A 72,089-nucleotide genomic window follows, 5' to 3' on the forward strand; every position below is an offset into this window, starting at 1 on the left:
GTCAGTTTTTGTATGTGTGTTAATGGGACCTCTTAAAAAGTCATCTCTTTACAGGGTTAGTAAGAATATATTAATTTAAAGAAAAACTCTCACGATTTTCAGATATTTTGAAATACTCTTGAAAAAAAAAGATGATACATCTGCTAGGTGTATGACATTGGATAATCATTAATGGGCTTCAATATGAAAATAAAAGAGAGGAAAAGAACATAAATCTGGGGGAGAATATTATGTTTCAAATGTAGACAATGGCACTGATATTTTTTTTGAATTTCTGTGTTTGGTAATGACCACTCTTGAAAGGAATCTCTGTTCCCTGTGTTCACTTGCATTTAGAATTGCTAAGGCCTATCACAGTGTCAGCTTTTGTAAAAAAGAAAAGAAAAAACAGGTGGAAAATGGAAGCATTTGTCATTAAAATTTTCACAAAAGTGTGTCCCTTACATCAACTACCTTTTTAATTTCAAATTGTATGGCTGACTCTGACATGGACAGCTAAATCATTCTTTGTATAAATGGATTCCCCTCTGCCTTGTTTCTTTTTTCCATTGAAATAAATCTTACATTGAATCATTTGAAAGGATGTAGTTTAACATTTTTTGACAATTTGAGTACTTCAACAGAACAGCTGAAAGAATGGTGCTTTTTGGGCTGACAGACAAAAAGATCATTACTATATATTAACACAATTAAATACATAAGAAATAAAATAACTGCCTCTTTGCGGTAACATTCCTCCACTGATGAGTGGTGAATGTGAGCCATATAATTTTCAGAGGTAGTCTTCCAGACAACTCTTTTTTGGCTAGCTAAATTTTGGCATGTTACAAGCTGAAGAATCACAGGAGTTAGGAGCAACAAGATAAAGAAACTTGGAACCCTAAAATATGATGCAGAGTTACATTACACAACTTCTGTAGGAAAATTGAAAATATTAGAACATTAGAACAAGGGTCCTATCTACCCAATTCTGAAAGAAAACTTCAGGAGTTGAAAACAGCTCTTTTTTCTTTAGCCTTTTGAAGCATGGAGGGCATTCATCCAGCATTTTGCACTTTCGTTGTTATTCCTTCCTTTTCAATTACATTGAATTTCCATAATGCTTCACTGTGACATTTCCTTAGCCTCAGCTTTCTTATAAGCATCTCATTCTTCCAGAAAAGAAATCACAGATAAAGTGGAAAACTACCAGCAAGGCATTATACCAGCAGTTCTGAGTACGGGAAGGAGTTCAGTGGAAAAACACAGAATTTGGCTCTAGAAACACAGAACAGGTGGTTATAGGTCAGTTCACGTTCTTGTTAGCCCAAATTACCTTAAAAAGCAATTCCAAAATGCTTAGATTCTCAGCACATTCCACCTATAATGTCACCAACTGGACTTTGGGAACCAAGTAGTTCAGCTTCAGGTTATTGACATCAGCTAGAGTGATCTAGCTGATGCCACCCAGAGAGATTTTAAGCAGCTTACAATTCTCTTTGAAACAGTAAGTCTACTTCAAAATGAAACTCTAACTCTTTCTTCTTCCACAAACTATCACAGGCACTGTTGTCTTTTCTGTCTATGCAAGTAAATCATTTGTATAGGACAGGAATGGTAATCAAGTGGGTTATGAAAACACTTTAAGAGATACTGAATACTATTCTTCAGAAGGAATCATAAGATTATTGGTCTCAAGGAAACCATTAACACTTTTGTTTACTGTAATTTAAAACTCAGAGATTATAACATCTATAGCCATTCTCCTACTGTTCTCCCTCATCATCTTCCTACCTCCCCTTGCCTTCTGAGAATTGGGACCAATAAAAAAGGTAAAATGATAACACAGTGTTCACCATGAAAATGCATTCAGGGCAACCTAGGGCAGCAATGCCATCTCTTTCAACTTGCTTTACTCTAACTGCAGTCATGAAAGGCTACTTTCATCCATTTAAGTTTAGAGCAAAGAGTCTTCATAAGTATTAACCTCAACTTCTTTCAGATGGTGCTCATTTTCCTTTATTGAGGAGCACCTGCTCAGTAAGGCAGCCCTTCAGTGCTATGAAGCAAAAGCCATGTTGTAATAGGGAACGTGTTTTGGCTCTCTACTCTGGCATAACTTGGTGTCTCTAAGAACAAAGAGCTACCTAGTCACAGGGTGTCTAACTACCAGAGTGCATTTAATGGAAACCAGTGACCTAAGCTGAAGGAGTCTTACTCATCATCCTCCCTCTTCTTGCCCACCCTTTCACACACTGGTTTTCCCCCCATCCTTTGCCCGTAGTTCAGGGAAAAGGGTGGATTTAGGCATTCTTTGCACACAGACATCTTAGTTTATAGAGAGGGAGCTCTTCCTGAGCTAATCTAAAAATACAGTTATTTCTGATCTGGTTCTACCAAAATATTCAACTTTATGCTTCGAACCTGCAAAAAATAATCAATTTGATTTTTCAGGTCTACTTTGTATATTGGTTCCCTGCCAGTCTAACAGATAATGGTAAGGAAAAATACTAAAAATACACTGCTGATAGTTGGAGGGAAAAACTGCAGGCTTTCTGAGAAAGAATGGCAGTATTAATGTTTTTAATCTAAAACAAAATTTGTCAGGAGTTGCTAATAACATGTTGACCTGCTGCCGATCAGCTAACTTCCCGTAGTTTCTCTCACCTTTCCTTCCCTAGTACATAATCCCTTGTTTCACTAATATTTTAATTTCTCTTTTCTCTTTATTCTTTTATCTGTCTTATTTTCTCAGGGTATTGTTTGCTTGTTTTTAAGATTAAGAGATCCTGAAGCACAAGAGAGAAGTTCTCTTCTGTGCAAAGAATTCACTGCTGCTAGCAACAGCAATAAGAGCTGGTGAGAACACTTTGAACTGATAATTTTATGTCAGGAAAAGCTTTTTTTCTAAAAACAAAGACTGTTCTATGCTGTTGATTTTAACAGCTTTTCTCATAGACATGCTTCTGAGGATTGGGATGAAATGTCCAGTGAAACACTGAGACAGAAACTTCATCTTTCCTATCTAGAAATGGATATTTTCAATGCAGCTTCTTTTTGTGTTTTTTTTTTTTTTTTAAGACCTTACAAGTAACCTCCTTCAAATAAATATTCAAAGTTTTCACAAAATGTATATTCTTTTTTTATATCTGAATAATATTTATAAGTAAGCAAATAAGTGTCTTTGATTGATATACAATTCTGATCTAATTTTTTTAATTATTTTTTTATTATTGATAATATTTAGGTCATAATTTAATTTTCAGATCATGTATTTTTTAAGTATCATGATGAGACATCTCCGACTATTTCTTTGAAATTATTTTCATTTTCTCTCACATTGGCTTTGCTCTGTTCTGGAAGAAGTAAGAGGCCTTTTGATGTCTCTGATGAAATCATGGGTCCTTTGAACATAATAACATGCCTGTGCTCAGTTTCAGTACAGCAACAGATTCACCCTTTAGCTCTCCTCTTAGGAAAGTGGTGATCATTCCTACTTATTTACTTGTGTCTGTTTACTGCATGGTGAAAACTCTCAGCAGGGCACAAGTAGAAGCCATTCTACACAGTCAGGTGCAGCAGAGATACACCTGTACTGGACAGCAATGAGCCAGCAGTGCCCTGGCAGCCAGGAGGGCCAACCCTGTCCTGGGGGCATCAGGCACAGCATGGCCAGCTGGGCAAGGGAGGGGATTGTCCTGCTCTGCTTTGAGCTGGGGCAGCCTCTCCTCCAGTGCTGGGGACAGGTTTGGGTGCCACAATATAAGAAAGATGTAAAGCTATTAGAGAGTGTCCAAAGGACAGCCATGAAGCTATTGGATGATCTAGAGGGGAAGCTGCATGAGGAGTGGCTGTCACTTGGTCTGTTCAGCCTGGAGGAGACTGAGGGGAGGCATCATCCCAGTACAACTTCCTCATGAGGGGAAGAGGAGGGGCGGGCACTGATCTCTTCTCTGTGGTGCCCAGTGACAGGACCTGAGGGAATGGAATGAAGCTGAGTCAAGAGAGATTTAGGTTAGGTATTAGGGGAAGGTTCCTCACCAAGGGTGACTGGGCACTGGAATAGGCTCCCCAGGGAAGCGGTCACAGCACCAAGCCTGACAGACTTCAATAAGTTCTTGGACAGCACTCTTGGGCCCATGGTGTGATTCTTAGGCCTGTTTTGTGTCATGCATTTACGCTGGGAGACCATGTTTTTTCCTAGCTGCTAGAGAAATGTAAGATTAGAGCTCAGTTAAGTGTCCTTATTCACTGAAATTCATTAGATTTACATGCATAAAACATGGGCAATCATGTTTCCATTCCCTCCAAAGTTCAGGTCTGGCACAGGTTTTAGTTGCATACTTGTGCCTTTTAGTAAAGCAAGCTAGTTTTATGCAATGGTATGAGTTATATGGCTTGTTAGAGGTGTCCTCTCTAACAGGCAGATGTCTCCTCCTGTCCCTTCTCTGGGGTTCCCTTTACCTTCTTTTGCATTAGCACCGCCACAGGACAGCTGTGAAACTGAAATGGATCAGGAATACAAGCCATGTTAAGATAACAATTTAAGGAGAGAACAGGTATCAAGGCTCCTTTCAAATCCAGACAATTCCACCATCCCACTTTTACAGTGCATCCTCATTAACAATTGCACAAGTATAGCTGAGGACACCATGTATTGGGAGGAAAAGAAGCAGAAACCCCTGGGACAACTTCATCACTAAGCAAAGAACCATGGGACTGTAATAAGGTTTTTTAAAGAAAAAATCACATAATTTGAGACATGAAAAATTCATGAGAGGTAACAAAATTGTCCCGTTTGTTTTGTTTTCCATCAACCATATGATGCTTTCTCTGTTTACCTACCTTACAGTGCTGTTAGAAGTTTTTTTTACAAAATGTTTGCAATGCACTTTGGGATCTTGAGACAGAATGAAAAAGTCTGTGCTTTTATAAAGTATAAGTAATTATAAAAGTTTAAATTAAAGGAATTATGCATGCAAACTTCCATGAAGCTTTTTAATAGAGTACTTAATAGTTTAATTCTTTGTGCCTGAATGTGAGTTATGCAGCTTTTTATTACATCATTTATTTCACCTGCTTTTATTCTTTACATAAAATGTACAAGTTCTTAAAATAAACCTGACCTCTCAGCAACTCACTGTTAAAACCAGAAAATGTTAAAACCATGTTGAAAACATGCTAATATGTTCAGCTCTTTGAAAAATAAAACAAACAAAGAAATAAGCAGGAAGGAAAAGTTGTGTAGTTTGCAGACTGATCAGTATGAAAGAGCTGCTCATTGCCCGCAGCATTGCTATGTAGCCTTGTGTTACCCTCTGGCCAGCAATCAGAGCAAACAGATTCTTCTAACTTGTGCTTCACTGCACCTGTTCCAAGTGCTGCCATGCACAGAAAATTAGTACTCTTGAAATAAAAGTAGTAAAAAAAAAATGAGAAAAAAGTGGAACAGGTGTTCAAGTCAATAGTTTAATTTTAAATATTGATGCTGAAAGTTTCCTTCTCCCCAGACAACAAAAATTAACCAGTGTTCCACCAACTGTTAGATTTTCCCTGAGTAGCCATTTAGATCATTAAATGAATACGCAGAGATGTATTTCCAAGTGTCCAATTTTTCAAAAGTCTATGAGTGCTTTTTTAAAAGCTTTTTTCCCTTAAATAAATATGTAAATAAATCATGTTATTTAGAGGTGAACACCAGAACTATTTTAATTAGCTATGACTCAACAGACGCAAACCTACACAGACGTGGATATTAAAAGTTGACCTACTGTATGGCCATATTATGTTTAATATTTTGTACAGGTAAAAAACTTAAGATTAAGCCTGCACTATTTGGATGCCTAGTGCAAAACCTATTTTAGCAGAGCTTGCATCTCTGGATAGCCAGTGGCAAGACCTTATTAACCTCCCCCACTGACTACCCTGTTTTCTGCTTAAAGCAGTCTCCTCTGTAGGCCTGAGGTAGAAATTCCTGCTTTGGGGGACCTCTTCATGTCCTTTAACTATTTTGGGAGAAGTGTGTCTTTGCAGAAGTCAAGGGCATTTAAATCAGGAACCTGTTTTCCACCGGGAGCTTACAGGATGAATAGAAAATCTGCTGATCCAGTCTGAAGAAAGATGTTAGATGAAGAGAGTGATGCTGCACTTTCAATACTCAACTTGTGTATTAGACTTACCAGAACTGGAATCTCTCTTTCCCAGAGTTCAGGGCACCCTCTCAGAGTGGTGAGCAAGCATCTGCCATTTCATCAGCATGAGCAGCAGGCAGCTTTAGTCTCAGCTTGAGCGTATGCTCTCCCCACAGCTCTCCTCACAAACATGGCACTGTGTCTAGCCTTATGAGACCTGTCAAGCAACACTTACACGAGGCACAAATGAACCTCACTCCTATATGGCAGCTAGGCCACTTGTTTGGGAACATCAGGAAGCTGAGGGTCCTGGCACTATTCCTAGCACATAGCCATTTTTGTTTTGCTGTCAATTGTGAAAAAACTAAGAAAAAACTTATTTGCATTGCAGGGTGCTTTTATTGCCTGCAGTAAAAGCTTAAACTTCAGCAGGGGTGAAGCTGTTGGTGTGAGGTAGGTCAGCTGAACCTGGATCATAGCAGAGTTTTAGAGGGTTACAAGCAAACACATGGCCAACCCAAGCTTCTGTGGCTCAGGCTCAACCAAAGACCTTTGAGATGTAGGTGGAGGAGGTAACAGCACTGGAAAGCAGGCATCCCTGACTGTCCTCAAGGGCTTGCCCATGTTAAGACTTCTAAATCTTAAATTTTGTCCAACTATAAATCAACTCAGTGGCTAAAACATACTAGAAAGCAACCCACAGGAAATAATTCACTGCTGGATAGAGGTCTCAGATGGTTTTGGCAGATCACATCAAGGCAAGCTACTTTTTCCCAAAGGCAATGCTGTTGGGCTAGCTAGGTTCATTATCCCTGCTGAAGAATCAATTTGTACAATATCACTTTTGGTTGTAGCCTTTGGTTGGACAGATTTAGGGCAAAGCATCTTCGCACAATTTCACACTGGGCTTTGTGGGTGCAAAAAGATCCTAACTCAAAGGAAAAGTAATTTTTAATCTTCACAGTGAATCACTGATTTTAACAATGACAGCTGCTGCACACACTTTGTCAGCCTGAAGTTACACTGCAAAACCACTGTGACGTTTAATATTGCAACTCAGATTCTGGCTATGGCAAGACACAACCCTGATATAGGGCCAGGGTAGAAAATTTTGCCTCCATATGCTTCTCTGCTGGAAGATTGAATTTCATCCTTATGAAACTGTTGACCAAAAAAAAAGAATATTAAACCTTCAGTACTAAAGGTAATTGTCTGGCACCAGAGTGGAAGGATGTTTAAAACTTATGTAAAATCACTTATTTCAAACAAGAAACTTGATCTTTCTGAGACCAGTTCTGTGCTTAAATAACCAATTAGCAAGGTTCATGGTAAATTTCCTATATTCCTCAGTTTGAAGAAGGACTTGAAACAGCTGTCTCCCTGTTTTATGCAGGTATCTCAGCCATTAGATTTAAGGATATTCATACTGCAAAGTAAAATAATATTTAAATCTAACAACGGTTTAATATTTAAATAAAAGAGAGAGCTACTGAAACCACAGTCATGCAGAACACAGATACACCTGAATTTCAACTGTTGTTTCAAGCCAGCCATGTTAACAAATAAATCTATACATTTAATTATTCCAGTATATACCTCGTAGGAGAGTAAACAACACATAGCAACCAGGAATTCTGTGCTTTGGAAAAGGCTCAGTCAGGTTGTGCTGGTTTGGAAACTGCACCAAATACAACTCCACCAGTACAACGATCAAGAAAGAGAACATTGAGTTTGAAGATACAATTGGGTTTAAGCCATAACAGAGCACTGCCAGAGTATGTGCAGTACACGATATAATGAGTGTCAAAACCAGACCTGCCATTAGGAAAGGGTCAACATTTAAGTGCCAAAGTGTTTTAATCAAGTCCAGGATAAAGTAGTAGCTGGCAATATATACAACTCATGTATTAAATTGTTTATCTCATCTATTTATGATCCTTATTCTAGGATATTTAAGAGAAGTAAATTTCTTAACATAACAAAGTCTGCCTCAAAGTTCTTGCCCAAGATTATGTCAAAATTTACACCTGTGGATGTTCTCTTCTGCCAGTTTCCATTATGGTTTTGTCATCAGCCTTGTTTTTTCCCTTACCACACTAGCCTTTGATGATAGCCTTTGTCTTCTCAGATTTTTTTTTTTTTTTTTTTTGTGCTAATTACATACAGTTATTTTCAGCCTGACAGAGTAATCAGTAAAATTGAAAAGAAGCACCAAGATCACTGGTATTCTGAAAATTATAGCCTCAGCCAACTGCATCCCACCTGTAAGTTTACCTGAAAACAGCCCTTTCCCCTGTCCCAGACCTGAATGCTTGATGAGTGTTACAGATCTCCTTTTTCTGACATTCAAAAACTTTCTGGTTCTGAACCTATTTTTATTCTTGGGCAGATTATAACTGTCATTTTCTGTTGAATCTTAAATATGGATGACTTCACATTTTATCATCCTGATTTATTCGCTACCAATGCAAACTCAACACAGTTTAAAAAAAAGAGTTTCTTATTTTCCACATGCATATTCATTAGCAGGTGGAAAAGATCATACACAATCACAGTGCTTACTGAGGCAATTTGCCTGCATCTGCCCACTTTTTATTGTTTCAGGTCACCTGTCCTTTAGAATTATTTCTGTCCCTGCTGTAGCAAAGAACACCCTGCTTCACTAAATACCATCCGTACATATGAGGAAAGAGTAAGTCCTTCAGAGCAAGGAAGATGCCAAAGGGAATGAAATTATTTAGTAAAAAAAAAATAAATAAAATCCATACTAGAGATCAGAAGGGAGCTTGTGACAAATGACTGACAGTGATGCTGCCATGCCTGATCTGTTCCACATTGGCAACATTGGAGACAGTTCTGCCATCTGTGTTTCCAGGTGGGAATAAAGGACATCAGAGAGAAGAAACTCTGGTGCTGAAGAGCAGAAAGTGTGTTGTGGGCAAGAACGACAAAAAATGGCTCAGACAGCTGGAATAAGTTCTTCTCAGAGGAGAAAGAAGAGGGCACATTTTTGTTGTTTAGCACAGAACAGAAGCCATTATATCAAATTGCTTTGGGCATTTATTTAACATCTGATTGCCTAAGGCCAGGCATCTACAGCTCTTTACAAGCAGACATTAAAGACTCTCTAATGTTCCACATGCTCTGTGAGACCATGTGACTAATCCCTCCTTCCTGTTTATTTTGTTGGGTTTAAGTCCATTGGTTTTAGTGCAACTACACTAGCACAGAACTGGAATAAGACAGGACTTGATGGTGTCATAAAACTATCCACCACACACTGTACCATGTCAACTTGTGTGCATACCATTTTGGTATTTTCATGCTGAATAGGAATTGTAGTACACCTTTTCTCTAATTATTTTCCAAACTTCGATTGAAAGAAAAATCTTTCATTCAGAATACAAGTAAGCACTAAAAATAAAACCACAGAGAAAAATAACATACTCTTAGCTTTTCTCCCATTTATAAGGGATTTTCTGACTTCCTTGTAATGGGAAAAAATACACTTTCTCAGCTGTAATGGGAACAAATTTACTAGACTATTTAAAGCACACCTGGTAACTTGCTGTGCCAAGATATCTTTTGGGGGAAGGAATTTTTTCTGAGATCCACATTTTAATTCCCTGGTGTTTCTCTCTGGACTTCTGTGCTGTACCGTACAGATATTCTTCATAATCACATTTCTAATTATTTTTTTTATGGGCAGGGAGATGTCACCACTTTTTTGATTGGATGGACAAAATTTAATATTAGTTAACCCAACTTATTTCCTGCTTCAGGGAGCCATTAGTTTTAATGGAGCAGTAATTCTGACATTCCTGACTCAGATTGACAATCGGTTTCTTATAGTTAGATTAGGAGCATACTCTGGGCTAGAAGATCCTCTGACAATTTGCATAGTTATACATACATTGCTTCGCTCTGGTTTACATTCTGAGTATTTATATTTGGAGGTGGCTTGACTTTTCCCAGTGAGATGTAACCCCAATTTCACTACTTAGTGTTTATACTACACCGGTTTCTAGTCACTTGTCTCTGCATGGTTAAGGCATCAGTGGAGGGATTTGCACAAGGAGTCACTGGACGTGGCAGACTTCAGATGCCATGCCACAGAGTGTCTTTGCAGTGGTAAACTGACTACTTCATAATTAATAAGATAAACTACTTTGGAAACATAAGGTTGTTGTTTTTTTTTTTTGTCTTCAGGACACAAAGGTACCAATCTCTGAACCTGAACCAATCTCTCTCTAGCTGAAATAATAACCTATAGTGGTTCTTACTAGACATTTTCTGAATTTAGCTTTTGTTTTCCTGCTGTAGTGATCTGCAGATATCTGAGTAACTGCTTTCCTTTTCTGAAAGTTTTCAAAGATTACTTCTATCCTTAAGCAATAAATTCCACAAGACAACTTTTAGAGATGACTTTCTTCACATTTATTTCAGGTATTGCACACCTGAACAGATAACATAGAACACACTGTACTGCACTGGTGTACACCATGGTGGCTCTCTAGCTGCCTATGTTATTCTTACAAATTACTTTTTTTTTTATTTTCTGTAGATTGATGAAGATTATTTTGTCTTAATATAATTATCTATTTGGTATTCACCTATTTTAAAAGGAATTTTTTCTCACCTTGAGGTGAAAGCACTATTGTAAGCCAAATAAAAAAGGATATTCTGAAATCTACTTTCTTAGCTTGAATAATTTTTTTTCTACTGATAAATGGGCCTCTGCAGAGGTTTATTATAGGACTGACTTATCTGCAATAAATTCATTAGAATATTAACCACTTGACCTATGTTATATAGCTCCTACCCAAGATGACACACAATTTACTTGGAAACACCTAGAAGAACTACAAAATGGAGCTGGGTCACAGATCATGGTAAGTGACCTGGGACTCTGCAAAACACTTTGAAATATTAGTTAATTTATTATGCTTATTGTTTTACTAAAATCTAGGCTCAGCAGAGGCCGGAGATATTTTGCAGCTGCAGTAGTCATAAAAGATTAATCATGACTGACAGGGTTGCAGTCTTTTCTAATATGTAGCAGGTTTTTGAATAGAACAAGTTCCCAGCACTGATGAAACCAGACAAGAGCTAAAGATTGCCCCAATGGGAGCAATATTGCTACCTATGTTTTGGCAGTGGGTAAAGGCCTGAATCTGGACTGAAATTCATTTATGTTGGGAGCTGAATATACATGGAGAAAGAAACTTTCAGTCTCAAGAATCTAGCCTTGAAGCCTAGATTTCAGGCTATTGTATAGACCACAATTTCCTAGCTGAATTGCTTTGTTACTAGCAGAAAATCTGCCTCTCTTACACATCTCTGACAGCCTTGCACAGTTCTGTGTAAGACTGTCAGAGCTGGTGACTATAACACAGGCTGTTTATGTTTGAACCCCCATCCTCCTTCTAGTATTTCATTTCTCTGAGTGCCTTGTTGATCTCTCTTTACTCAATTTAGGATTTAAAATACCTCTGAGACAGTTATTTTAGAGATCAAGTTACATTTTGATTTAGCTTTGTAAAATATGTGTAATAAGAACATAAAACACTGATGCCAAAAGGGATGACACTGCTGTTGGGAGTACAGCTTCTTCCAAGCTAATAGAGGCCAACTGCTATCACTTCTCATGCAGAGACTTTCCACTGAGTGTTTTTATAAGATGCACACCTGACATGTCAGAAGTCCACCAATGTATTTGTCTGCTACCCATGTGGAGATTGAGTGTAGGTGGCCATGGAAGGCGGTGGGTCGAGGGCTTTTGGAGGGTTTGGGTTGCCCTCTGCTATCACTCAGGCAAGGAAGGTGAAATTCTCTCAGTTAATTTGTGTTAAGGACCTGTGGTATGGGCATCAAACCTATGCTGTGTTCTTTGTTCTTTGGCTGTCCAAATTTCAGTTCAGCTTAGACCGTCATTAAAACCTAGAGAGAAGAGACTGAAGGTATCATATTTTAATTTTTTTAAGTGTGTGGGAATAAGACTCACTATTTTACAGTTTCTAAAGGGAAAATGGAACGTTATTTACACAGTGTATTAGAGGTTAAACTCTCACTTTAAAGATTATGGCACAGGTACATTTTTCTCTGTTTTGGAGGAAGAATATTACTTTCAAGAGTTTCAGAATATGCCTTCTATTGCTCCGATAACATGCATGTGTGTTAATAGAAAATAAATTAGCATTATTTGAAAAGGAGGGAACTGGATAGAATAGCTTCTTCATGGCTTACCTCCTGGCTTACTTCACTTGCTACCAACTTACCTGCCTGACAGCTGCTTAGGTCACCACGCATCAAAGAAAATACTTTCACTGCAAGGCTAGGTATGATGACATCAATAGAATTATTTCAGAGCAAAATCTTCACAGTCAAGTTTATTCAAGCAAATCTGCCTGGTAGTGTCTACAGACTGACAACAATTACTGGCTGGTAAAGCTAGGAAAGCTTTCACGAGTGAGTTTCAGCTATGGCACACCTAGTAGTGACCTGCACACTAAAATTTGCTCTATATATTTGCCTGAAGATAATAACCTATTTAAGCTAGCAGCAGCACCTTTCATCCCTAATGAAGAGCACAGTACTGACACAGTGCTTTGTTAAAAGTCTTTGGCTTCTTTGTTAGTACCTGATGCAATGTCTCTTCGTCACACAGCTCCTTCTCTCCCCATTAACAGCAACAGCCCAGCCTGTCATACTATTTTTAAATCACAGATTTGACACTTTCAAAGAGAAGAAAAAAATCTTATATCAATGAATAGAACGGTTATCTGCTTTGATGTAAATGCCCTGCTTTATTTGAAGTGTATTTATAAAAATGTATAAAACAAACTTAAAATTTATATGTGATATTCTGGCTTTCTATTCTGAGACAATGATTTCTAGCTTCCTCTTGAAAATGAGAATCTTTTCTGCTGCCCCTTCTTTGTCTTCACCTGAAAATCAGCTTTTAGAAAATACTATTCTGCATATTTTAATGGCTGATGTAATCAAGAAAATGCATAAAGTTGTAATTGAGCTCACTCACTTAAGGCTCTGCATTTGCAATTGCCGTCTAGATCCCAAGTGCTGTCACAGCAAAAAACTGCATTGGTGATGGTTTTCTCATTTTATCTGCCCACAATGGGTAATTGTAATTCTGTCCTGGTGGGCTTACTAAAAATGTCTTTGTGAAAGCATCCTCCTCCATCTGGTGACAGATAAGAGAATATGCTGTAATCCCCATTCTTTGTACAGGGAGCTGTTTGCCACTTTGACAGTGAGAATGAACTCCAGTCTCTCAAACACATTTTTTTATTGTTCAGCCGGTCATTGCTCTAGATTCATTTACTGAACTAGCAATTTCTTGTCCCTTTCATTTTCAGCACACATCTACTGAAAATGTTTTGTTGTTCATAAGGCAAGGAAGTTCTTAGAAGAGTAAAAAATGTTTCTTCTATCTGTTCTCTATGACTTGACAGCAATCCTCTCAGAAACCTTAAGCAGTTTTGGGCTTCCATTCAATTCAAGATAGTGAGTGTAGAGAAGGTTCAATTCACTATGTCCAAAATATTATTATTGACCTAAACTGTGAACTAACTCTTTAAGTCCTAAACACTAATCCTAAATATGCGTGTTCAATGTCCAAAATGCCCTGGGGGAATTCACTTTCCCTATGCACCTTTTCCCAATATCTAATTTTCCTGGTACACCTTTATCTTACCAGGTCAAAAAAGCAGCACTAAATTAAATCACGTCTCATTTGCAAATCAGCCCAGGACTGAGATTTTTTATAGAGATTATCGCCAGAGCAGTGCAAATCAATGATCTTTACTAAATAAAGTGGGAGCTTCCTCTTCAAAAGAGAAAAAGAAGTCCGAGGAAGCTCTTCATACAACAGCAGAGTGGCTGTAACACTCTCTTTAATTCTGTCTCCTGCTGAGGAGATTCAGAGCGGGCACCTTGTCAGTCCCTCTCAAGGCTACAGGAACGAGGTTTAATCTCTGCCGTGTGGCAGTGTTGGGGCACAGCTGGGCAGCTCTGGCTGTGCTTGGGAGTGAAGGAGCAGGAGAAGCACTGGTAGTCCCACTTGAAAGGGATACTCGTGTAGCTTTTCTCTTGTTGATACATTTGGAGGATGGGTGGGCTGGTTTCCAGCCCCTGTACCCAGGAATACATTCCTCTTTTTGGTCATGTAATTTTAAAAAGTATTCAATTACTCTGATACTTAATCCTCATGTAGAAAATAATGTATCCTTCTGCTGCTGGGATTCAGAGGGTAAGGTATGTTCCTCCTCCACTGGTAAGCGAGTTCTAAAGGGAGCTGAAGGCCTTGGTTTAGAGGAGGGTTCGAAGTTAGAAACACCAGTGAGGGTGTGGTAACTAAACTATTACAAAAGTCTATATTTAGGACGTATGCTGGTGCTTTTTATTAAAAAAAAACTAACCATTATCTCACATCTAAGTTTCTCTTTCTTAAACAAGTGTGAGGTTTTTTTAGAACTTCCTTCAAGTTGTCTGTATGTATCCAAGTGTAATAATGCAAAGAAACTCAAATAGTTCCGATTCAAAGCCAGGTATTTTCAATCTGGCTATTGCAATGCTTAGCATCACAGTGTCTAAACATATTATTCAATTTCATTTTATTTTAGTTAGCACGTGGGTCTGACTCATAGGTCCATGAGTTGAACTGGTTCTGTATTGAATTTTCAGATTGACAGTGACATTACTGAGACAAGATATTCAGTCTCAGAATAGTATATGTGTGGGGAAAATACTAGTTTAGAAGGCTATTTTTTATAATAAAAACTTATTCTTTCAGTCATTCTTGAAGCAAAGAAAAATCATTAAAAAAGAACAAATTGACATATTTCATCATAACAGAAAAATTTTAAGTAATTTTATGGTTTTCCTTTATTTATTCTTTCCTAAAAAAATAAAGTAAATTATATTATTATATTCACAAAGGAAAAAAAAAAAAAGGTAGTAATATAGCTATTGTCTTGCCAATTATTTCTCACACACATACAATTTTGTTTCTAAAATTCCTTAAATATGTTTTCTCTAGACCAAATATTCAACTGATTGGTATGTTGCCTAAAGTCCTTGTTAATCTCCTGTCTTGGTATCTTCCATGTGTTCACAACTTCAGCAAGTCAGATAAAAGAAGCAATGAAGTCTGACTATATATTAGTCATTACTTCTACTAGTATAAGTCAGGTCCAGAATTCAAGAGCCTGCTGCATTAAAATGGGTTACATTATTATTGGTTGGAAAAAAAGTCATCTAAGCAGTATCATTTGGGGGCAAGGAAAGAAGTCCTCGCTGTCAAATCTGCATAACTGCAATCTTCCATCACTGGCAGGTAAAGCCAGTTATATTTCTGCTCAGGTCTAATATTTCTGCTTTCTCAGAGAATAAAGGGAGAGTTCAAGTGCCTGCCTACCTAAAAATGATCACAGCAGATCATGAGGGCAATCTGCCAATGGAGGCACTTCTAAACTTTCAGGCCATTTAGGAAAATGCATAGTAAATATAAATCTCTATCAGATCCTGGGCAGAAGGTGAACTCAACTGCAATCTACACTTAGATGGTATTTAAGAGGATCAGACCTCAACCAGACTCCTGAAGAAAACTACATATTTGATCTTGTGCGTTTGAAAAACTCTGATGTGCTATTAGACCCTTAGATTAGAGCTGATATGAATTACACAGCACAGGAATAAGAATCTGCAGCAAGAAACAATTTAGCACAAATAGGTAACAGCTACTCTGTACCACATTTGATGTCCCAAAATAGAAATGAAATATGATACAGAAGGTGATAAGTGAACAAACACAATTGATTCGTAGGAAGAGGAGGAGGGAGATGGGTAGGATCATTACAATTTACTTTGTTGTGTTACACCAGGGAATGGAGGCTGAATGAAATACGTTTAGCTTGAATCCGAACTGCCACTTGCAACCCTTTGATTAAAAATAAAAACTGTTGCATCGTGATATGCAGCATTTTCAATCTACTATTCCTAATGAAAAATCATTTTATGTAGCTGCATTGCATTTCAAATGTCTAGTTTTAGGTTATGTAAATAGGCATGATAAACTACTAGTTACAGAGGAGCTGATGTCTGATATTACAGAAAAGGAAATAAAAGATAGGAGGAAAGTACTCCTACAAACATGGGTTATCTAATATCAGATATGAAACTTGATAATGACAAAGTGCCAAACCATTTCTGGAATCTGATATTATTTGTAACTTGTAAATCCCAACATTTCCTACTAACCATCAAAGACAAAAGTATCTGATTTCTACAGTGAAATGCCACAGCAGCACAGAAGGAAGCTGTTTTCTCAATTCAAAGGCATAAATTTAATTGATTGGTGTAAAACTGTATTTTTAAGAAACTGAATTTCCTCAAATGCCTAAGTGATGCAGAATTGTTGTGAAGACTATTTATTTCTATCATGTTAATAATACATTCAAATCTGTCAGACTTTTACTGAAGATGTTATAAATTAACATCTCAGGGTTATGATGTTTCATTAGGTGAACATCAATATTAATAACCATCTGTGACTGTCATCTACACTTTTTCTGGTTTAATACTACATACCGTATTGGACTGAAAAATGTGTGTATACAATTGAAAATTAAGGAAAGAAAGCAATGGATTTTGAAGAACATACATTAGAAACATCATCTAATTGCTAATCAGACTCACTAAAAATCGAGTATCTACAATGATTTATTGTGCCCTTATCAATAGAAAGGAATTAGTTCTTTTGGCATATTTTTGTGTCAAGTTTTGCTCAACAGTATAATTAATCTTTCAACTTAGGGAGGAAATTGTTTAGTACACATTTCCCCCTTTCTTCCCTGATAGAGATGGAGCATTCTGAAAATCATTCAGATCATACTTTTTATTCTAACTTGATATTGATTAACCTGGGCTAAATTTTTGGTATATTTATCTTCAGTCTAAGTGCTCAATTATTCCGAGCAGCTGGAGATTTATCTATCATCATTTTCACTAGGCATTGTGAGGACAAATTTTAGCTGACCACATATTCAACTTTTCAGAGCAGAGCCATTTGTTATTATGTTTGTAGGAAAGACACTAAAGGAAAGGAATTTGTGAACTCAGGAGCAAGATTTGGTTGAACAACCACAAGATTCTGTCAAGAAAGTTGTCACCAACATTTCTTCTGGATGAAACTTCTTTATCACTGCTCTTTTGAAGCCCCTGTAGCAAGAACCCCACCACTTTTAGCATGGCCTTAAGTGCCAGAAGTGCTGGATTTTAATGCAGGACACGTCATTCACTGCAGGAATATAACCTATAATCATGGTGAGTTAGCTGTACAAGCCCTGGAAAATCCTACTCGTAGTCTGTTTATGGTATAGCCACTAATTAATTGACAATGTATTTAGAAGCAGGCGGGAAAGGAATACAAATTGTGCAATAAAGAGAGCATCAAACACCTCTGCTCACTGGAGAAACACTAAGAAGGAAAAGCAGAAAAATACTGAAGGAGAACAAACCTGTCTATCTTCTTTGTGGTTAGTTTGTTGCATGCTGAGTGCATTTATATGTAATACTCATATCACCAAAAGTAACCACAGCTTTGTAGTGCCATGCTGAGAAACATGCCCTTAAGCTAGTGACTTCCCAGAAAACGATGTTACAGCATCAGTGTATCAATGGCTTTATTGCTCCACAGTGTAGTTTTCAGCAGGCTGCGCTTCTGGGAGCAAAACAAGGCACTGCTTTCTCTCCAAAAGTGTCCTTGTAAAAATCTAACAGTATAGTTACAAGCTAGAAAATAATTCTCATTCTCAGGTGGGTAATTGCTACCTTTCTTCTTCAGGTCTCTTCTCTACCCTCTAAGTATTCACAGTTCTCTCTGCAAGCAAATAGATCTTCTCTGTATTTAAAAGCATGGGTGACTGGCTAATAATGTTGGAGTGTACACTACGCTTGAATCAACAAACAAGGGTAGATCTACTGCTTCTTGGGGGAGGAGTAACATATGTTTACTGTCTGGCTATAGTCACAGCTGATTAAATCATTGGCTGATGCAGAATAGATAGCACTATATAAGCTCTAGAGATGCTTAGGGTTGCTTTTGCTTAATCACGCAGAGTGCAATATCATCTATTGCATGAGGTCTCTGAAATCATATAAGTGTGCTTTCTGCCTCTAATTTTGTCTAGAGAATTATCATTGAAGATTTTTTTTTTTTTTCTTCATGGAAAAGCCAAAACCAAAGTAAAGCAAAACAATAAAACAAACCCTGCCCTCCACAACTTTGAGACTACTTTTCATACTTTTTCCTTCTTTTCATTTTACTTTTGCACTTTTTAGATCAATTGCCATATTTATCAAAAATGAAAGTATGTTTACATTAAATATTTACATTTTACCCAGCAAACAGTTTAAAGTAAAACAACAAAATACTTTTGCAACACTTTTATTTTTGTTGTACAGCTCATACTACTGTCAATGAATTGAAAGTCATTGTTACAGGCATCACTGAAAGGCTATAAAGAGCATAGAACCTTGAGAATTTACACACCCCAAGGTGTGTACTTCAAGGCTGTTCACTCAAAGATTTGCAATTAAACTAACACGTACCTCATTTAACCAGCTAGGTGACAAAAGCACAGGTCATGCAATTTTGTGCTAATGTGTGTTCTCAGAATTGGCTGAGGAGACAAGATGGTAGTTTAATCCCAGGGACAGAGTTAGTGAGACATGAAAGAGAAAAGGATCTTGAAGGAGGAATCTGGAAAGTGTTTGTATGGGTACTGATACTCAGTAAAGAGTAGAAGGAGTCAATATGCCAGTGAAACAGTAAAACAGCTGATGCCAAAGCATTTTGGAAGAAGGTTAGTTCTCATAACAAAATGTGACAAAGAACCCAAATTCATCCGTTCTTGACTGAGGGAATAAATTAAGGCTGCAACTGGGTCCAATGATACTTCTGTTTTTACAATGACCATGTCTCCAGAGCTATGTAGGTCTGTCACTGCCAGGCTTAATTTACTGCTTTTCCTCTTCAGCTCATCCTGGCAATCCAATACCGGAGAGCACAGGGCAAGCTCTGTCTAGAGGGACAGGATGTGCAGTGTGCCAGAGCTGCAGGCTGGTATCTGGCATGGATCTGCCACACCTTCACTATGCTCCCAGGTGCTGAGCTACCCAGGCTCTACCCAGGTGTGGACACCTCACTCACCACAGTCAATCTGCCGAGTGATTCTGGGCTACTGTGGGCAGCTGAGGTGACCCAATGCTTCCCAAGGGTATACTTGTCCCTGTCTACCCCTGAGGGACAGCACACCCTTGGGAATCTGTAAACCATTCACTGCTCCTGGATGCCCACTCCAGTTCAGAGACTCTTCAAGGGGTAGGAAGCTACATGCAGCTCAGAGGGGTGACGTTAGCAGATGGCACAGCTTGCTCTGCAAATATTGAACAATTCTTCTACTCCCTCTGAGACTCAAGTGCCCTCTCAAGGTCAAAGTACTGCTGAATAGTGGGTATCCATTCTTGACACGGGGTATCAGAGATTAATATCACATCCTCAGATTCAGCAGATCTTGCTCTGAGTCTGGAGGATTATAAATTTTGGACTCCATCATCCATATCAGTTGCTTTATTAAATGTATGTCTGTACTTCTAGAACTGAAGCAACAACACCTCAGTGGTTCCTAGAAACAATCCTTGTGAAGTGAAGAGGATGGGACAATAGGAATTTACAAAAATAAATATCCTGGAGAACATGATAAAGCATTATTGACTTCACTGTTTTTCAGTTATTTGCTCCTCTTTATAGTGAGTGTGAATAACAGTTTTCTGGCAACAGAGGCCAACTTCACTGCTGGAAGTCCATTCAAGATTAAAACACATAAACTAAAGCTGTGAACAAATTTTCTAAGATCCCATTATAGCCTATTGGTTTTGCATAGCCAGGTTTTGGAAGCAGAGGGAAGGGGTGGAGAGGAGTGGGGGGCTGCAAGTGTGGCTTCTGCCAGAAGCTTCCCCCATGTCCCACGGAGATAATTCCAGCTGTTCCCAAGATGGACCTGCCAGGCCAAGGCTGTGTCTATCACTGATGGTGGTAGCGCCTCTTGGACAATAGATTTTAAAAAACAAAAGTCAGCTGCAGCTGGGAGAGAGACTATGAGAGAGCAAAAATACACTGCAGCTGCCAAGGTCAGGGCAGAAAGGGTGGGAGGAAGTGCTCCATGAGCCAGGGCGGAGATTTCCTGCAGCCCGTGGTGTAGCCTGTGGTGAGGCAGGATGTGACCTTCCAGTCCCTGGAGATCCATAGAGGACCAGAGATGCATAAAGGACCAGAGATACACCTGCAGCCCATGGAAGACCACAGAGTGGAACAGGAGAGGAGTGTGAAGAGTCCTGCCCCTGAGGGGGGAGAAGCAGAGACAACATGAACTGATGACAGCCCCTATTCCCCATCTGCACTACTGAGGGAGGAGGTAGAGAAAACTGGGAATGAAGTTGATCCTGGGAAAAAGAGGGTGGGGGGTTTAGCTTGGGGTTTTTTTATATTTATTTCTTATTATCTGACTTTGATTTTATTGGTAACAAATTAAGGTAAATTTCCTGGGCTGAGCTTATTTTGCCTGTAATAGTAACTGGTGAGCGATCTCTCCCTGTCCGTGTTTTGACCCATGAGCCCTTCATTATATTTTCTCTCCCCTGCCCAGCTGAGGAGGGAAGGGATAGCACAGCTTTGGAGGTCATCTGAAATCTAGCCAGGGTCAATCCTCTTCATCATTATAATCAGTGAAGATCCAGTCAATACATCTGTGGAGGCTAGGGAGCAGTTTGCTGTCTGCTATCTCAGGCTTGGATGATTCACTGTAGGTGTGTTGGCTTGATGTCCTTTGCCCACTGTGGGGGCCTGAGGAGCTCACTCTGATGCACACTTGAACACAGATGTCTTTAGGGGGAGAAATTTCTTCCCAGGTCTCAGTATCAGAGGAGAGCTGGAGTGGAGGGGCACTGTCACACAGGGGTGGTCAGAGTGTTCACCTAACAAAAAAATGGGAAGAGGATCCAAGGCTACTGTGGAGGCAAAAATCTCCTCACTGTGCTGAGTTGTTCAGCACGTGTTTCTGCGTCCAGCATGCAAGCACTCAAACACACACACACACATATGTATACATGAATAAATAGTCTCTATGGAGCCATATGTGTATTCCCATTAAAAGAATGCAACCTGTGCAGATAATAATTTATGAACTATCAAACCGACTTTTGAAAGCTGGTCTACAGAATATGGCAAGAGCTGAATCCAGAGTGAATATTTATGACTGAGATTATAGCCCTGTGAAAGTGGACGCTTGTAATACAAACACTGTCAGATGTTTTAACTGTGGCTTTGCCAAGTGACCCCCTGGGAGCCTGATCTGAAGCCCATTTAAAGCAATGGAAAGCTTCCCACAGACTTCAGTGGGTTTTGGGATCAGGCATTTAATGTGACTTGCCTGTGTGTTAAACATCCATTTATCTCTCAGTTCTAAATCAGTTGAAAGTCTATAATACCAAATTTGTTTTAACTGCTAGACCTGGGGGAGCAAAGTACTTTCAGTGTAACATGCAGGGATTGATATGAACAGCTTTCATTAAAAGTAAGGGTCAAACAGTGTGTAATTCTTAGTGTGTAATTCTGTATATGTTACAAAATTTTGCCTCGTAAAATGTCCTGCATTACACATAAAAAATGTTCCTGCTATTTTCAGTTTCTAGATATTTATTGGACATTTCTACCACCAGCAATTTCTTTCTGCAGAACGGTCTTCTATCTGTTTTGGGGAATAGTACATTGACACATAAATTTTGTCCAAAATATGCAAGAGCCATATTTTAAACATGCAGCCTATTTAAGAGACAGTCCATGGATTTAAATCTTCAACTTTCTCTGTGAAGTGAAAATGAATTTTGCTTTTTCCTTTTCATTCTATAATGCAAGTGTTTAATTGTTTCAGTGAAAGACAAATAAAAGCATCACATTTTATGTAGTTCTTTCCAGAATGAAGAAAAGTTGACTAAGTAGAATTTCAAATGGGAAATTTGACGCATAAATCCACAAGCTTTTCCATTTGACATCAAATCTTTCTCATATTTCTTTTATATCATTCAATGAAATTCTGTTTTTTTATTTTCTCTTCAGCACAACAAAATGCTAAAGGCTTGTAGGAGAAGCAGGAATAGGAATTTTATTAAAATATTTATAATTCTTTTTCCAGTATGAGGAGTAGCCAGAATACCCCACTTTTTTGTTAGAAGTAACTCCAGATTTATATCACAACCTTTAATGTGTCATCAAATAATTTTGATCAATAGATTATTCACTACTTATAAAAAAGCTGCATATAATATGCTAGAATGGAAATATCTGATGTATTTGGAGGCAAATATATTTTAAATGCTCTCAGTAGAACTCTATGATGAACAGGGCTGATGCATTTTGATCCTGGTTTTGTGCACAACATCCACAAATAACTAATAGCTCAGCAGGCAGTTCTGAACTCTTTCAGACCAAGCAATATCAGGTAGGTCATTCATTCATGTTCATCATCTCTGTCAAGGGGAAGAGAATACTTCATTATCTGAGATCTTTTTAATGGTCACTTCTGACACGCCTGCTGTGCCTGGGCAGCATTTTTCACACATCTTCAACTTCAAGCTAACAGACATTTAGAGAGAGAGGTCTCTGTCATACATTTTTTTCTTTTCAGCAATGACAGTATGTTTCATTCTGGGTTGGGTTTTAGATTTTTTTTTTTTGTATTTCTGAACAGCAGATTATTCTATCTTTTCATAAGAGTTAGAAATTTATTTTTGAACACAACCATGCAATTCCTCTGTCAATATTAATGTATGTTTTTGCAGATTCCAATTGAACAATTTTTCATAAAAAAAAATCATCAAAAGCAGAAATTCTGCTGGAATTTCTTCATTCTTTGGAATTTCTTTCTTGCAGAATAAATAGAAAATCCTATTTCTGATATGTCAAATGGGGAGCAAGTAGGAGAATTTTGCACGTGATTTTCTGAAAAGAATAGTCTCTAAAAATCTCTATATACTGAAAAGTGTTCACCAAAACTTTTTAAGATTCATGATATGTTCAGTTTGACCCAGAAATTAATTATACCAGTAGATCTCATCAGCTGCAAATTGTTTTATCTGCCCATCCTACACTTTTACTCTGGAATACATGGTTTGCATTGCCTCTTCCATTGTCCCCTCTGGATGAATAGATAATTATGCAGTCTTCTCTTATGTAGCTCCTCCGGTAATGTTGAACCTCAGTGCAGTAAGTGTCATGGCAGTGGCACTGTTACTTGGTAATTATGAGGAAGAAAAATTCTAATAATTGAGGGATTAAGCTGTTCAATGCCTACCAGGGGTCAAGATAAAACACCAGCTCTTACAGCTATTTTTCAGCTGCATGTATATGAAATTTCTCACATCTGAGGGAACTGAGTTTCCCATCATTCCTGGATTTTGTCATAGACTTCTTTTGTTCCAGTAGTCTTTTCCTCTCATTTGATCTGAGTTCATACAAATCTATTTTTTGTGCACTAGTTTGAAACCACTGGCAAAATTCTTGAGGAAGCAGTGTCACCTCTGTAGATAAGAAATTAAACCTCTTCCATGAACTGTATGCCTTTAAGAGGTATTTTTAGTGACTGGGCAATGGTTCCTGTCCTGGAAGGAATTTCTGCAGCCTAAGGGCTGAAATAGGGTGTGTGAGCTTTTTTTGTATGAAGCTTGTGACATCAAGGTACAAATACAGTAGAAATTCAAAACAGTTTCTAAAAGAGGAAAAAAAGGGAAAAAAAAACTCAGACCAGAAAAATGCAGTATTTTTCCAGCAAGAGGATAATACATGAGCAGTGTGCCAACAGCTGTGCTTTTTGGATGGGACCCACCTTCTGCAGTAACTGGAGGGAACAGTCATGTTTGCCAACCCAAACAAAGGGCAGATTAAACAGGCTCCTTTGGGGCACTCAGCATCAGAGTGGCCAGTCCTGGCAAGTGTTGGGCACTGTTCTGCAGAGGACAAGCCTCTGCTGCTGGGTGACTGCTGCTGCCACACTGTAGGGGAGACACAAAGCAAACCAAAGCTCCTAGACATGCCCATCAGGACTAAGCAAATATCTAGCAGAAGATGTGTCTGTTTAAAACATTTACAAGAGAGCTGCACTTTATCAGAGAGCTTGAGAGCTATCTGCCTCTTCCTTGCCCTGTGCTTTTCCTCATGCAAAAAATGAAAGAAAGCTTACCTGTGAATAGTTGTACCTTTCAGTCTCCAATTTGTCCCCCACAAAAGTCCCTTACTATTTTTCACTTTCCAAATTTTCAGTCCCTATGAGAATCTTTCAAACTCTGATGCTTCCTTAAAACCTTTTATCCTGCCTACCAGCAAGATCAGCCAAAGAGAAAACACATAAAGTGTTTCTGAAGCATCTTAAATGGTATCTTCTTTGGGATTGAATCTGTAGTAGCTAACCCTCTCTGTTACAAGTTGTTTCAAAGTTATATTATCTTTGGTTTGCTCCCAGACATGCCCAGATGACAATTTCCTTTTCTGATATTCACCACAGTACTGGGTTCCACCTCAATAAACTGCCAAATAGTCATAGTCACGAAAGTTCTTATTCTGTGCAGGGTCTGGAGCTCCATCACATTAACTGAACACTTGAGCATATGTTCACATCCTCTTGAATCACACTGTTACTTAAATGACATCTGTAATTTCACTAAGTCTTTTCTACTGCCTCCAAAAGTCCCTGAAATTTAAAACAGGGGGTCAGCTTTATTCCTAGCATGACTCTTCTCTAATTGTTGAAACTACCCCAGGGATGAATTTGGGTCAAGGTCTTTTCTTCACACCATTTTCTTTAATAGCTCTATTACTTCTGTATATACATGACATTAGAAATATCTCAGAATTAAGCATTTTAGAAATAACTGTACTTTCACAGAAGAGATGTCTCAGAACCCTACCTTAATCCATACATTAAGTACAGCTAACAAGCCATTTCTGCTAGCTATTTCACAAGTTAATCAAGTAAATCACTCATTGCTGTGCTTTACTGAAACTTATAGAAGAGAATGCATAGAAAAACTGAGAAGATGTTTGATTTCATTTAGCTTCTAGGTTTTTTGCCCAGTTTATAAGGGAATGGAAATAAGAAGTCAATTGCAGGGCTATATCATTTTTCAAAATTTGGTCAGCCACAAGTTGCTGATATGGGTGCAAATTTCCACAGTGTGTAGACATTTTGCCAAGACATGTCAACCAAACCAGAATTACAAAGGTCAGGCAAAGTAAGTTACACCGTCAGGATTTTGAAACAGCCAGAATGCCTCGAGCACAAAGAATAGGGTATTTTCTTTGTATGAGGGACATGAGGAGACACAGACATACATTACAGATTTGCTTACAATACATGTAGGTCTTGCCAAGTATCATCTTGAGCAGTGCCACATTAAAAAATTGAATCAAAAAACCTGAGTACTGAGATTTAAGACCTGAGATTGGAAATTAAATAAACTCAGACCACTTAACAATTTAGACGAGAAAAAATGTTGAAACCTAAAATCAATTAACATTCATATAGTATTTTGAGCTTTACCACCAGCTTGGATGAAGCACTTTCCACAGAGAAATGCAGCTAAAAGTACTTCAGTGAAATACTTATAGCAGGAGTGATGCTGGGATGGACAGAACCAGATGGGGTCTCTCTCCTGCAAGGTTCAGTATGGGGTGGAAATCATCTTGAGTCTGTTATTTATTTCCCTTTTTGTCCTTGTTCCAATGTTCTACTTGACTTGCAATCACCCTCCAAGGTCCCTGCCTTTATTAAGGCTGACCAAACCTCTTTTAGTGAATCAACTCCTTGTAGAGCTACTTCCTGTAAGTACTTGTTAATTATTCAGGGATTTTGAAACCTTTAGGCTAGCCTATGCAATAAGAAATCCACTTTAAAATTGTGTACATCATTGCTTTTTTATTCCAAAACAAATCTCAGCCAAAAAGCACTAGTTTCAAACAAGAACTTTTTTCATAAAATCCAAACAAGTAAAGGCCTATTTTTTTCTTTTTTACACTTACACATTTGCAAATCAAGTCTCTTATCATATAGCCTTATTTGCTACATAATAGATTATTTTAAGCTCTTTGTAAAATATATTGTACTATGATGTTTTTCCATCTCACCAAAACTGCAAATAATATACTGCTTGAAATTACACTGGCTGTAGATATATCAAGTAGAAGAGAGCTCTAAAGTTGTACCTTTCTATGGCACATGTTGAAGCTTTATATTAAAGGTTATTAAATGGTGCAGGCTTCTGAGGTGTACTCATCTATGGTTTTGGTAAGTTAAATATAGCAAATCAAAATGAAGAAGAGTTAAGAGTACAAATTTGGAGTCACCTAATGGTTATTCAGTTATGAGTTTTTAAATTCAAGAAAGATTTTAATTACTATTCTGAATTAAAGTGCTGGCTTTTTGATTGGTGGGTGGGTGGGATTTTGTGTTTATTTCTTGATATTCAATTCATTTTGTTAGAAGATGAACATAGTTTTGTCAGTAGTTATTGTCTTGCCATCATATATTTTACCAAGGAAAACTAAAGCATCCATACTTAAAATTCTGGCAGTATAGCCAGAGATAAAAAAAAAATAAAATATTCCCACTTATATGAAAAATTAGGTGTCTCTTATGGATTACTGATAGCATCTGCTGGTGGGAAGACTCAGAGAATTGAGAAAATAATAAAATAAGGTCCTCAGAAGCTGTCTTGTGGATGATGGTCCAGATTCTCACAAATTTGATGGTATGTGTCATACTGTGGTGGATTGACTCCTGCTAAACATCAGGTGCCCACCAAAGCCCTTTGCTATCCCTTTCCATGTCAGCTGGCCAGGAGAGAGAGAATACAACCACAAGTTCCTGGGTCAAGATAAAGGCACAAAGAGAACACTGAGCAATTGCCATCACAGGCAAAACAGACTTGACTTAGGGAAAAAAGCTTAATTTATTACCAATCAGATCAGATCTGGGTAATGAAGAATAAAACCTAACCTTAGAAAACACCTTCCTCCTAACCTTCCCATCTTTCCAGACTCAGCTTCACTCATGATTTTCTCTCTACCTTCTCCATCCTCAACAGTGCAGGGGAATGATTAATAGGCTCTGCGGTCAGTCCACCACATATTTTCTCTGTTGTTCCTTCCTCTTCAGGGGCAGGATTCTTCACACTTTCCCCCTGCTGCAGCATGGGGTCCCTCCCCTGGGAGACAGTCCTCCACAGACATGAGCCCGAGTCCTTCCCACAGACTGCAGTTCTTCACAAACTGCTCTCACGAGGTGCAATCCTTCAGGAACAGACTGCCCCAAGGCAGGCTCCCCATGGCTTCACAATGCTGGCTGGCACTGCTTCTGTTCTTTATCGCAGAAGCCACCCCTGCTGTCCCTCCCCTATCAAAGCCTTGACAACCAACCCAAGACAGAGAGCTGCTCTGGCATAAAAAAAAGCAGCAAAAATGTATAAACAAAATGTCATAGTAATTTTACTGTGAAGATTTTCCAGTTAAGAAGATAGTCTTATTCAAACCAACATCCACCTTATGAAAATATCATTTCTAATTGTATTAAGGGAAAATATTGATGTAAAGAGTCACTTATCTGAAAAACACAATCTTCCAACCAAACAAAAGGTTTCTGTCTGAAACTTCTTGTCAGAAGAAAAATAATCTGTTTTATCATCAACTCCACTATCAACATTAATGCTGTGTTACAGCAGTAGCATTTTATAGTACTTGAAGCTCTGATCCAGTGAGGCAGCAACTTCAAAGATTTTTAAATCCAGAATGAGTTGCAGGAAAGGATTAGAAGAAAGGTCATTGACTCCAGAGAAAGAATAGTGAGCAACATCTGTTTTCAGGAACATTGTGCATTAGGAATAAATGGAGAACAAACTTAGATTACATTTTCCAGTTCCATATGGTAAAGTCATCATTTATGCATAAAATCTAAAGAAACTGAAGACATCAAATAGAAGAGTGTTTGGTGCCCTTCCCTCATGGTTGCAGTTTAAACTGAAATTAATCAGAGCTGAAAAATACCTGATCTTTGGTAAGAGAAGCAGGGAAAGACAGATTTTTCTGGCTCCTAACCCAGCAGAAAGAAGCAATTTTGCAATACAGGATGTTGATATCCAATTCATATTAAATATTCCATTCTGCTGTTACCTGGGGCATTTTGTGGAAACAAGATATGACTGTAGGGATAAAAGGCAAGAGAGGGATTGAAGAGGCAACAAAGTATTTCTGGGAAGGAGAGCCATAGATAAGGGTGATGAGAAGAGCTAGTGCCCTTTATGGATCTTGGACAAAAGATCTGAGTCTACATTCCAACATAATACTATAAACTAGATCAAGTTCAGTTGCTGTATATTTCTACTTTCTCAGTGTTGCACCTGGGAAAGCTGCAAGAAAGATTCTTGAAGTAGAAAGTTTGCAGAAATTCTAACAGGAATAAATCCAACTTTCCATTTAACTTCGTAACTACGTCAGTCTGTAACAAGGCCTTGCCTTTGCTACTAAAAGGCAATAAACACTGCACAGAGTTTGAAAGGCTTTGGGACAAATCTGTCAGGTCCAGTCTTACCGAGCTTTTCTTGACCCATCTGCAACTTTGTTTTACTGGATTTAACTCCAAAACCATTCTTTATATTTGACCAGGTGTCTAAGGGGAGTTTGTTTTCGTTCTGTTTATCTTTGTATGTTGTCACCTCTAACACAAAGAAGTAACAAGTAATGTGGACACGGCAGAAGCTTTCCTATGATAGCAGAAGCTTTGAGAAGTGAAGCCACAGGATATGCGTGGCATGGGGTGGGGAAGGCATGGACTGGTAAGAGATGCAGTACAAACTTGATGCAGAAGACCCTATGTTTATAAACATCTCAACAATGGTCAGCTGAAAGAAATGCATACCTGAAGATGGGCAAAATTGATTTTTTCAGGTAACAAAATAAAAAAGAAGAAAACATCTAATAGATAAAAGTTACCACATTTAGTAAATGCAGATGCAACATGCAGCTACAGATCAGTGAAGAACAAAGGTGTAAGAGCATACTGTCAAATGTGTTAGAATTTCCCTAAGTGGATCCTAAAGTGAGGCAAAGAAGAAACTAGCAACACCTTATGCCTCCTGATGAGACATCAGAGGTTGACATCTCATTGTAACATCATCTCCAGAACTATGAAGATACCGACTTTACAACCCACTGGAGCAGTGGAAGGATGAGCATAACATCAAGAAGGGATAAAAATTCAACATACATATTTCAATTTTAACTACATCATTAATATTATTGATTTTTTTCTTAATGAAAACTATTCTTAATATGTATTTTATTTTTTTCTTTAACAACTAGATCTAGATTAATACAATTACTCAATTCAATTTTGAATATATTAATGACAGATTCTATCCTGTATATGCCATGGGTTCTTTTCTGCCTAATGTATTGAATATAAGAGTTTATGAGGAGCTATGTTACCTTTGATCCATAATTCCATCTAGCTCAGGTCCACTTTCTCTATCTTTGGCCATACATAAGTGGTGGGTGCTCTTAAGGATGCTCTGCTTAGTGTTAGAAATAATTACAATATTTGTTTATTAGGATGGATCCTTACCTTACTGCAATCAGTTTAAGAGTTTTCTGGATTTTACTACTGATTTATGATTGTAAAAGGTGAGACCACTCTTCTTAATCTTGGCTGAAGTTAGGTGATAATAGCAATAATGAGGCACTGTGGCCAATACCCCTAAGACAAACCCATCAATCTTTGATGCATTTTTCTGGTACATTTAATAGTTCTTTCATGCACTGCTCTGATGAACTCATCTCTTTGTTTCCACCTCACCCTCCACTATGCTAATATTTCTATTCTCTATAGTTCCTCTTATTTTTCAGGCACCCTGTCATCTACCAACCCTGTACCATATCAAACATTTCTAAACACTTAGTCAATTAAAAGGTCAGGCTCTATTTCTGTTGATGCTGAAAGTTGCCATTGCAATTTCTTTTTCTGGAAAGAACCTTTACTTTACTGGCAGGTTCCTGACCTACGGGGTTTTCCCTGAGTGCTGCCTCACCTTTAGGCTCTGACTGCATAAGAGAATTTTTTTGTTTAACACACAGTCATCTCCCTTTCCTCAAATTTTTTGTGTTTTTTGGTTTTCCTTTGCCTTCATCATGATTCTACATCATTCATTTCTGCACCTGGATGTAGTGTTTCCAGAAAGGGTCAGGAATGTGTCTTAGATTATACTAGATCCTTCCTCTTCAGTTCCTTTCTCTCCATCTTCAGACATTACTTTTTCAGATAATGTCTTTAGAATCATTGATGCACTCCAGGTGATCATAAAATCTTTTGTCAGGCTTCATTTCACAGATGCTATTTTATTCTGACAGCTTTGCCAATGCTTAGACAAACTCCCCCTGTAAACAAGACCTGTCTTGCCATGGAAATATAAAAAAGCTCTCTAGATATAAAAATGTGTGCTGGGAAAATATCACTTCATATGTTTGACCCAGCAGATTCTCTCAAGCTGGTTAAAACAGGGGCAGGGTTATATTCAGGCAAAATAGTGAGCTTCCTTTCTAAAATGTGAATGTTGGTGCTTTTAAGAATCCCATATATACACTTGAGAGATTAGCATCAACATCTTTTTAAAAACAACATTTCTTTTCCAGTGAAACGTTTCCTCTTCTTTCGCTCTCTGACCCAACAGCAACAAGCTCAAACAAAAACACCACCCAAACCAAACAACAACAAAAATTAATTGCAGTCAGACCCATGTTGTTTACTGGCCTGGCTATCAGACTATGCTATCAAAAAGAGTGCTCACCGTAAAAGGATTGCACTACTCTGTGAAATCACACTTTATTTCTGAAATATGCACATGGTTTCTTCATGATTTCTCTCCTCAGCAGGATCTTTTTCATCATTTTCTGAGGTAATTTCACAAAAATCTCAGAATTGTCAGTTCCACCTATGAGATGACAGGGGGTCCTTTCCCTTTAAAAGCATACACACATACCTGTGTCTGCACATGTGCACACATAAAGGTTTGCATGGTTTCGTTTCTATAGCAATAATCAAAAGAGGTATTGTTTGTGCTGAGAGCACTGTATTTTTCTGCTTAGGGAAAGTGAACCTTTCAGATGCTACAGTAATGGCTTGGATGGCTTGAAATGAAATGGGTGTCTTTGAAGCAGGGATGACAGTTCACTGTCCTCAAAATATCAGTATAAAAATAAAAGCATTGCTTAAATGCACTGCCTTTCAAATGACTGGTCAGCCCTTTTATTGGAATAAATAAACTCAAATTACTGTGGATTACGGATTAACAACTGGAAGACAAGTTTTTCATGAGACGTCTTAAAATTAAAGAAAAATAAACCCTTCACCTCTGTGTAAAGCTTAGAGGCTTTATGAAGTGGCAAAAGAAGACCAGAGAAAGGAATGCCAACAGGTTATGAGAGCAAGTAGGATTATCTTCTGGGATGTGCTCTTTAAACTGTGATAATTAACTTCTCACTAGCAGGTGTGATATTTGACACCTCTTTTCACACAAACCTGGCCCTGAGTCACCTGCAGGCGCATGGCACCAATAAATTTCAGCAGGCTCTACAGAACAGCATTGCAAATGGTTGAAAAAGGAGCTATATTATTCAGCTGATAAATTCAACACATTTGGAATGAAAATGGAGTTATTTGCAAATACCTTTTCTTGCTGCCCCTCCCTGCTCTGCAAACTGACATCCCATTATGAAGGATTTAAAAGTCTATGCCAAAGAAAAAGTATTGACCTTCAAGTTAATTATATTAAAAATGTAATTTGATTCAAATGAATGGAATTGAAAAGAATCTCTGCATAAAATGCAATACTGTCTTAATTAACAGTACATTAATGTGCTGAAGCAGAAGGTCAGAGGCATTAATGTATTTGCAGGGAAAGAATGACCACAAGCCACAAATCTTTAAAATACTATATGATTTTAAATCTCTTGTGTTATGCAAAAGTCAGACATTTTATATACTCATCTGCGTTAGCAAACAGAAGCAAAATCCATCCACTCCACCTAAACACAAACCACGATGTAGTCTAGCCTTTTTGACTTTTACTAATAGCAATAATTTCTCCTTTCCATTACCCACCTTCATTAGATTTTGATGGCACAATCAGTTCTATACTGAGAGCAATATCAGGATTATCATTGGAAAAAGTTGGAAATAGAATATTCTGTCTATTGTCTTTAATTCTGCTATTGCCATAATAATTTCACTTGAAGTTAACTTGAAGTTAAAGCTGTATCTTAGTCAAAATATATCTTCCTGAATGACTTGGTGACTTGACTGTAAGAAGGAGCAAAGTATCTGTTAGACTCCTTTGATTGTCTGTGCCAGTGATTGATTGCTAAGGGTTTAAATTTAAAGCTAAATTTTGAATTTTAAATTTTCTGGCTTTGGATTCTAGCCATTCATGCTTATTATATTTCATGCTTATTATACTATCAGTGTAGTATTATAAGAATATTTAGGCACTTAAACATATTATTTTACCTTTATGGTGAACCAAAGAAAATCCAGATCTTTTAGATGGCCACTCTAGGGATTTTTGCCTGTTCATGAAACAAGGATGCTCTTAAGATAATAAAAATTTAGGAAAGTCATTCATGTTCTCAAGGCCTGTGTTGCTGAGCTGCATCTGAAACTTACTGGCTTATTAAATTTATTCTATGTATTAGAACTATGTAATGCAATAGCCACAAGCATCCTTTCCATGCATTTTGATAATCTTTGTATTACCTCAAGACCAGAACCAGTTGAGACTTATAGATCTTGTCATTCATCCGTTGTGTCAGCTATTTCCTTGCTGGTGTCAGGCTTCCAGAATATAAATGAGCAAAGTTTACTGCCCAGATTTCTGTAGAGGAGACACCACAACAACAACAACAGGGGGTTTGATTCTATAAAATTTGTTTTCTTTCAATTTTCTAACTTTGAAAACAAGCAAATAATAACTTCTTATTATTAATTTCTGAATTGCTCAACTCTGAACAGCACAAAATCTGTCATGCTGCAGCTTGTGAAAAATCCCCTTGAAAGCAAGCATGCCAGAATTGTACACAATATTCTATTAAATTTGTATCTAAGTCAAGGCACTTCTTTTCACTTGCTTATTTTTTTTTGCACTAGCCTGATTTTGTTATAGAAGCACACTGAGCAGTTATGTTGAGTTATTTGTCCATGAAGACATTTAAAATCTATACAGACTCATTGGAGTAGAATACATTTCTTTCTCTTAGGACAGGTTGCATCGGCATTTTGCTGTATTAACAGTTTTTTTCCTCCGAACTCCCAGATTACTAAGTGAAGGAGGAACTGCCACCTGTTGGGTCACAAGATGTATGAAACTGTTCTTGGAAATCACTCCTTCTTCTTGCAAGGATTCATCCTGACCCATCCTCTGCTTTAATTTCTGTAAGTCAACCAAGATGATTGATAGACTGGAGCGTTTGTCCGATGAGGAAAGGCTGAGACCTGTTCAACCTCAAGAAGAGATGACTGAGGAGGACCTCATCTATGTCTATGAATATCTGAATGGGGTGGTGGCAAGAGGTCGGAGACAGGCTCTTCTTACTGGTACCCAGCAACAGAACAAGAGAAAATCTACAGAAACTGGTGCACAGGAATTTCCACCTGAACATCAGGAAGAACTTTAATCTGCAGGTGACCATGAACTGGAATAGGTTTCCCAAAGAGGTTGTGGAGTCTCCCTCACTGGAGATATTCAAGAACTATCTGCATGAAATCCTGTGCAATGTGCTCTACAATGACCCTGCTTGAGCAAGGTGACTGGACCAGATGATCCAGTGTGGTTTCTTCCAAACTTCTCCATTCTGTGGTTCTGTGAAACTGGGATTTCAGTTTGTGTGCCACCACACAAGACTGAACCAAGAAGGTAATCTAAAGAAATGTTTTATTCCATGCTTTGCCCTTTCTAAAACAAAAGGGAAGCTAACAGCAGAAACAAGGATTCAAACTACTGACAATTTTGTTTGTATTCTGTTCTGGCAGCAGCTGCAATTCTGTGCTTTTTCATCCTGAGAGCTTGTGACCAAGATACAACTGAATTCTAGGTTGTTAGTAAAATGTCTATTCATAAATACACACCTTCAGTATTGTTAAATTGCCAATAGGTGGTTTAGATTTCTATTTGGAACTTTATGAGTATTACAGAAATAGTACACTCATAGAGGATAAAAGCACTATTGATGCATAGTAGAGCTGTAATGATTCTAGTGAAATAAAAAAGTGTCTGAGAGCCACGGCTCATAAAGGGACTAAAAAGCAGAATCACTAAAAGTTACAGAAAAAACAGAAGCACTGTGATACCTCTGGAGGTATGTTTCTGTAGAATTGAGAATGTGGAGCAGAATCTTCTTTAGACTCTATAAACCTACTATGCACAAATTTTCACTCTTCACTGCTGCATGAAATAGGGCTATATTTTACTCTGCAAACAGTCTGTGATGACCAGAGTCCTCAGTTAATACCTCTTGTCAGTGTGCAAGATGACAATGGTAAGTATCTATGGGGCAGAGGGGAGGTGAGGGCAGGAGTCAGAATGTGTAACTAATTTATTATTCCAAGGATGCCATACAGTCTCATAATATTGAGCACTAAATCAAATTTTGATAGCATGTGATTTTTTTAAAGGAAACTTTCCAGGGAATTAAAATGTTCCCTTGCTTTCTACTAAGTAAAGATACTGATTTAGTATCTTTACTAAATTAGTCAGACATTCCTTATTTAAATATAATCTCCTTTCTCTTTCACCTTTGTGAGACATTGAAATAGTAATGGTTAAAGGCTCAAACAATTGGCCATTCGCAAAGGTAGTGGGTGTTTGGCTGACAATGTGCAAGGTAACAGCCCAGGTGCAGTGGGTGTGAGCACCAGAGGATGACCACCACAAATCAACCTTTGTTTAGCAAGAAGTTGGGATTTGAGCCAGGTAAGGGAAGAGGCTGATAAGTAGAAAATTTCATAGTTGATATATTTAATAAATAGACAGTTGTTTGTTTGTTTGTTGTGGGTATTTTTGGCATTTAATTGTATGTGTAATTATTTGCAGAACAAATTAACAATGTCCCAGTTATGCCTTAAGGCAGAATTTCAAAAGACACCAGTACCCAAACTGAGGCCTAATTTTCAAAACAGCTGTGTTCTCACATAGATGCAGATAAATTGTAGGAACATGCAGCAACAAAAAGAGGGAAATGAAGAGTAAAAGGATGCAAAAGAAAAGGAAAAAGGAAGAAAGCACATCAGATTTAAAAAAAAATAAATGTACAGAAATATTATTTAATGAAAGCAATCTAAAAATTATTTTGCATCAATATATTTAAAATTTTTTGTTTAAAGCAAAAGTTGTAAGGGAAGTTGAACTTATTTTTCTCTTTTCCCAACATTTAAAATATCAGCCTTCAAACACATTCAAATTAGCGTCAATTGAAACAGATATAAAAATCTAAGTGCAAATACACATGCAGAGATGAAGAAGAATTTTAATGTAGATCTTTAACACTCAATCTTATCCATTTAGGTCTTAGATTTCATATGTGGTCAAAAAAGTCAGTATATTTGCTAGGGACAACTTGCACATGAAGAGAGAGAATAGTATTTTTGAAGCTTTTGAATGTAGTAACTAGATTTGGAGTCCTTGAAATATTCACACTCCAAGAATTTAGTTGTCAATAGAGGAAGTTTTAAAAATGTTAGTAAATATATTGAAAGAAACTTCATCGTGGTGCATGAAAACATTTGGGATCAATTTGTAAAGTCCTAAAGCACTCTTTGTCTCAGTTGGGAAGGTAAGCTAAAAGAAAAATATTTATTTAAAGATTATACTAGTAAAAGAGAAAGTCATCTGACTGGAAATTAAATATTTATTTATGACTCTGCTTATCAGACTAGTCCTTACAGTTTTGACTACTATATTGGAATTTCCTAGTATGCTTTCTTACTAAACTGATTATATCAGCATCAATGAGTTCAAACTTTTTTATAAAATATAAACAATTATTTTTATGAATTTCAATCTTTGTATTCCAGTCAAGTCCTTGATCTTGAAAAGATTAACCAGGCTAAGCATTACTCCTTCACAGATGCAAATGTAAGACATCTTAGAATATTATTTGGCTTAAAAATCTGTTGGTAGAGAGATGGTGCAGCTGTTGATGATTGATAAACAAATTAACATTTCCCAAGTTAGTCCAGAAAATCTATTAGATCTAATGATTAAAGAAACTGTATACTAATAGCTGACATAGTGATGAAGGCTCTTCCGAAATACTAAGAAAATTCCTGCAAAATTTTCTATACAATTATTTTAATCTTGACTGAATTAAGGCATTTTATAAGAGAAATCTGTCTAAGTCATGTGGCATCACTTGCTTTATTCAGGCTTGTCATTTTGTCCAGCATTAGCACAAATTATATAATGCAGAATTCCAGTGAAGGGACTATCCTATTGCTGTCCCATACAGACACACTGATACCTGTTTGGGTTTGTACTACTGGACTATGGTGCAGGATGGTGACATTGTTGTAATATTGGCAGAGTGAGAGAAAAATATTTACTTCCCAGTCTCGTCAATAATGTAACAGAGGGATGAGACAACTGATATCTCAGTGTGTTTTAGCTGTCAGACACTCAGAATGATTGATGGTAAATAAGAACTAGGGTACCACGATATCACCAATTAGTCTGCAAAATCCAGTGCAGAACTTGGAAACTGACTGGTGATAAGAAGGCTCAGGTTTCCTGTTAAGGTAGAACTTAAACTCATACTTTTGTCTGGTTTCCTTACATTGGAACTTTATACACAAAATGAGACTGAAAACAAGTGGTCTAGATGTACTTTCCACTATTATTCATTTCTTTTAGACATATTAGGTGGGAATCAATTTGTCTGACTTTAGATTTCTACACCATAGACATTTTATCAGGCAAGGCTCAGCTGAGAGAAAAAAAAACCCAAATATGTTTACGGGGCACCTCATCTGTTTTAAACTTTGAGATTATTGATACATAGAAAGTGCTTATTTTTCTCCAGTGGTTGCAAAAGGGAATGAGTTCAGATGTAGACACCTTCATTTTAGACATGTGCATTTGGTATGATGAATTCCACTCTTCCTGTTATTTATAAAGAGGGATAAAACAGTAGCAAAATCCTCCTCTTGTTTCACTGATGAGCATGCATGAGGCACTATGTCATTAAGTAATTAGTCCTCTAGTAAAATCAAAACCTGACATTAGCTTTCTGTGTAAATGAAGCTTCAGTAAAGAGGATGGGTTACTGCAGTTGCACTAATACACTGAAAAGTGACACTAAAAACATGCCACACTAGAGCAAGGACCTGGTTTTGGCTGAATTAGAGAAAATGTGTTATCTGTGAAGACTTTTTTGAAAGTGGTCTTCTCTGGCCATGTTTTTCTTCTACAGAGAGTTGTGTAAGAAATTTTTCATCCACATAGCCATCTGGTACAGGTGGGAAGAACATAATTTTTCTTTACTGGCATGGAATCCCAGGTCCTTTTCAGTGTTATTCAGCCTCCCGAGTCTTTCTCTGCTAAAAATAACAAAATATTACAGTCTTCTGATTTTTTTTTTCCATTATTGATTTCATTACTGACAATATTAAACATAAGGATTATGTCAGATAAAATTTCTGCATATTCTGTGTTCTGGATGATGTTGTTCAAAAACCTATCCAGCCTGCTCTGGGATTGGCAGTAGAGGTCAGAAAATAAGCACTCTGAGTTCCTTATGTGCTGCTGTTCTGGCCATGGTTTCACATTTGGGAGAATTTAGTGGCTCTTGGTGCAAGCCAGAGAGTAGCCCAGAGTCATTTGCAAACTGTTCTCAAGGCTGTATCTCCAGAACAGAACTGACATCTGTTTTATTTCCAAAATCCAATTGTAACCCTTACACGGGTTCAAAAATGACAGATGAATCATTGAAATAGGAATCACCTAAGGTCATTTTCAGCCTGGAGAAGAGAAGGCTTTGGGAAGACCTTATAGCACCTTCCAGGACCTGAAGATGACCACTGGAAGACTGGAGAGGGACTTAAGTGATGTAATGGTCCTATAAGGGGTAATTTTCTTCTTTACACTGAGTTAGATTATAATAGCTATTAGGAAGAAATTATTATGATAATTGAGCGCTCTTTGCTGGGATAGGAACTGGCTGGATGGCCTGGCCCAGATAGTGGTGGTGAAGAGTGCTGCATCCAGCTGGTGGCCAGTCACTAGGGGTGTCCCTCAGGGGTCTGTGCTGGGGTAGTTCTGTTCAATATTTCTATCGATGACATGGATTTTTGGGGTTATTGAGACAGGGACATCTGAGAGAAATTATAAAAGATGGTTTATTGTATAATTAGTCTCATGGAAGGGTGAGACATTCAAGGTGTTACATTCAACATCACATCAGAAGTCATCCTAATTCTAGTTACAATGTCTTTTATTAATTTCTTAGCCAATCACGTACTTCCACAAAGCTCACTAATTACTTTTTACACCAATCATTGACTGTTTTGCATTACATGACTCTACTACAATGCATCTTTTCTTATCCAATCATTGCTACATCTTAAGCTTCCTACTAACTCTATAACAGATTCTATTGTTCAAGTTTTTCGCTATCTTGCTCAACATGTTTTTTCTTACATAAAGCATATTTCTACTTGCTTAAAACATATTTCTGCTTAAACCATAAATCCACATTCTTGCTTCATGTCTGTGTAACTTTACTGTTCCCAATCTTCAAGCCTTTTCCAAGGTCTTAGGTCAAACTTTGTATCCGTCTCTATCTTTGAGCCTGTACACACAAGACTCTGGGAGCTTTCTGTGCCTCCATTTCCCACAATGGATGAGGGTATTGAGTCTTTCATTAGTAAATTAGCAGAGGACACTAAGCTGGGAGCGTGTGTCAATCTATTGGAAGGAAGAAAGGAGGGCTCTGCAGAGAGACTTGGAACAGCTGGATGGATGGGCAGAGTCCAATCGGATGAAGTACAGTAGGTCCTAGTGATGAATCCTGCATTTTAGCCACAGAGATCCCCAGCAACGTTATAGTCTGGGGATGGTGTGGCTGGACAGTGCCCAGGCAGAAAGGGACCTGGGGGTACTGGTGACAGCCAGCTGAACAAGAGCCAGCAGTGTGTCCTGGTGGCCAAGAAGGCTCCTGGCCTGTGATCAGGAGTAGTGTGGCCAGCAGGAGCAGGGAGCTCATTATCCCCCTGTACCGGGTACTGGTGAGGCCACACCTGGATTGCTGTGTCCAGTTCTGGGCCCCTCAGTTTGGGAAGGATGTTGAGACACTTGAGCGTGTCCAGAGGAGGCAACGAGGCTGGTGAGGGGCCTGGAACACAAGTCCAGCTGTTGGTGTTGTATGGTTGTTCAGCCTGGAGAAAAGGAGACTCAGAGGTGACCTTATCACCCTCTACAACTCTGAAAGGTGGCTGTAGGCAGGTGAGGGTTGGTCTCTTTCTCCAGACAGCAACTGACAGAGTGAGGGGACACAGACTTAAGCTACTTCAAGGGAAATATAGATCGGATATTAGGAAATAGTTTTTTGTGTAAAGAATAATAAAGTACTGGAATGGTCTGCCTGGGGAGGTGGTGGAGTCACCATCCCTGGATGTGTTTAAAAAAAGACTGGATGCGGCACTCTGTGCCATAGTTTAGTGGTGTTAGGGCATGGGTTGGACTCAATGATCTTGAAGGTCTCTTCCAACCTAGTGATTCTGTTGAAATTCTGTTGAAATGATGGTGGTGATGTTCTAGTGAACACTGGAACAGAGAAGCTGTGCATGCTGCACCACTGAAAGTGTTCAAGGACAGGATAGCAACCTGATCTAGTGGCAGGTATCCCTACCCATTAGGTGGGGACTGGATCTCTAGGGTCCCTTCCAACTCAAACTATTCTGACATTTTATGATTAGCCTAAAAAAGTAACTATGCTGAGTATTGAAATTTCCTCAACTTTCTGGAAGAGTATTCTGGGACAGTAGCAGCACATGACTGCTATCCTTGCAGGGACTATGGTATGGTTTGTGTCAAAAATTAGGTAAAGTGGGGGAGGAGTCGTGGATGCCTAGATCCTTGGCAATCCACAGTGTCCCAGAGAGCACTGAAAGTCTTTTTCAGTGATCACCTCCACTGGGACTACACAACAGCAGATTATGGTTGGCTGTACTGATCCTGTGCCATGCAAAAGGAGTGTCTCAAGGACATGCATAAAAAAAAAAAAAATTCTCAGCAAGTTGTTCTTGGCCTGTCTTATTCATATCAGAGGCATGGCAACTGAACACCAGAATTAGGCTTGCTGTTTTTAAAATTACTATAAATAAAAGCTAAATACTGTCAATTTCCATTGTAAACAAGTAACTCTGGACCTTAAAGACAAAAGCCCAGCCATCTATTAAATGTCTATGTTCCTATCAATTTCAAGTCATGCTGTTAAGTCACAGTATTTGATTAAGTGTTCTGAGTTAATTAGAAGTGATGGGAAAGACATATCTTTTTTATTTTTTTCCTCCAACAGTGTCATTCTCTCAGCCAACCAAATTCTAAACTGTTGACCATGTTATTCAACCTCCTACAGCCTGTCATTCAACTTGAAGAAATGCCATTTTTTCCCAACAATAACTCAAGATTCTTGGACATATGGTGTGTCCTTCTGTAATTACATTTGATCTTGATAAAAGCCAAACCATTAAAGACTTTTTTTTAGGGAAAAAAATAGCCCCAAAGAAATATAGTATTTGTTTGAATGATACACAAGTACCATCAGGTTATCAATGACTTAAATATTTGAGAAAATATGGTGTCAGGTGGGGCTGAAGATTTTCAGCTTACTCTTTGGATTTAAAAAAGTGCTAGTGGTGTTTTTTTCCTTTTCCTAGAGTACGCTGAAATTCATTGGCTCTAAAGATGTTTGTTTTGGGACTGAATGGATTTTTTTTTCCTCATAAATGAGTCTAGAACAGAGTGTTGCTTTCACCTTGAAAACAAAGTGTCCAGTTGCTATGTTTTCCTGATGATGTGATCTGAATCACACAGACACATCAAATTTCATTTCCAACTACAAATATTCTTCACAATTTCTCTGTAAAATGCCTTGTGTAGATGATTTTGAAATGAGTGTATCTTGTCTGGCTGAGATGGAGTTAATTTTCCCCACAGCAGCCGTCACAGTGCTGTGTTTGGTATTGGTAGCTAGAAAGATGTTGATGACACACCAGGGTTTTAGCTACTGCTGGGAAGTGCTGGCACAGCATCAGCAATGCCTCTCCAACATTCTGCCCCCACTCCCTGAACAGGCTGGGGGTGGGCAAAACCTGGAGAGGGGACACAGCTGGGACCACTGTCCTCAACTGAACAAGAGGATTTTCCATAACATATGCTCTCTGCTCAAATAAAAAAGTTAAGTAAAGGGAGTTGTAAGTGGGGAACATTCATTCTTTGCAACATTTGCCTGCTTGAGCAACTGCTGCACATGTGAAAGTGCAGCTTCCCATGAAGTACCCAGACATTGCTTGCTGATGGGAAAGTAGAGAATAAAATATTTTTTTTCCTCCTTTTTTTGTGCCCACAACCTTTCACTTTTGGTTTAGTAAACTGCCTTATCATGACCTATGCATTGTTTTCTGTCTTATTTCATCTCCCCTTTCCAGCTGAGAAGTGATGGTGCAGCTTGTTGGGCAGCTGGTGCTCAGCCAAGGTCAAACCACCTCAATGAGTCACAGGACTTTTAAAATAAAAACATACTGCTGGCATGTCTTGGTGATACTATAAAGATGAATACTATGTGTTCACCTGTTTTGACTTTGCATACTAGTTCTCACTTATGTCTTTAATTTTTTTGGTGCAGGACTCATTTGAATCATTAGGTAGCCCTAGTGTGACAGAAGAGTTCATGGCTTCTGAAGGATTTGTTGGTCAGTTAAAAATTACACCCCCATATGGGATTCTTCTGGATGATCGATGTCACAACATTTCTGCTTGTAGTGTTAAAAAAAACATCCAAAGACAATGTTCTGCCTGTCCTCAATTAATCTTAAAATCCTTCAGTGGGGTTGACCTAAATTACAAAGTCACTTGCTTGACTTGATATCCCATGGCTATAACAATACAATTGTTAATCTTAAAAGTGAAATTTATATGCAGAAAACCAGCAATGGGTCCATGATTTTAGAACTCACTTCCATGATAGATCAGAATGACCTTAAACTTCACCATTACTGTTAAATTTTTAACCTAACTTTATAATAAGAATGTCATAAAAATCATCCTATAAATCACTTCTCTGATGTAGGAAAAGCTTCATATATTTTTCTCTATATGTTTATTATTCGAAGTATGATTTTATGATATGAAATGAATTTTGGCCCAAGAAGTTTGCATTTTGGACAGCAGAATTTTTTTTTTTTATGTCATTAAACTGAATGCAGCAAAGTACTGATGGAAAATTGGGGTAGGTCTGTGAAGGAATGCTCTAGTGTCCCTCAATCCTTTGAGAAGGCTAAGGAGGAGACCTGGAGTGTCCACAGAGTGCTTTAATCATTCTACCTGGCATCTTTTATTGGAGTCAAAGTGTTTCATAAGAACAGAGCAGAGGCTGCTGTATGTCTTCCTGAAGACAAAGGACAGATCCTAAAATAGCAAATTCTTCCCCTGAAATGAGGCCAGGAGTGTTATGAAAATGCATCATTTTTCATTGGCACAAAAAGCTTGTTTCAGGGTGAGAGGTTACAGAAGATGTCTTGGTCTTGTACCTTAAAGATTCAGCCTTAGGGAGATAGATGGGAAGCCTCAGGTGGGAGGCTGAGCGAGGCCAGCAGGCAAAGGCAGCTGGGTGTGAGCCTGCAGTGGCTGCTGCATTGCCAGGACAGAAGCTGAGGAAGCTTGCCAAAGAAGGAGGCACAGCTCCTCAAAGAAGACCTTCCCCAGCTTGGCATCTTTGGCCTTCCCTTTTCAGAAGAGAAAAATGAGTACTGTTTTATGATGGTTTGGAGTTTTTGGGACTCATTCTTTTAGATCCATCTGGGGAATTCTTCGGCAAGTGTCAGGGAGCCAGCTGATGCTCTGTTAGTCAGATGGAGAATAGCTCCTGAGAAGGACAGTGGATGTTACTTGGCTGCTTCTCAAAACCTCTGGGAAAAGTAGATTCAGCCAGCAGAAAAAGAAAGGACTGAGGATTTAAGGGAGCAGTTTCTCTATTGTCATGTAATGCTGAATTGCCAGAATAAAACTTGATTTTCATCATATTTTACAATGCACTGATTGTATGGAATCTATCAGTGCGACAGTAAGTTATGCCTTCACCATGATTATAGCACATCTTGTATAAGTGACTAAATGAGAGGCTAAAATTGCTGTGGCATAGGGATTTATATTACAATAGACATTTTTGCATAATGCTATGGTGATGCTTCAGCTTTCCCTGACATCCACATCTTTAGAACCTCCTGTCAAAGGATTCTGAATAAATACTTCCACTAGAGGAGGATAGCACTGACAAAAGGAAAGTAAAAGAGATGCAAAAATAGACAAGCCTTTAGCTCCTATGAGCTAAAATAGGTAAAAATACGTAAAAGAAATCTGGTAGAACCATCTTAGTGCCATTAAATTTTAGAATTTTTGTATACAAGAGAAAAAAATGAGAAAGAAGAAAGATTAGAAGTCTGAATTTTCAAAGTCGGAGTACAAGTTACTCTTTGTTTTCAAACCAGCAAAGCACCTGAATACTTAAAATTCGTGTGTTTAAAGTCAATCCTTCTCCAAACAGTTTCCAATAGAAAATACAGTTTTCTTCTCTGGAAGAATAGTCTGACACATGAAAATTTGTAAATATTTACCACACTTCTTGAAATATATCTAAAATACCCACTATTGAGTAATTAGAGCAGTAGTTAACATTTAGATGCAATTAAGAAGATGAGAGTTTTGTCATGATAATTAATCCAGCACTTTGCAACACAGGCATGTGGGGGGAAGGTGCGGGAAGGGAAGGTGCGGGAAGGGAAGGTGCGGGAAGGGAAGGGAAGGGAAGGGAAGGTGCGGGAAGGGAAGGGAAGGGAAGGGAAGGTGCGGGAAGGGAAGGTGCGGGAAGGGAAGGGAAGGGAAGGGAAGGGAAGGGAAGGGAAGGGAAGGGAAGGGAAGGGAAGGGAAGGGAAGGGAAGGGAAGGGAAGGGAAGGGAAGGGAAGGGAAGGGAAGGGAAGGGAAGGGAAGGGAAGGGAAGGGAAGGGAAGGGAAGGGAAGGGAAGGGAAGGGAAGGGAAGGGAAGGGAAGGGAAGGGAAGGGAAGGGAAGGGAAGGGAAGGGAAGGGAAGGGAAGGTGCGGGAAGGGAAGGGAAGGGAAGGGAAGGGAAGGGAAGGGAAGGGAAGGTGCGGGAAGGGAAGGTGCGGGAAGGGAAGGTGCGGGAAGGGAAGGGAAGGTGCGGGAAGGGAAGGGAAGGTGCGGGAAGGGAAGGGAAGGGAAGGTGCGGGAAGGTGCGGGAAGGTGCGGGAAGGTGCGGGAAGGGAAGGTGCGGGAAGGGAAGGTGCGGGAAGGGAAGGTGCGGGAAGGGAAGGTGCGGGAAGGTGCGGGAAGGTGCGGGAAGGTGCGGGAAGGTGCGGGAAGGGAAGAGTGCGGGCAAGGGAAGGGATGGTGCGGGAAGGGAAGGTGCTGGGAAGGGAAGGGAAGGGAAGGGAAGGAAGGGATGGGAAGGGACGGGACGGAAGGGATGGGAAGGGAAGGGAGGGAAGGGAAGGGAAGGGGAAGGGATAGGGAAGTGAAGGGAAGGGAAGGTGCGGGAAGGTCGCGGAAGTTGCGGGAAGGGAAGGGAAGGGGAAGGGGAAGGGCCGGGAAGGGAAGGGAAGGGAGGAAGGGAAAGGGGAAGGGAAGGGAAGGGAAGGAAGGGAAGGAGGGAAGGGAAGGGAAGGGTAAGGGAAGGGAAGATAAAAAGCGGAAGGGGACAGGGAAGGGAAAGGGCAAGGGAAAGGGAAGGGAAAGGGAAAGGGGAAGGGAGGAAGGGAAGGGAAGGGTAAGGGAAGGGAAGGGAAGGGAAGGAAGGGAAGGGAAGGGGAAGGGAAGGGAGGTGCGGGAAGGGAAGGTGCGTGAAGGAAAGGTGCGGGGGAAGGAAGGGAAGAAGGAAAGGGAAGGGAAGTGAAGGAAAGGGAATGGCAGGGAAGGGAAGGTGCGGGAGAAGGGAAGGTGCGGGTAAGGGAAGGTTGCGGGAAGGTGCGGGAAGGTGCGGGGAAGGTGCGGGAAGGTGCGGGAAGGTGCGGGAAGGGAAGGGAAGGGAGGAAGGGAAAGGGAAGGGAAGGAAGGGAAGGGAAAGGGAAAGGGATGATTGTATATGGGAACGGTGAAGGGGAAGGGAAATGGCAGGGAAGGGAAGGGAAGGGAAGGGAAGGGAAGGGAAGGGAAGGGAAGGGAAGGGAAGGTGCGGGGAAGGGAAGGTGCGGGAAGGGAAGGTGCGGGAAAGGGAAGGTGCGGGAAGGGAAAGGTGCGGGAAGGGAGGGAGGGAGGGAAGGGAAGGAGGGAAGGTGCGGGAGAAGGAAGGTGCGGGAGAAGGGAAGGGAAGGTGCGGGAAGGGAAGGGAAAGGTGCGGGAAGGGAAGGGAAGGTGCGGGAAGGGAAGGTGCGGGAAGCGGAAGGGAAGGGAAGGGAAGGGAAGGGAAGAAGGGAAGGGAAGGGAGGGAAAAGGGAAGGGAAGGGAAGGAAGGGAAAGGAAGGGAAGGGAAAGGGAAAGGGAAGGGAAGGGAAGGGAAGGGAAGGGATGGGAACGGGAAGGTGAAGGAAGGGAAGGGAAGGGAAGGAAAGGGAAGGGAAGGGGAAGGGAAGGGAAGGTAAGGGAAGGGAAGGGACGGGAAAGGGAAGGGGAAGATGCGGGCAGGGAAGGGAAGGGAAGGGAGGGAAGGAAGGGAAGGGAAGGGAAGGGGAAGGGAAGGGAGGGAAGGGAAGGGGAAGGGAAGGGAAGGGAAGGGAAGGGAAGGGAAGGGAAAGGGAGGGAAGGGAAGGGAAGGGAAGGGAAGGGAAGGGAAAAGGGAAGGGAGGGAAGGAAAGGGAAGGGAAGGGAAGGTTGAAGGAAGGGAAGGGAAGGGAAGGGAAGGGAAAGGGAAGGGAAGGGAAGGTGGCGGGAAGGGAAGGAAGGGAAGGGAAGGGAAGGGAAGGAGGGGAAGGGAAAGGGAAGGGAAGGGAAGGGAAGGGAAGGGAAGGGAAGGGAAGGGAAGGGAAGGGAAGGGAAGGGAAGGGAGGGAAGGGAAAGGAGGGAAGGGAAGGGAAGGGAGAGGTGCAGGGAAGGGATAAGGTGCGGAAGGGAAGGGAAGGGAAGGGAAGGGAAGGGAATGAAGGGAAGGAAAGGGAAGGGGAAGGGAAGGGAAGGGAAGGGAAGGGAAGGGAGAAGGAAGGGAAGGGAAGGGAAGGGATAGGGAGGGAAGGGAAGGGAAAGGGAGGGAAGGGAAGGGAAGGGAAGGGAAGGGAAAGGGAAAGGGAAGGGAAGGGAAGGGTAAAGGGAAGGGAAGGGAGGGAAGGGAAGGTGCGGGAAGGAAGGGAAGGGGAAGGTGCGGAAGGGAAGGGTGCGGGGAGAAGGACGTAGAAGGTGCGGGGGGAAGGGAAGGTGCGGGAAGGGAAGGTGCGGGAAGGTGCGGGGAGGGAAGGTTGCGGGGAAGGTGCTGGGGAATTAGGAAGGTGCGGGAAGGTGCGGGAAGTGCGGGAAGGGAAGGGAAGGGAGGGAAGGGAAGGGGAAGGGAAGGGAAGGGAAGGGAAGGGAAGGGAAGGCAAGGGAAGGGAAGGGAAGGAAGGGAAGGGAAGGGAAGGGAAGGAAGGGGACGGAAGGGAAGGGAAGGGGGAAGGGAAGTGGGAAGGGAGGAAGGAAGGTGCGGGAAGGGGAAGGTGCGGGACAGGGAAGGGACGGGAAGGGAGGTTGGGGAAGGGAAGGGAAGGTGCGGGAAGGGAAGGTGCGGGAAGGGAAGGTGCGGGAAAGGGAAGGGAAGGGATAAAAAAAAAGGAAGGGAAAAGGGAGGAAGAAGGAAGGTTGCGGGGAAGGGAAGGGAAGGGAAGGGAAGGGAAGGGAAGGGAAGGGAAGGGAAGGGAGGTAAGCGGAAGGGAATCGGAAGGGAAAGGGAAGGGAAGGGTAAGGGAAGGGAAGGGAAGGGAAGGGAAGGGAAGGGAAGGGACAGGGAAGGGAAGGGAAGGGAAGGGAAAGGAAGGGTAAGGAGGGAAAGGGAAGGGAAGGGACGGGAAGGGAAGGGAAGGGAAGGAAGGGAAGGGAAAGGGAAGGAAGCTAAGGAAGGAAGGAAGAGAAGGGCAGGTGCTGGGAAGGGAAGGAAGGGACGGTGCGGGGTAAAGGGGAAGGGAGTGCGGAAGGGAAGGTGCGGGAAGGGAGGGAAGGTGCGGGAAGGGAAGGGAAGGTGCGGGTAGGTGCGGGTAGGTGCGGGAAGGTGCGGGGGGGGGGGGGGGGGGGGGGGGGGGGGGGGGGGGGGGGGGGGGGGGGGGGGGGCGGGGTGGGGTGGTTGGTTTGGGGGGGGGGGGGGGGGGGGGGGGGGGGGGGGGGGGGGGGGGGGGTGGGGGGGGGAGGGGGGGGGGTGGGGGGGGGGGGGGAGGGGGGGGGGGGGGGGGGGGGGGGGGGGGGGGGGGGGGGGGGGGGGGGGGGGGGGGGGGGTGGGGGGGGGGGGGGGGGGGGGGGGGGGGGGGGGGGGGGGGGGGGGGGGGCGGGGGGGGGGGGGGGGGGGGGGGGGGGGGGGGGGGGGGGGGGGGGGGGGGGGGGAGGGGGGGGGGTGGGGGGGGGGGGGAGGGGGGGGGTGGGAGGGGGCTGGGGGGGGCGGGGGGGGGGGGGGGGGTGGGGGGGGGGGGGGTGGGGGGGGGGGGGGGGAAGGTGCGGGAAGGGCATAGGGAAGGGAAGGGAAGGGAAGGGACGGGAAAGGGAAGGGAAGGGAAGGGAAGGGAAGGGAAGGGAAGGGAAGGGAAGGGAAGGGAAGGGAAGGGAAGGGAAGGGAAGGGAAGGGAAGGGAAGGGAAGGGAAGGGAAGGGAAGGGAAGGGAAGGGAAGGGAAGGGAAGGGAAGGGAAGGGAAGGGAAGGGAAGGGAAGGGAAGGGAAGGGAAATCTTGTCCTGGAATAAGTCCTGTGGTGACTTGTCTTTGGAGAGCTTGTAATCAACTGGCAGGTGTATTGTGGTTTGCAATAGGCACCCCTTTCTATGTAACTTTGGCAATTTTAACATAATTTAGTATAAATTGACTAGAAAGTAAGAAACAGAGAAGTTTTTAGACTGGTGTTTGGGGGACTCACCTGAGAGAAAGTATTCCTGGATTTCGGACACTACTGAATGCAGGTTTACCAAAAATGGGTGCATTAAATTGGGGGAAATAAGCAGCATAGTGTCTGCTCTCCTCTGGAAAAAGGGAATAGGAGCTGATGGTGTACTAGAGGATGTTAGCCACGTATGTAAGCAACAGAAAGTAGACCTTGCTTTCATTTTTTGGAGATTAACAGAGACATTCCTCAGATCTCTTTCTTTGACTTTGTACTGAAATGAGGAGTGTGTACAGTGAATCCAAGCTCCATCCATATAGGGAGCAGCGGTCACTTGAGCATAGCTGATCAACTACTTCAAAGCATTACAGCATGTCTTTCCTCCTGAAAGTTGGCTATTGACAATAGTAATAGCTGGCAGGATCTGAATGTTCAGAATCACTGGCACCTCACCAAGAAACAGAAAGACTGCTAGAGTGGATTTGGATGTACTGTAAATGAAGCAGGATATATCATGCTTTAAAGTCAAGGACAACTGTTCTTTCTGCAGAGTGGCTAGATGAGGCAAGAAGGACTTATACAATCACATGAAATTATAAACATTCAGAGCTAATAAGAAAAGAAGCCCAGAAGCAATGAAATTTGAGATTAGCCAGGCAGCAATTATCCCAGTAATAATATGGTATATGTTTCTTCTTTACTGCTCTTGTGTGGATTACAAATGGTTTCTGAAGCAGAGCTGAATAAGCCTGGGAATATTGCACTTATACTCAGTTTAGGAGCCAGCAGGAAAATCTACAGGGACTTCAAATCTCACTGAGGTCCTTGCTCAGCCTTATAGACAGGAAACAATAGCAACAAAACATTAAAAGATTAAGAAGGAAGAAATAAAAGCTGAGGAAAAAAACTTGCTGGATTTTTCCTGTTGAGCTTGCATATTAAGTGGACCACATCCTTCAGTTCTGTGTCCATACTCTAATGACCTAACAGCCTGCTTCTTCTGCATTGTCTTTTACTGTATTTATATAATTACTTAAAGGAAAAAACTAAGAAAACTGACTTCAACTCCTTCAACAGTATATTCACCAGAATAGTCTCTTACTGTCTTCCCTTAAGCTTTTCCTTTGCTTTATCATCTAAGTGCTATAATGTTCACTGCAATCTAGGTACCATGTCAATTTATTTTTGTCCTGTCTGTCCTTACCGATTTAGGGATGATTCCTGTCTCATTTAGTTTTCCTATTGCCAAAAACCAATTTATCTTCCCTCCAGGCTAGAATAAAAGAAATAATTTCATTGATCAACCTTGGAAAATCTTAAACATGTCACATGAAAAGGAGATTTCTTCAGGTCACAATATTTGATTTGTCTGTCAGTGTCCCAAGTAAGCCAAGACCCTTGTGCCTGACCAAGTCTGTCACTGTCCTGCTATGGAGACCTGTCACTGAACAGTCCTGCTGGATTGGAGGATGGTTCAACTGATTTAATTAGGGAAACACAGAGTGAGAGACATCAGCAGGTCTTCCCACTTTATGACCCCTCAGTGGGCTTTATTTGAGTTACCCGCTGCCAGCTACAGCCAGCACATGTGAAAGACATGTGCTAACATTCTACAGAATAACACTCTTCATTAATATAAAATTGTCAAAGGTTAAGGTTTGAGAATTGTTGGTGATGGTATCTGACTGGAAAAACACATTCAAACAATACACAGACAAGTTCTATTCCCCAAACATATTTAGCATGTGCAGAGTGACTCTTACTCAACAGGTGTCTGTCCCTATGGGGAAGAAAATAGGTTTAGCCTGTTGACTGATCCCAGTAGTTACAATGGAGTCTTCCCTAACTTTTTCCCATTTTCAACTTACTTTTATATTAATTCTTTATCTTTAGCTGGAGCTTGAGTGACCCTAGTCATACATACCTTTGTTGCTGATTGATGTAAAATTCTCTCAGTTTGCTCTTTAAGATACAGTCAATAAAATATAAAGCACTTGCTTTTTGAGGGGTAGTCATACCTTGGAGGTGGTTAACAGTAATGAAGTTAAGTTTATCTGAGGAGAGTTATTTTGTCATATTTGTTGGTTCAGCAGCAAGACATCTTCTCCTATCTCTCCTGGTTGACAAATGCCATGGAGTTTATCAGCTGCAAAGTGCCATCCAGTTCCATTCCCTGAGCCTGGCCATGATGCTTCTACTCTGCTCCAACCTCAATTCCATCCTCCTTAGCAGTGGCTTGTGGTTGCACATTGTGTGTCTGGGGAATCATCATAGAATAGGTTCCAAGCATGACAACCACATTCCATCTGAGGAGTAGCATATGTATTTTACCCTATAATTTCCATGTTGTTATAACTTCTGTTAGGACGTGAATATAACTTCTCTGTTTCCTCTAATTTTACCCTCAGCCATTTTTCCATAACATGTATAAAGGCAAAAATATTTGGTTTGGAAAATTCTAATCCCAGTATCGACCAATCCAAAAGTTTTAATCCAAATGTCATCATATTACACTCAAAATGCACCTTTTATTTTTCTAATTAAAATTGTAAATCTAAGAAATATTTCATTTTCTTTTCTGCCTGTAAGCTTTGGAGTTTAAAGGCTGTGGAATTTTGAAGAGGTGTGCATTTGGCTGCAAATATTTTGACAATTTTCTGGTATCGTGCCTGGGAGAAATCACAGCATCTAAATCTGTAATCAATGAAAAGTGCTGAAAGCACAAAAAAAAAAGTGCAAAAGTCAACAGATGCCGAATACAGATGGAAAGGAATTGGCACACTGCCTAACATCTCGTACCTATTATTGAGTAGCTATTTTGTCTTTATTTCCTTGTTTTCCTCTTAACAAGATTGTTCTTCCAGCTTTGTAAATCACGTATAACCACAGGTTACGTGGCATTAAGCTCCCTCACGAGGCTTTAGTGCTGAGCCACTTCCCAGGGGCTCAGGGAGGGAGCAGTGCCCACCTGAGGGCTGTGCCAGGAGTCCCCTGTGCTGCCACGGGACATCCCACAGGGGTTGAGGTGCTGCCACAGCCTGTGTTGGTTTGTCTGATGCTGCATTTCACTGCTTAGCATATCAGCATAGCCAGACACAATTTTCAGCAATGCACTGATTCACCAGCCTACAAGGAGTGGTAAATGAGGACTCCGAGGTTTGGATATGAGCTGTTGTAATGAATGAGATTATCACCAGTGGAGCCAAAATGGGGAAATAGTCTCTCTTCTCTTACTTAAATATATGTGAGTAATACTTTTCAGCCCTTTAGAGAGCTTATTCTTTGCCACTTGGACTGAAAAATTAGTTGATTTGTCAGTATTTATTAAATCCACAAAGAAGTGGCTGTCTAGAAAGCTTAACAGCAATAAGGGTCTGAGTGAACTTTCTTCCCAGGAGCCATAATAATAATTTGCTCTCTCTTCTAAAGCCTTTCTTAGGAACCTTATAGAACCATGAGTGTCAGCTTATCTTAAATATTGGATCCTACCTGAACAAGATCTAGCCCCAGTCTCTAAAAATGGTTATCAGGAATGTGTCAGTTTTGCTTCAAAATACCAACAATAAAAACATTCATAATATAAAAACAAGCTTTTGTGTCTATTAATTCCATCATTAAAGGAACTTCAACTTTCACATATTGAAGCTTAAAACTGTGAGAGAAAAAAAATCACAACGGTATTTAACCTAAAAGCAAAAATAAAAATGAGGAGGACATTGAAGAACAATACCCCTGACACTCAAACAAGCATTTGGGATGCAGCTGTCTATATTTTGCAGTGAGATCACTCCAGTTGTGGCTGTTTACTTTTTCTTGCATGTTTTGTAAATTATTAAATGTAGAATGGTTTCAGATGTTCTGTGACGGCTTTTACTTTCTTTTTCAGCCTAATAGACAGGCTTATAAGTTCCAATATCTGTTTTTCTGTCTCTAAAACAGTGTTTCTAGAAGAAAAAAAAAAAAAAAATGAAATAAGGTTCATAAAGTTAGCTCTGAAATCTCATTGCCAGTGTCAGTTATAATAAAAATGTCTCCATTACTCCCCGAAACCAGAACGGGGAAGAGGCTCTCAAGCAATTGAATTATATTGACATAAGAAGCCACTGAAAGCTGCAACTAATTAGCTTAGTGGTATTGCTGTAATGCATTACAGTGCTCTCCCATAATTTAGACAGCTTTGGGTCTTTAAAGATACAAGGACATTTGCTATTTTGTTTCTTGTAGATTTGAAGTCAATGGGATGACCACTGACTTACTGAAAACAGCATTTTGCCAATGCTGATGCTTTTGAAAATTTCATCTTTAAAGCTCTGTGGAAGTAATTGGGTAAGCATGCTGGCATGGACTGGGGAAGGAAACCAAATTGTTTTTTAACACCATCTAATGCATCTAATGGGCTGTAATGGGCAAGACTTAATTAGAATCTCTAAGGAATTGCTGACCAGAACAAAAGGGACCACTTTACTTTTAAGAAAACAGGTATTAATAGAAAAATAAATGCCAACAAAATCCAGCCGGAGTCAATAACTCTTCAGCACAGACCTCTGGGTACTAAAAAAACTCTAAACTTCTAAAAGGAAAGTGTTTGTTGCACAATGTCACCTTTCTGCCAACAAACAGTATCGAATAGGGATGAAACATGATTTATAGGCTCTATGGACACCACTCTATATTTTCATGTAGTAAAGCTGTTATGATCAGTGGCTGCAACATAAGAATGCCTAGGAGTAGGGTCAAGATGCTTATTTTGCTTTGCAGTTGGACTGTATCCTTGAAATATTTCAGAAAGTCTGAATATTCATTTCTGTTGGGAGAAGCTAAGGACCTGGTAGAGCGAGTTTTTCTAATATTTGGTCCAAAGCAAAATGGGAACTCGAAAATCACAGAATTTTAGCATTTAATATTTTTTAATTGGTTTCTTGATTTGCCTGAGTGGTTTTGTAAGATAGTTAGAGATAATAAACGTTTTATTTAAGCAGTTTTAATTTCCTCTAAAATCGACAGTAACTTAAGCAGAGGATGATGCACAAAATAAAAAATTCCTTTCTGAAAATGTTATACTATGCCATTTACCAAATCAAGCACTTCCAATTCTCATGAGCCTTAGAATAAAATATTCTGTGGTTTAGGCAAAAAGCATCTTATTATAGATATGCCATTTTCTATAAAATTGTATTTCAACTAGTACCTGAATATGGCTAGCTGATTTCAAATGTTTGGCTTGACAATAAAAAAACCCCTTCATCTTACATTTTACTGTCTGTAATTTATACCATATAAATATGGTTTCTCTTGTTGGGAAGTATTCCTATTTAACTAAATTAGCAAATAACCTGAGCAACAAGGAATACAGTAACTGTTTCTCCCCTGGATTTCTCCTCACTGTGCTTTCAGCCTCTCAGTCTTACTTGTTCTTGGAAATTCTTCAATCACCCAGCTTTATTTCAAAGATACCCAACATGCAGCCCTTTCCACCTCATGTCTTTCTCCAGCATATCCCCAGTTTACATTTCTTCTTTCCACTTATGGAGGATATTACACATTTCCAATTGTAAGTAAATACCAAACTGAATGAAAAAAATGTTCATATATCAGTGAAAATTGAGACAATCCAGCTGAAATGTGATCTATATAATCTCTAACTTTTTATATTTTGTGAGGTTAGAAGGTTTCCCATTGTAATACAACAACACATAATATCTTTGATGTTTTTGTACCTTCACTGGGGCTACTTACAATAGAATCATTTTTGACTGGGATCTCCAAAGTCTGACTATCATAAGTACCTGCACAGTCCTGACACAGACATTGCTGTGCATGTCTTTGTGTCTTATTCCAGCAGGTGCACAGAAGAATTATCAAGGAATCATAGGATAATTTGGGTTGAAAGGGAAGGGATATTAAAGATCATCTAGTTCCAACCCCCTGCCATGAGCAGGACTACCTTCCACTAGACCAGGCTGCTCACAGACCTATCCAACCAGGACTTGTACACTGCCATGGTTGGGACATCCACAGCTTCTTTAGGCAACCTGTTCCAGTCCTCGCAATAAATAATAATAACAATAATAAAAATAATAGGATAATAATAATAGTAGTAATAATAGGAATAATAATAATAGTAGTAATAATAACAATAATAACAATAATAACAGCAGTCACAACCATCATCTTAATATCCAATCTAAACTTTTCCTATTTCAGTTTAAAGTCATTCCTCCCTTGTCCTATCACTACATGTTCTCATAAAAAGCCCCTCTCCAACTCTCCCTTCCCCTCTGGATACTGGAAGTTGCTTTAAGGTCTCCCTGCAGCATTCTCTTCTCCAGGCTGAGCAACCCAAATTCTTTCAGCTTCTCTTCAGAGGAGAGAAGCTGAAGAGCCATCTTCAATCTAGCCATCTGATCATTTTTGTTGCTCTCCTATGGAAAGTATTCCAGTCTGGGTGTGGAATTCTCTTTGAACAGGTTTGAAGAAGGAGTTTCATGAACAGGCCTTGCAGAGTAGTCCTTCCCTGGTCACTTTTGTAAAGTAATAATAATAATAATAATAATAATAATAATAATAAATACACACTTTCTCCTGAATTAAAAACTTTCATGTTATTACTAATTTCATTAATTCTCATCCTTTTCTACATTGGTAAATGTAGTTAGTCTCATTTAAGTGCTCTATGTGTTCTCACCTACTTTATAGTAAGACCAAAAATAGCAAACTCAAAGGAAAAGTCTACTTTTCGAAATTTTATTGAAATTTATTTGCTGGAATCTCCAAAAATTAGAGCTTTTCAATATAAATGTTTATGCCAAAATCTGAACCACATATTTTTCTTTTTTTTTAATGTCTCTTCTCTAATTTTTTTTCTTTTTAAATGATTAGTGGCTTGCAGTGGTTGACACCACCATTTGGGTTGATGGGTTGATATTATGTCATCATTCTGACAAGACATTTAATATCACTTCTTCCTAATCATCTTTCACCTTTGAAATATTTCATTACAGTGTTTTTCATACATGTTATGAGGTTTTTTCACCAAATAAGAGACAATATTAATAATTTTCCCCATGGCCTAGAAAGAAGGCAGCATTTTCATTTCTTATTTTAGTATAAAATGTGCAGTGTAATTCACAGAATCAATAGCAATGTTCAATACATGAATCAAAAATCAAGTTGTTGTTCTTAAGAGAACAAATCCCCGAAAGCTACATACTCAGACCCCCAAGAGTATTTACTGAGAAAATACATTGCAAAATGCATTCTATTAAGGGCAAGGCATTTCAAGTGAGCTGCATATTGATCCTAGAAGAATGAATTTTGTTCTAAATGGATCTGGTTTAATTTTTAATTTTTTTCTCTGTATTTGCCAAAGAGACAAACCCAGAAGTGCATATCCCCTGCCCAACCTGTTGACATGTTTACACTTAAAATTAATGGCAATAGCTAAAAACTTTAAAAGATCAAAGCCTAAAATTTTATCTATCTACATTCCAAAAATACATCAAATTGATCTCTCAGACTACTATATCAGCAAAATTCCATTCAAAAAATGTTTATAGTAGTTCTAAGACCAGAGGTGTACTGCCTTGTAAATTTTAGCCCAAATTTAAGAGTAGAAAGGATGGTCAGGTGATCCAATTTGAGCTCTACCAAGAGCACCATATTTCACCCAGTAGTGAATCTGCAATCCCATGTACTTTTGATATACTACAAAATCCTTTCTGGACGTGGCCTTAGTCATATTTTCTGTCTCTACATTTGTGCTGAATTAGAAATTTAAAGTTCAGTGACAGACTGTTTCCTCTGGCAACTCCAAACACTGTGATTCTGATACATCTCACATAGCACTTTGATAAGAACTTGGATGTCTGCAGGAAGTCTGTGTATTTGGCATCATCACAAGGTAGAGAAGGCAGTGGAGAACAGGTGATCCTAATGCATGAATCCCTATATACAGTAATTGTTCTGCTTCTCTTTTCAGTCCCTGAAAGTTTCCAAGAAGTCATTATACTTAATTATATTGTCCCTCTGTTTTCACTTATTATGAACCAAGCTGACACCAGTTTAGGCTTCATCCCTGACTTCTGGATGAGCTCAGTTTGATCAGATGACTTTTACCTAAGTTCTTCTTCATCTTCCCCCTTTATTAAACTGAAAAGGTCTTATTAGTTTTTCCTGCCATGAAAATATACAAAGCGATCCTGTGGAGGTGTCTAAGCTCTCCTATGAATTCCTGCTTTCCAAGAAAGACTCATTCTCTTGCTCCAATCCATGTTCTCAGTGTCCCAGTACATTTACTTGGTAGTTATTGATTTAAAATGTCATTAAAATGTCAGGATTTAATTTGTAATTCAGAAAATTTTATAAAAAAAAAGATTTTTTTGCTAGTTACCAGCCCACTAATTGCTGTGTTTATATGTAAATATAGCAGAAATTATTGCATGTTTGCATATTGCAGAGATCACTAAGAAATACTTTGAGCACCCTTGGGGTAAAGTCTGTTTCCTGGGTTTGTATTGTGGATTCCAATAACCAAGAGTCTCCAAGGCTGAGCAGTTCCTGGTTATAAATCAAGAGAACCAGGACATCTGGAATCCTTGGCAATTCTGAACAATAAGTGTGGCCGTGGGACCTCATAATAGTGGTCTTCATATGCCTGCACTGTGCAGCTTCTTAGGAACACAGCAGGAACATGGACAATGGGAACATGGACACAGTGCTGCACACATTTTTCTTAAATAAAAAAATTGTCTTAAATAAAACCAGGTCAGTGCCCTGAATCTTACAGTTAGCCCAGTGAGACACCTACCAAATAAATGCCTTGTTTTCACAAATGCAAGGCAAATCAGTATTTCCCCTTGAAATTTTACCTCTCTAGCCCATGAAATGTAGACAGCAGTTGTGCACTGACAGGAGGCTGACCTGCATGCCCATATAGGTCTTTTCCAGCTCTTGCCTACCACTCTGTTGCTGTCTTCATTGTTTGTGGGTAGCTGTAAGGTCTGTTCAGCATTTATGATTCATCTTTAGCCTTTCTTAATAGCAAGTTGCCAACAATCTGCAAGAAAATAGAAAAATGTACTTGATTCAGTTTTATTCAGTCACTGTGATGTAATTGCCTGATAAAATATCATCTCTCCTTGCTAGCATTTGACATTTCAGTTTTGCTAGGACTCACCCCACAAGAAGAAAGTAATTCAAGGAATGAATTTCTGAGAGCAGAAAGAGATCTTCTAGAGGGGAAACCGCTTGTCTGACAGTGACAAAACTACCCTTTATCTACACCACATAATAGCTACAGAAAGAAAAAGAATATTCACATCAAATTGTGCCATGTTACACAGTGTAATAGTTGTTCTGAAGGATTACTTGTGGCCCATAACTACAGCAATATATTCCAAGAATGAAGGAATGCTCAAAGTTGGAAAGAAGTTCAACTTCCAAGTGGGAAGGTCTGAAATCCAGACAGGACTTTTGTACCTTTTTTACATTTAACTGGCTCCCCAAAAGACTGAAGATGAAAATTCAGGTCCCTTTACAAATCTCTTAGGTTTGTGTAGCTCCAAGTAGATATCAAACTCATTTTAGGCACTGTCCTTCATGGATCTTTCAGAATTGGTTTGCTTGGTCAGGCCACACTTTGAAGGTCCTGGTGTCGAGTAGATCAGCCTGTCATTTGTAGCAGGAACCTCTGGATACCGCACACCATAGTACACACACTTAGAGCAGTGAAACAAAATACCTGAGAATACAAGATCCTGGCAACCAGATAGTATAAAAGCTAATGAATCATGAATATTAAGCAGACCATGCATCTGCTTAGCACAGACACAGCAACTAGGCTCCCAGAGCATAGTCTTACTCAAACAGCACTCTGCCAAAGTTAATTAGCCTGGGTATTTTTCTGCACAGCTAATTAGCCTGATTGAACACCATGGTTATCCACTGTTTGAGGCCAAGGATACCTCCATATTGTATAGATCTGGAATTGCTTACTCAGGATTTCATCTTATCAACAGTTCATGACCCAAATCTTTCCCTACTTGCTATTAGTGATCATTCTACTCAGGACATCTGCTCCTTTCATACCATACAGAGAGAATAAAAGCAGATACAGTATGTCAGTGTGCTGAAGCCATACATCTAAATAATAAGAAATTTTTTTTCAGCATTTACCATGTATGTGCTTGCCTCTAGGCCAAATTACATTATAAGTCTTAATCTTGAGATGCTGTCCTGAAACAAAGATAAGCAGCTGTCTTTTAAGTAACTGAATACACCTCTATTTATTTTAAAATACTTTGTAACCTTAGGTGTTATTTTTCTCTACAGCTAATTATTTTGTGAATCTAATCAACCTCTTTGCATACGACGAGTTAAAATGGCCGTGAGTCCTGTGAGTTAAAGATATTTCTTGTGAGCATTTTTGTGCATTTTGAGTAGCCTTTAGGTTTTATGCCTGTTTCATGCATTACAAGAAAGGTTAAGTGGAATCTCATTTGGCTATGTTTCCTTTTCTCTTCTTGCAAAGATACATTTACTATTCTAGTGTTCTTATCCTTTATGATTTTAAAATTACACTTATGATATTTCCTTCCTTATTTTTAACTATCATGGTTTACAGGATCATGGCAAAAGCTTCAGGTTTGCATATCCTGGTTGTGGAAAAATCTTTGTAAATGGGACTTAAGTGTACTCTAAATAAAACAAATGCCTGTCTCCTGTAACCACCTCAGTAAATGGTATGTTTTTTTAATTCAGCCTTATGGCATTACTTCCTAGGAATGAAGAGAGGATGGTGCCTCTGTCTGTACAGAACAAACCTTATCTGTTCATGTCTCCAATGTGAAGGAATTTCTTTGTGTTTCTCCCCTCTCTGAACACATTCTGCTTCTGCTATAACCATTGCACAGCCAATGTTCTGAGAAAATGGCTAATGTGAAAAAAGCATCATGTTGTCAATATATCTTTGGGTTGTATTAATATATGCATATGTCATCCATGTCTTCCCATTACTTTATGTTTGACTGAGATACTGGCATTTATGAAAATGCATATATTGTCTATTATAACAAGGAATGGAAAGAATTTTATATATTCCACAATGGAAGAAATTAATGAACAAGGACAGAGAATAGAAAATGCATAGTCCTGCTGGAAGAAATGGTCCCAACCATGTTCCTGCATCTAACTAATTATAAATCTTGGAATGTCAGTGAACTGGGACAAAAAGAGATGGGGGTATAGACAAGGCAAGACACCCTAAATGAAGCCCTAGAACAAATCCTTTGTAAAGAAATAGGAATGTGTGAGTATGAAATGTATTGGTGCAAAGTACCAAGGCACCTAAAGTTTTCCTGGACATTCTTTCAAAACAAGGGAAAACCAAGGATAACTTTAACTTTGGGTGTGTAAATAAGAAAAGTAATAATTCTTTGGGGGACAGCTCTGTCTCTCAATTGTTTTAGGCTCACTTCCACAGAGTAACCCCAGTGTGTTTCCTGCCATTACATGAAGCATGGGGGAATGCTTCAAGTTCAGCTCTGATTAGCTTCATAAGAACTTGGCAAGTGAGTTTTCACTGCAAAAATTAGGGGAGATGCACTAATCTCATATATATATATATATATATATATATATACATCCCCCAATTTTGTTTACCAACTGACTCACACCATGGTCTTGTGAATAGAATCACAACCAATAAAAATATAAACTGAGTCTCACCCCATGTCAATGAACCACTAAATCCAGGATTATTTTCCAATACCTTAGTTCAGAGTTTTGACTCACACACAAAATGTATTGCCTATTTTTTCCTGAAGCTGCCAATTATAAAACATTTCTATGAAACCTCATTATTTTCCAAGTTTCTTAAAACTGTGTTGCAAATATGCAACACTTTGCAGTATTAGTAAGATCTTAGCTAGGAAACTACTGGCTAGTCTAATATATGGCTTAAATCTGCATTTTTTACTAGGTGAAGTTTAAAATTTGTCATTAACATAACCAGGAATTATTTGATTGCTCAGAAGAAAGATAAGGAAAGGTACTAAGAAAATTTTTGAACCTAATTTGGAGTTGATTTGACAGGACTTGTTTTGCAACAAGTGTGTTATTGAGCTAAGGAGAGTAGGAAAATTAGAGGGACAGATAAAAAGAGCACTGCTAAATAATGACAGCATAAGTTCATAGCATGGTATTTCATGCTGTATAATTTAGTTCTTACTATCTTTTGATGTCTTGTTTTTAATAAAGCATAACCCTCAACATTTTATAACTTGATTAATACCTTCAAGATTACAGTGCTTTTAAAACTGTGAAGTGGATATCATTCTCCTTCTTTTCTTCTATGAGTTAAAGGTAAAAGTTTATGCAAGATCCATAAATTAGCAGCTAAATAAAGGAAGTAAGAACAAATCAGTGATAATTTGTTGCAAGGACACCATCTCTTGTTGAGAAATTCTCCTGTCCATGGACTGTTACAAGTTAAGAGATTATTTTGGATGCATGTAACTACTTGGAAGAGTTTTCTTCAATCACACTTTCTTTGACTTGTGTCAAGACACTGGACCTTTGAGTTTTATGATGAAAACAATTTTAGTTGTTAATCTGTAGGCTGAGATCAAGCAAAACACTTTGTCATCAAATTAACTTCAGCACAAAGATATACTATTTATAGTATTTATTTTGCTGGGACTGTTCATATATTTGAACACATACTGAAGTTCATTCTTTTACCATTACACTAATATGGCAGCTGTCACAACAAAGGTAGCCTCACATTTCTAAAAACTAACGCTTTTACTAAGTCATGTTGTTGAAGGGGTCAAACCTAAATAAAAAAATTAAATCCATGGTACTAATTAATGAAATGGCATTTTGCATGCTTTGCTTAAATAACTAATAGATAATATTTGTGTAATTATTTAACAGATTTCAGATGGCAGCTGGTATCATTTAAATTTTATATAACTATTAATTTAGTGTAAAATATGGTAAATGATATAGCAAAATGCTTTAAAATCTATGCCAATCTGCTAAATGTTTATATAATTATCTGTAAAATATCAAGTGCTGTAAGAATTGCAACATTTACCCATAAGATATCAATCTGCTGATGGCATGTGACAAATTAACATAGTGATGTCTTCTATAATTAGTAGAAATCTATCATAGATATACAAAAATCTATGCATGTTTACATAGCCTTTTCATAGCAACGGTTAGGCTTATTTATTTTTTTAATTCAGCTTACTATATGTATGAGAATTAAGTTATTGCCTGATACTGCATTATCAGGTATTGTTTGTTTCTTTCACACGTATATTAAAAGGCTTTCTAAACATCTTTAGTACAGACCTTGAGTTTCTTAAGTCTTCAAAAAGATGAATGGTGGGATTTGAAGTCAATTTGCATTAGTTTGTTTTTTTTCTCACTGAAATTGGCTCTAAAACTCCCATCAATCCCAGAAGTTACAAATTTATATTTGTTCAAAGTGCATTCAGACAAATACCAGGAAGACAAATCTACTTGTAGGCTACTGAACATTACGCCTTTGTCCGCAGTAACAAACTAATCAGAGATGGAGCTCAGTTTTGAGTGCCAGCATGAGGCAGCCAACACTGAAGCATTTTTAACCTGGCCTCTGGAGCAGTTTAGCGGGGAGTAACCCAGCACTGCCCCCTGCTCACCCCCTGCTGCTGGATGCAGTTGTCCTGGCGGTATCCTGAGGTTGGGCTGCTGTTGTGTGCTGCATTTCTAACTAGTCCAGTGGCGCAGCAGCTTGACAGCACTTCTCATTGTGAGTAAACCACACAAGATATGTCTTTGTTCAGTGCAGGACAGACACAAAGCCTGTGCCTGGTGATATCAGACACTTCACAGTCTCTTTAGAAGGGATCCATACTCTTCACAGCTGTGTCAGTGGGAAGATCTCCAGATGTATAAAAAGTGAACAGAGATAGAAAGTGCACCTTACCCTGGAGGTTCTTTTACTGAAAATGGGTTTCCCCAAAGCCTTTTTTAAGCTTGCATTAAATTCTGGACTGAGTGACAGGTGTGAGATATTCTCCCTTGAGGGTAGATACTCTGAAGATAAAGCTGAGGAAAGAGAGAGACAAGAAGTTATTGCGTAAAGTCAGACTTCATTTCCCACTTCCTATGACAAAAAATATAATAGACTCCAGTTTTCACCAATAACTGAATCCTCCAGTATGGAAAAGTCATATTCAAACAAGCAAGTCAGATATACTTAGTAAGAAACTATTTTGTATCTATTCCCACACCAGACATACGGCTTTTTACTCATACACAGTCTGAGGGCATTCTTTAGCTTCCTTAATTAAAGGAAAAAATATTATTGAAATTACATAAACGAAAATAATGCATTAGTCATTGTCGAAAGACATAATGAAAGCAGCATTTTTTCATTACTTTTTTTCTTTCCAGTAAGTAAAACAGATTATTGCATCATTTGGCACATACTCATTGTTTGTAAATACTTAAATTGGTTTATATTAATTTGCATTGTTCAATTTGCACTGCACATGCACTGTGGAACTGAACCTGTTCTCAATGCTGCCAACAAATTTATGGCTCCTGTTACTGCTCTGTACATGAGGTCAGTACTGGAAAGACAAGCACACAAATAAATTTGTTAATACGAGGTTGAGCTATCTTTGTTGTCATTTAAAGGCTTACATTTTTGTTTTTTACTAGAACATTTCAAGCACCATTTTGTTTATTTGAAATATTTTTACCAAATATATGGCGTGTGATTATTGCTAATTATTGTTCTTTCAGAATACCATGGAAAAATGTGCCTTCTACAAACACCATGTCATGTTCTGTGCCCTTTTTCTTGTAGACTCTGTGGCAAAGGACAGTCCTCCCACTATCAGAATGGGGTGATTTATACCCTCAGTTTCGTGTGACTTTTCTCATAATTTCTAAACCATCTGTAATGACTTAATAATTCTATAAGAGCAGGGACTCTCTTATTCTGCAATATTTGCAAAGAAACAGCAGTAAAATGTATAGATGTGCTGTAAAAAAATAGAAATGCTGTGGTTTGAAGTGTTACTTAACAGCTTGTACTACAGGATCCTCCTAGCTAGGTGGGAGGAACCTTGCACAGCTCTGTCTTAACCCTCTGTGGCACCAATGTCTCGTACCTGATGCAGCAAAGCTCCTAAACATTTCTGTAACTTTCCATATGTGCTTAGCCTTGTTGCATTTCACAAAGAAAAGCTTGCAGTCACACATAAGCATTTGTTAGAAATGGATTTAAAAGTGTTCCAAAGTTGCGATGTGAACTACTTATTAACCAATTTTTATGGGGGAGCCTGCTGCAGTCAATATATACAGCTTTGCTTCCCAAGACATTTTCAGTAGAAATGGCTGATTCTAGAGAATACAGTAAAAGGGCTCCTAACAACATCAAAGCGATTTTGATTGTGGTTTGGGTTTTTTCCTTATTTTTGTAGAACACATTCTTTATGGATATTCTTCGACAATATTCACCTATGCTGGCTCCAGCCCTTCTACTGTAGTAATATAAATACAAACGTCATGTTTTAGATTAGGATAAAAGATGTACAAAGGCAGCTTTTAGCTCCAGTGGAGGGAGTTCATTTCATCACTGTGCTGTTTCAAGGGCTGCATGATTGACAGTGAAAAGAAAGATTCTTATAATTAGATTTTTATATTAGATTATTCATCATGGAATAAATATATTGGTTAGAAAATCGCGAATATACATTTGTTTCAGTAGACTTAAAATCATTAGAGTTATCAAAATAATAGTTCTTTGTGGATTTCTTTAAGCCTGTTGAAGGTATCCAAGCAGAATATCCTGTAATTGCTTATTCTCCTTAATGAAATTTGGAGTCTTTTCACATCTTGTGTAAATAATAGTAAAAGTAAATAACTTAATTAATTTACTATTGATGTTTTGTTCATTTTGTCTGAAAAGATAAGCTAGTCATGAGTAGGGGAAAGGGAGCATATGGGCATGGAGAAACCTGGGGACATGTGAATAAAGTGATAATTATGTTATTAATAAAATTTAGGGTTGTTCAATTACTGGCTGTTTGCCAATTACAATTTGCAGTGGAATTGGCTGAAAAACAGTACTAATTAGGGAAAGATGATGAGAATTATAACATACTCTAAAACCAGTATTGAATGTACTGGTTTATCTTTTTTTATGAAAAAATATGAGACAAATTTTGCTTCCTGCTCCCCAGATGTATCTGTATACTATAGTAAACAACAGAAACAAAAGTTTATATTTTGTCTGATTTAGAGTAAAGATTTAATTTTGTAATTTACAAGCTATATTTTATACCTACAGGTATTCCTATTACATGGAGTAATTCTTTCACTCCTCGCTCCAATAGCTATATGAAATTGCTTTACTTCATGAAATTAACATTATTGTATTTTCATTCAGTTTGTTAATTGTTCAATAAATAGCACCAGTAATCCTAGAGAGACGTTACCGTATCTTAGAATGACTGCATCTTTAGTCATTCCTCTCTATTTTAGTCACACTTTTTTCCCTCTAGGAAACAAGGACTGAGTTGAGCCTATCCTGTTGTGAAAGTCTTGCATTTTGCTTGTAAATTTTCTTGCTTCCACTTGGCTTAAACAAACTAATCACAAGATCACCTAAGTCTAATATGTTTGAGTACTGGCAGAGGGATGATATTCTTAACAACATATTTACATGGTTCAACTCAGCAGATTTTAAAACAAAGAAAGGAAAAAATAATGTTTTTGTAGAAGAATTGTATCTATGCCTTTTGTTAAATACCACCCTTTCTTTGTCTTCTTACTGTTTTTTTTTGGTTTTTTTTTTTTGATGGGGTTTTTGTTGTTTTTTTTTTGAGGTGGAACTTTGGCTTTACTTCTGAGTTCAACACAATCACAGTTTTCTATAAAATGCATATTTATTTAACAGTCTCCTTAGTCATTTAAATGCAGCTTAGTTCTAAAATAAGGCTTTTTACTGAAGTATCTGATATTAAAACACATCCATTTAAGAGGGATAGAAGCAGTTAAGAAAAGCTGAAATATCTTGATTTTGGATCTCATGTCAAGTCAGTTATTTTGAATATTCTGCATATCAACTCATTCAAGAGTTCTTGTGTGTTGCAATTTCTGTGAGTACCCTGCAGTTGTCAATATACACATCAGAGGTGATAGTACAATTCTAATTGGCTGCAGGTTTCATACTGTCTGCAACTACCATATTTTATATAGCTGTAAAAGCAGAATCTCTTCTGCACTTGGAATAGTTGTACTTAAAATAGATAAAAATATTTATCAACCCATCAAAAATTTCCTCAACCCTTTGGAGAATGAGTTTCAGAGGTCTGTTTTCAAACTTATTTCTAGTTTTTCTTCCAGACTCAAAATGTTTTCAACTCCCCAGCTTTGAGACAGCCTTCCCTAATAAAATTTCTTGATTTCTTTAAAATAGATCTGTCTGATTATCTTGTAGATTAACCAACTAAAAAACATAGAGGTGTGCAACATAATTTGGACCTCAACCCATGTAATTTATAATAGCTGCTACTCTCTGTAAACAATCAAGGAACATGGCACAGTCAGTCTCAATGAAAAATTGTATAAAGATATAAACGTATAATTACATAAAGGTCTCTGATTCCTACTGAAAATCACTTTTTTTTTTTACTTAAGGGATGCTAGATGTGAATATTATACAGATTCTCAGGAGATGTAACTTGCTGTTATTCCATAACAAGGTTACATATAGAGATGCAAAATGTGTCATCTGAAGGGCTGAAAAAAATGTCAGGGATTCACAGTAGATATAAAACTGAACTTGCCATCTTTGTCCTTCACATTATTCTGTACATCTTCTGGCCTGCAGTTCTTTACTCCTGGCTTAGACCATACTTCAACAAAAAACAAAAATTGACAGAGCACCTTAAGCATTTTACAAATGGGCAAATATAAGGACTGTGCTAGACAACAAAATTAGTTATACATATTAATGGAGTGGCAGAAAATATCTTTCTCCTAATTTATTTCAAAGGCCTTGGCAAATGAGACATGAAACTACAGGAGGTAATCACCTTGCAGGCACTTCCATGGAAAAATGTGTCCTGTGCAAAATGTTAACAGAAATACATTCTTTTCTGCTTTCTGGATTAACACAAGGACTTCTGAGTTATTGAACATATTAAGCTGGTGAGTTAGGAGACAGATAATTCTTTATATTTTTGCCTTTTTTATAAATGAAATCCCTTCACAATTTACTTGATTACAGTTTTAAAATGAAAATGTCTGATGTGTTGCAAACAGTGTACTGAAAAATGTAGAGTGACTCGTTTGAGAGTTAAGATTAATTCTAGGATTTTTTGGGGGACACTTCCTTCAGCTTTCTTATTAAGTTCAAGACTGAAGTTTCCCGACATATTCTCATGTCTCAGAGATTCTCATTAAAAGAAGTTATAGCAACTGAATATAAGATGGAAAATTTTGGACTTTGTATATTTCAGCATGAACATTTTTCACTAGACCTTTTTTCATCCCCAACGCTTGGTTCTAACCTGTAAATTATCAGGCACTTCACTTGCTTTCATGCATGATAAAAATGTCTCACTGCTTTTTCTCTGTTATAATAGGCGCTGTTAAAATTGTTTAGCCAACACCCCACTACTTGCATGAACCACAACATCCTCCTGTATTTAGAAATTCAAATGACACTTTAAATGATGAATGCTGAGCTCTTAATATTTTCACCTCTATTAACTCATAAAGAATATTACTTCCTCTGCATCAAGATGCTGTAGGAGCTATACTAATAAAGTGTTGGTGAGACAGATCAGTTTTATTTCCCACCATTGTGCCAGATAAAGCTTGTGAGAAGATATCCTCCTTCTTCCTCCAGTGATGACTGAGATCCATGTCTGCCAAAGTGCACCTGTGTTACTGTGGCAATCAAAGGAAGGGAAATAATTGTAGCTTACAACTTCAGCACCCGGGATGAGGGGCACCAGTGGCTTTACCAGAGCCATGAGTTACCATTTTATCAGGTGAAAGAAGATCTCAAGTGTTTGTCCCAAAGATGTCAAGTTGTCTCTCCATGGAACCTGTATAATTCATGAGAAAGAAAGCCACAACCTTTCCTCTCTTTCTGCTGTTTTAAAACCTACCCTACATGGTGGTATTCCACGAAAAATTCAGTGGCTGACAAGAAAAGCTTTTTAGTGAGACTGACTATGTAAGCATATGCCAGAAAATTGCTGTCAAACGTACTGGGATGTGTCAGGACACTTACAGAGACAGGCTGAAGAGGACAATGGAAAGGTAGTCTCTGGGTCACAGCCAGAATGAAAAGAGATTCTGCATCTCCTGAGAATAAATGGAATTATAATGTCCTGAATATGAAGGTGTATGTGAAGGAAAATTTGTCAGTGAAAGGAAAGGACCCTGAAGAAGATGAAGAAAACATTAAGATTGATATTGAGGAAGTATATAGAATGAAAAAAAAAAAAGCACAGAATCTCCTTTATTAAGATAAGGAAAATATTGAACGTTAAAGTTAAAAGCAGAGCAAAATGTGTATACATACATGTGTGTATGGTTTTTGGTGAACCCTAGCCTCAGATCCCAATATAATGATCAGAGTGCGTGAATGGGAGGGAATTAGAAAGAAAATAAATATATTCAAATCCTTCAGGTTACTTATATGCAGTCCTTATTGAGCTGAAAAGTGTAAAGACTAGAGGATTTGATGTGCTTTGAGGACACAAAACAGCTACATCCTAATCTGGCAGCATAGCCCTGCCTTCTTCAAAAACACACAGGTGGATAGAGAGGCATTAGTGGGATTTGTATGATGAGCAAGTGCTAATGGAAGTTTTATACAGAAAAGTCTTGTATGAACTGCCTGCCTTGAATCCCAAAATAGCATGGGCCTAGGTTCATCTGGTGTAAGGTATCATAAGCATCAATTTACTTGCAACTACACTGAAATTACACCTGACCCTCAGTACTCTAAGTGATGTTGGCCAAAAGACAGCTCATTTAAATGTAAGGCTCTGAGTCCACTACTAAACAGCTGAGCCCAATGCTCTCTCCTGACTCAGCTTCCATCAATTACACCCCCTACATTAATTAAAAAGAAAAAAATTAAATATTAATTAAAAATAAGACAAATGTCTCCCATGTATTGTGATGATATATCTCATAAGTAGCCAAATATTGGAATGAACATAGTGTCTTATCAGAGCACAATTCCTCAATCCAAACAGAGATCAGGGAAATAATATTCTCTGATCTCTAAGATGCAGTGCACTCAGTTTATTATTCAACTCAGAAACCTGCACTGTTGGCACAGCTGGTTCCATATGTTAATCTCTGCACTGGCAAAAACTTGAATAGCCAAAGAAAGACTAAACAACTGAAATACACCCCTTTCCCCCCTATTACAGAATAGAACAGATCTAATTCTATGTTCACATAGACAAAAGTTTTGTGGTTATTATCAGAAGTACCTGTCACCTATGAAAGGCTGCAATGTCATTAGCTGTGCCAGGCCCAGAGGTTTTGCAGAAGTTTCAGGTTATTTGGAGTCTCACAGAAAATACAATGGTGTTCTATAACATGCACCTGTTTTCTCTCATCTTTTCTCAATGATCTTTTACAATGAACTGAAAGCTACACAACCTCCTTTGTTTTCAAGAACAGAGTTCTAATAAAGCAGGCATGACATTGTATATTTACCGGCCCTCATTTCTGACAAGGTAAAAGGGTTCTTTACTAAATTATTCCCACAGCAGGAACCTTACTGCTTTGTTGGTTAGGTTTAAGCTTCCAGCCAATTTAGAGATTCTCAGCCCTTCTCCTACCTTGATGTTTTCTCCAGTGATGCACTTATAAAAAAGATACCATATCTCTTCTCAGCCTTCAGGCTAAAGAAGACTAAGCCTTTCAGTTGCCCTGTATGAGACAGATTCATTATTCCTTTTTCATCTTATCACAGACCTTCTTGACTCTTTTTCTTCTCAAGAACATATTTATGTGATATGAGTGATTAGGAATGCATGCAGCATTTCAGCCATGTTTTCTGCAGTGAAACAAACTTTTTCCTGCCTCCTGCCCCTATCTGCCTTGCTCTTCAATACTCCTACCCCTTCCTCAAGCTGACCTCCTTGTCCTTGACTGACAGCACAAAAAACATGGCTGGCTGATACAAAGTGCATCGGACATACTTACACGCCTTGCATCTCTCAGCTTGCCGTCTCAGACTTATGTTTCTCACGGTGGTGGCAGCTGCCAGAAGGAGAATCTGCCTCTGCAGCTGTGTGGGGAAAGAGGAGGAGGAGCAGGCAGCAAGCTGTTGATCCTGGGATTTGGCTGCACCTGCCACAGGGCCCTCAAAGCTACTGCTCTGCAGGGTGGTTCTTTTGTACCCTCTTGTTGTTTCAGGACATGAAAGCTCCTCTGCCAGCAGCCATTCAGTGTGAACCTGTTCCCCTGCTTTCATTGCATCTGCTGGGGGATGAATATAAAATGGCAAAGCTTCATTTTTCCCACTCCCTCAGTCCAATGGGGAGCACTCTTCTCTGCATTATCTTCCTGCTCCGTGTTTGATGTGATTAACTCTGTCTCCAGCCGAGTGCCAGGTACACATGCTGACATCAATGAGACAGCTTCTCAGCCTGCCCAGAGGCCACTGCTCAAGCTGTCCTACTCAGTGGACAAGTGCCAGTTCTTCTCCAGGAGCCCCTGCAAGAAACACTGCGTCTGAGACCACAACCAGAAGGTGACACACCTTCTGACACCAGCACAGCCATGAGTGTTTCCCCCATGTCTTTGAACAACCCCACAGGACGGGGACCAAAGAGCACACTGGCTTGCAGGATTTCTGCTTTGCAATTATGACACTAAGTCAGAAATCTTAATGTGCCAATTTAACTGAGGGGCCTGAATACATAATTATTTCTAGGAGATGATATCAACTGCCAAGTAATAGAGTTCCCAGCGGAAATCTAAAATTTCAGCATCCTATTTCCTTCACAGCATTTTTTTCCAATCCTTAAGAAACAAAGAAACCTGCAACCAACAGTGTTTTTTCCATTTCAAATACACACCCTCAGCTACTGTTTTGACAGTACAGATTTAATCAGACTTCTGTATTTGAAGTGACAATTTAGCTACAGCACAGAGCACAGGACAGTGACTGACACAATTCCACTTTCACCACTGGAACCCTGCATTCGGTGCCCAGTTTAGGATGTAAATGATTTGTTGTCTCATATAAGTCTTTCTTACTTGCTTATCTGCAACATAGATATAGATTCAAATAGAATCTGTGGCATGTGTCACCATCATTTCTGTTTTAAAGGTACAGTAAACAGCTTCATTTCCACTAGATAATTCTCGTGAGTCACTTCCCCAACACATTTGTCATTTTAAATACTCAAGTTCAGTAGAAACCAAATGTAAAATCAGTATCCTTTCATGAAATTCAATGAGCTATTCTGATTTATGTCACAGAGCATAAATCTGCAGATGAGAGACTTGTATCTGTTATGGACTCCAGGCCTCTTGGATGTTAAGACCCAGAAATAATAATAATTTCAAAACTCAAGCCCTTTAAACAGACTATCCTTTTCCCTAAAACCAGGACTCACTTACATAAGGTCGTGACCTTAGCTGTGGACTCTCATGCAAGCAAGATAGCACTGCATTTTTCAACTTGTCTCATATATCAGAAGAAATTGGAAATATGTTTAAACAGATTAGGGAAAAGCACACCTAATGAAGTATAAAACTGTATACACTTGTTCATTTTGGATATATTTTGCTTGAAGTTCAGACCTTGCTGTATTCCCACATAACTGTCCTGCCGGAGCTGCCTGAGTCCATTCAGAGCCACTGCCAATTTGTCAATGGCTGCAAAGGTAGCAAGACTGGACTAACTCCTCAAAAGAGGTAAGAAAGCAAATTTAAGCATTCACCTCAGCTGTTATGCAAAAGCATAAACCTTTCTTAGGGTTATCTCAGAATTGACTTCCAGGTTGATTTAAACTTGATGTTAGGGCAGAAGAAGAGTGTTTATTCAAGAAGCCAGTATGATGTCTTTCATCAATTTTTGAGCTCTAAACAATTACTGGGTACTGGGATACAGAATTACTAAGTGAAATATTGATGCTACGCTTACATTTGTATCATAGCTTGCATGAATGAAGCTTACACAAAGTTCTGGATTACTTGAGAAATTAGTTGAATCAGTGTAATAGTTTTTTGCAGATTAACTAACATGGTGTGATGGAGGAAAGACATCTTGTCTTCCTGCTGAAGTTTACTCTGATGCCCACAGTAGCTCCATAATTGCCTGCTCTCTAACTTCCAATCTGCAGAAAACCACATTTTGCTTGCTATTGGTACATGAAATGGAAAATACCATGAATGTTATGGAAGTTAAGCATATGCAGGTTTATATTTATATATAAGGTTTGGAGAATACATCTTCAAAAAAATAAGGGTTTTTTCTTGTTTGAGCT

Source organism: Pseudopodoces humilis, chromosome 5, assembly GCF_049639895.1.
Source record: "Pseudopodoces humilis isolate 2021_Gansu_Grassland_sample_001 chromosome 5, ASM4963989v1, whole genome shotgun sequence".
Classification (NCBI taxonomy): Eukaryota; Metazoa; Chordata; class Aves; order Passeriformes; family Paridae; genus Pseudopodoces; species Pseudopodoces humilis.